The sequence below is a fragment of the Pleurodeles waltl genome, chromosome 1_1, assembly GCF_031143425.1.
Source record: "Pleurodeles waltl isolate 20211129_DDA chromosome 1_1, aPleWal1.hap1.20221129, whole genome shotgun sequence".
NCBI lineage: Eukaryota > Metazoa > Chordata > Amphibia > Caudata > Salamandridae > Pleurodeles > Pleurodeles waltl.
Window position 1 is genome coordinate 261,394,436 of NC_090436.1, and position 72,089 is coordinate 261,466,524.

Here is a 72,089-nt window from a genome sequence, read left to right on the forward strand (position 1 = left end):
ATAATGCATGAATTATTCCATTACATAAGGATTGGCTTTTAGCATTACGTCGTCCGTAGAGCGCACACTGTCCTGATGTTGACAGTACTCCCCACTCCTGAGCGTGCTCTAGGGCCTGGTTTGTCTGGGTTTAGGCGATGAAAACGGCGCACTAATCGTGGAGCATGAATGTCACATGCGGAGACCCATGAGTTGTCCTCTGGACCATAACCTTTCCAAGATATTAGATACCAGAGATTACGACCTCTAAATTTTGAATCTAGAACCTGTTTTACTTCGTATTCCAATTCTCCTTGTACTAGAACTGGAGCTGGTTGTGAGCATTTTTGATGAATGAATCCATTAGCTAGAAACTGGTCTAAGTATTTTCTGAGGTGCTGGTTTTCGTGTTCTGACAGGGCGTACACGCGACAACTAGGGAGTATAGCACCAGGAGTCAGATCAATTTGACAGTCATATGGTCTGTGAGGTGGCAAGGCTTCAGCTTCTTTTTCATCAAATACGTCTTAGAAAGATGAATACTGCCTGGGTAGCGTTACATTTTTTTAGCGGCTGTGGCTATGTGATTTTTGCGAGGAACTGTGACTCTCGCTGTCTGGAGACACTTTTCTTTACATATGAGTGAAGAAAATGATTTTCTTTCTTGCCATTCTATCACAGGGTTATGGTGAGTTAACCACGGCATTCCAAGGATGATCCCATACTGAGGAGCATGGATGACGTCAAAGATTAGTTTTTCTACGTGTTTGGTATCTTGATTCCCCCCTTTGCAGATCACAGATAAGGGGAGGGTCTGTAGAGTCACTGGACCTCCATCTAGGAGCTTTCCATCTACGGCTTGCACTATTCCTGGTGTTTTCTTCTTCTTACATGGGATTGCACACGCAATTTGACCAAAAGGCCCAAAACTCGAGTATTTCTGAAAACGGAGTCAGGGACCTAACCCGACCTCCGCCTTACCGCCCTGCTTGAAGATCACCCAGGAAATGAAGACAGGGCCTGGAAATCCTAGGTAGGCCTCCGGAACAGGAGCTCAGGAAAATGCTGCTGCTCTGCACCGGGACCTCTGAATAGTGAGCACGTGGAGCTGGGCTGGGTCCCTTAAATAGACCCAGGCCCCGCCCACGTGCCACACCCAGCCAAGCTGTAGGAAGGGATTCTAGAAAGGCTTAGAATAGGGACCACACCCTAACCACACCCTGTAATCCTGCAGCAAGGTCTTTAAAATGAGCAACGCATTGCAAACACCATTAATGATGTTTCAATATGAATCTCTACAACGCAAAAGGTTAACATACTGCATTAACACATAATGCATGAATTATTACATTACATAAGGATTGGCTTTTAGCATTACGTCGCCCGTAGAGCGCGCACTGTCCTGATGTTGACAATTACCCACAAACAATGAAAATAGCGAACAATAATGTTCTTGCGGCTCCACTACAGAGGATAGGCTAACAGGACCCAGGAAGCCACCTATATTGTATAAGATGGTCCAACAAATGTATGGAGAGATACAAATTATGGAAAGTCAACTTAAGATCTGATGAAACGGAGCAGATGGACACATTTTCAAAATGGGAGGTCATGTTAACATCTCTAAGGGACCAGCTAGAGCCTAATCAACCACCCAAGGTCGGTCGGCCCACTGCCGAGCAGAAAAAGATGGTTCATGCAGACAGTAAGGCTACAAAGAAAACAGCTTAACAAAACCGCCAGACTCCTAAAAAAACAACCACCAGGTAACAGCTACCAGTGCACCTTTTATGAATTATGAAAGGAATACAAAAAGGCAATATGGGAAGCAAAGCACGCACACATAGATCAGGAATGGATAAGAGTTGTGGAAGCCACTAAGCTTTATGGCAGCCCTAACACAGAGAAACAATTTCCTACCTCAAACTGCGAGTCCAAGCCATTATAACTCGAGGTACAAAACATTGAGGAACAACTACGACGCTGCAAACAGAGTGGGGCTCCTGGGCCAAATGGTCTCCCAGTAGGAATACTAAAACACGACCCTGCCCTCTAGACAAGCCTGCTCTGCAATCTGTTCAATGTCAGCAGCACGGTAAACAAAATTCCGGATTCCTGGAATGGGGCAATTTTTCACCCAATCTACAAGCAGGGTTCCTACGGAAACCCAGACAGCTATCGACTAATATCACTGCCTGACATTGACGCAAAAATATTCGCGGGTCTCCTGCTTGAGGAACTCAAAGAATGGGGTAGCAAACGCAATCTAATACCTCTGAATACCCGCCCTCGGCGAGCACTTCTGACAACCTGATAACTCTAGCCATGTTTGCTGAAAAATATACAGACAAAAAAATGGCCCTATACACCTGCTTCGTGGACTGGTCTAAAGCCTTTGACTCAGTGAACCGGAACAAGTTGTGGGGGAAACTAGCAAACCTCAAAATCCCACCAGAACTGCTAAAAGGAATACAGTTTTCTGTACTCAGAAAACTGGGCAAGGGTGAAAGTAGGAAATAATGGAAGAGTGTCTGCCAGAATTCAGATAGACAGAGGTGCCAAGCAGGGCTGTGTTCTAGCCTTAATCCTCTTCAACCTTTATTTGGCAGATCTGTGCACACAACTAAATACCACTAGCTCCCATCCGCCCAAACTAGGCAACCACCCTCTAACAGCATTACTATTTGCAGATTACATCGTCCTTCTGAATCTCTTAGGTACAGGACTCCAAAAAGTGCAAAACACCTTCAATAAATATTGCACGACTAATGAGCTGGTGGTAAACATGGAGAAAACCAAGGTAATCATCTTTAGCAAACGGATAATTAAGAAAAATAAATGGCTTTGTGGGAATCAATCTATGGAAAGAAGCAGAAGCTACAAATACCCTGGGGTCTGGCTACAGGAGCGCTGGTCTCATCACCTGCACCTGAACACCCTGAAAGCTAGGTTGGCATCTCTACTTGCAACTGTCCTATCCCTGGCTTCAAGACTACAAAGCCCAATCTTGTGTCCATTCCTTAATATACGGTTCGGAAATATTTCTAGGTAAACTAAACGACTTTATGAACATTGCACAGAGCAAAGTCTTTCGCCTTCTGTTCTGCCTTCCATACAGCTCCTCTCCAGCGCAGATTAGGTTGGCATTCGGATTACAAGACCAAGCATTAGCACAAGATGGGGCATTGCTCAAATATGCCTCCATGTTAAGATAGGCCCAACCAAACACATTAAAGGCACTGAGTTGGGAGGAAATCAACACAAACCAGGCCGAAGTCTCAAACCCATGGCCAAAGAGAATTGCTTCAGCCAGAAAGCATCTGCAGGCAGGAGAGCTATGGCAAAAGTCTTTACCCCATAAAAAGTGCAATCAATTACTAAACAAACAAATCAAGATGCTCTCCTGGAGCAAGGACAAAGATAAGTTCAGAAATCAATCACACCCTTGGATGACAATTAACACATATAGGGCTCCGACAGCACAGCCTTAGATGTCAGAAATATAAAAAACGTCACTAAAAATAAAGGTGCCACATGCCAGACTCGGACCACTGCCCTCATTGGAGGCCGCACCAAAATGGCTTAGGCCCACAAACAGCAGAAGATGCAGACTTTGTGCACATCACCGAGAACACTACATCCTCTGTATTTGCCCCGCTCTGCTACCCTTGAGAAAGCTGTATCTGAAAACCATCTTCAATGCTAATGGTATCAGAATATGCTGGCAGGATATCCTGTTTAGTCTGAAAGGACTGACTCCGCAAAAAATAGGGGGTCATTACAACCCTGGCGGTCTTCGACCGCAAGGGCTGTTTTGACAGAAGCACCGCCAACAGGCTGGCGGTGCTTCCAGGGGAATTATGACCGCGGCTGGAGCGCCGCGGTTGCACCGCCGGGACCGGTGGTTTCCCGACACTTTAGTCCCGGCGGTTTAAATCCCCCAGGGCAGCGCTGCTTGCAGCGCTGCCCAGGGGATTACGAGTCCCCCTCCCGCCAGCCTTTTCATGGCGGTTTGGACTGCCATGAAAAGGCTGGCAGAAAGGGGAGTCACGGGGCCCCTGGGGGCCCCTGCACTGGCCATGCCACTGGCATGGGCAGTGGCGGGCCCCCTGCCACGGCCCCATGAAGCTGACGGACCCGTCGTACAGTTGCAACACCGCCGGCTCCATTTGGAGCCGGCTCTCGTGTTGCGGCCGAGATCCCCGCTGGCCCGGCGGGGATCTCAAAATAGACCCCGGGGGAGTGTGGGCACATTGGTGGCCGCATAGCGGTTCAACCTTGGTGGGCGGCCTCTGACGCCCGCCAAGGTTGTAATGAGGGCCATAGACTGTTTTTCTAAATTTATTTTATGAACTGACCACTCCTCAAAATATGCTACAAAAAACCAAGATGATGAAACATGCCTTCAGCTGGCATAGGAAATGAACACTGTCAGCTCCAGGCTTAAGAGAAATGGCTGCAGCATTTCCACCAACTGCACTCGGCTTACCCCACCTGTGGACTGGATAACTTATATTTTAATAGTCAAAAAGAAGAAAAAAAAGCTTTCTGATGTTTATCACCTAGAGCCTCTTTGAGCAGGTATAATTTACTAGTCAGTGACTCAGTGTTGATCAAGTAAGCATGACTATACATCTCAATTTGATCAACACATGAATAGGGCTTCTCTGGCCTAACAACTGTAAAGAAAGCAGGAATGGATACATTGTTTCACAATGTTTTTAATGTTTCCTTTTGGATGATTGCAATGATTTTCATTAATTACGCAATAAAGCACAAACTTTCAAACTTTAATTCTTTTTTAAACATTTTTAATGAACTACAAAGGGAGAAAAAAGGCATCAAAACCTGGTATAAAAAAAATGAAATAAGACTACTTTTGCGAAGTTTTTTGTGGGTAGTTAACAACCTGTCTTTGCCTTCTGTACTCTACACTTCTGCAGACAGAAAAAAATCTGCAGCACTCCATACAATATAGTAAAATGTTCTGGTACAGGGGTTTGCTTTCATGACTCAAGGCATCCGCAGCATCAAGAGGTGCAGTGTACCCAGTCTGGGCCATGGGTAGAGGAACTGTCAATTTCAAAGCTCCTTCTTCCTCATCTCATTTTTGCTTTGCAGTGATTAGCTGCCTGCTGTGGAAAGATCTCATATTTTTTCACATGCCAGAGGTTCCAAAAGAGCAATCCTTTAAAGTTCCTCTGGAGAATTTATGACTGCAGATCGTGCATTTCACGATCTGTGCAGAGACTCTCTTCTGCCCCTCTTAGATAGTAAAAACTTCCTACACAAATAACTCATTTGTCTTCTGTGGCTCACTCTCCTGCTCCTTCTCTTTGTTGGACTGTTCTTCCTTGTCTTCTCCTGGAGATCTTATTATATTTCAATCCCAAAAAAACTTTGGAAAATAACAAAGACTGAAGAGAGCTTGAGTATTCTCAATTGCCACGCCCTAATAACAGTAAGACGATGTGATCTTCTTGGACACACATCCTACTAATAACATTAGCAAATGAGACTGTGTTTCTCTGTCTGTCATAGATACTGCAACAGGTAAAAAGCAAACATTTCACCAAAACCTTCAAGGCACCACCATATTTGGGCCTTCAAGGAAATGTCTAGCTTCATAGTGAACAGAACTTTTTTTTCTAAGAGACTCCAAGTCCAGCTGTACTTCTGAGGGACCTGTAACTATAAGTAAACCCATGTGGGATTTCTGCAGGACCCTCTCATTAGTTCTGTGGACCCGCTTGAGGACCGCTGTGCCTACCAGAGGTCAGAAAAATAAAAATGAAAAAAGCCATTTGATTGGCCACTCAAATGGCACTGCTCACAAAAATGAAACTCACACCCTTTAGGAACAACCTCAAATTATTTTGATAACCACTTTTACTAGATTGCCGTTTTAACACAGACAGTTTGCAGTAAATGCAATCTAAATCCTTCATGACCTCAGACACAATTGGAGACCAGCAAACACCAAGTGCATCCATCCACGATGCCTATGCAAGGTCCACCATCTGAAGATGATGATGTCAGTGTTTTCCCAAACACTCCTGCAGCACCATCAAAAGCAAGGCTAGTGAAGAAATCCCTGGTGTTGCAGTTTTTTCAAAATTACACCTGGTGAAAAAAATTGTGCACACGAGATGATATGCACTTTGTTTCAGAGGGTGTTCCACAGAGGGAAGAATGACCAGTAGTCAATGGGAAACACGTAAATGTGGTCGCACCTGAGGACTATGCAACTAAACAGCTTAGCGCATGCAAAGATACAAACTAAGCAAATAGTACAAACGAAGCAACTGCCATGGGTTACTGCTGCAACAAGAAGGGCAGGAAAATGATGACAACATGCAAAATAATGAGATATACTGCAGGCATTGTCATAAAGTTGTGGCCTGTAGTGAAGTTAACATAATAATATATAGGTGTGCCCTGGAACAGCATCTGTAAACAGAACACAATTAAAAAACAAAAAAAAAAATATAAATACATTTAAAAAAAAACTTTACTTAAGCAGTAATTGAAAACTGTGCTTTGGACAGCTCAAGCCTGTATGCAGCAGGGGGCTTGCTGCTTGCAGGGGCCTGGGCACAGGGCCTAGCCACAGGATAAGCCCCAAGGCCAACCCCACCACACACGGCAATACCTGGCGGTGGATGGCCACCTTCTAGTTGGGGTGCAGGGCTTGGCTGCAGAGCAGTTCCTGTGGCCAATCTCCTGCCACACACGACCAAAAGTTGTGCTCAAGTTTGATTAATAAAATTTAAAAAATCCAGAAATGTAGTTACAATGATGTTATAGTTAGATATGGTAATAAAATGAATCTTTAGTTTAAAAGTCATATAAATTCACTGATAAAATAAAAGGTTAAAGAGATGTTATAGTTAGATAAGGTAATAAGATTACATAATTAAGATGAAATTAGTCTTCCAGGGCAAAGGCTGTTCACTCTATTGCACCTCTCTTGCTGCACTTCACAGACATAAATCTTGTTTTGTGCTCCTACTCTGCTGCTCACAGCGTTAGGGGTTTGACCGCCCTTTTCCTGATCCTGCTTTGCTGTAAGGCTGCTAGAAATCAAGTCACTTATGTGGATGCAGAGCCCTCATCAGCAGATGTTGCACTGTAGGCAGGCTTCAGTTTGGTATCAGCAAAGAACCACCAAATAACAATTAGAAAATCATTTTTTTTAAAGCAGGGGATGTATTCACACAATTTAATGCAAACCTTGGGTAAAGAGCTTCTCAGAGTGTACTTCTTGCTTCTTTGGCCTCACAATGGGACGCCTTTTTCTCTGTCTCCTTTGGCCAATTCCTATTCTGCTAGTGAGTGCTGACAGTCCTGCAATCTTGACATTACCCCAGTGGGCCAGTCCTCACACTGTACATGAATGACTCCCTCTGGTGAGCTCATATTTTGTCTCCCTGGGTCAGAACAATTTCTACTCTTATCTAGATGCCAGTTTTTGATTTCTCAAGCAAGGTCAACTACCGCATCCTTTCCATTTTCTTTTTTTTTTAATTTCTTTTTTAAGTTTTATATTTTTATTGAAGAAATTGAAGTTTATTTATTTTTTAAGTTATATATTTTATTGAGGAAATGGAAGTTACACATCAGCTCCGTATACCAATATATAGAGAGAACCTTGAAATACAATATAAAAAAATTAAAACATATACAACCATCAGAAGAACCAATAACAACATTGTACTGGTAATCAGATTAAATAAAGTAATGGTAAATGAATGTGAGAAAGTAGATCAAATTAGAGAGAAGATGGAAAAAGGAAATAAGAGAAGAGAGAGAGAGAAAAGGAAGAAATGAAGTATAAATACTATAAAACTATAGAAAACATATGATAAAATCATGGAAATAATACCTTATATAATAAGCAGGAGCATTATTATCTATAGCAACATGAATTATCAACAATTTACAATCCGAAAGCTGAAATACAATGTGCAATTAAGTTGGGATACAAACATTCACAGACAAGTATCTAGTCAAATGTTCCCAAAGTTCATCACATTTTGCTGACAAAGATGAGGAGTGTAAATTATAACAATCTAAACAGTGATTATGACAAAACAAATTCCAGCATTGTTGTAGGGTGATATTATCTACTGATTTCCAAATAGTAGTAATTACCTTAAATGCAATGGCAATAAGTAGGTCAACAAGTTTAACAAGATTAATTTATTCTGAAACCGTATACTACTTAATCTGCCTAAAATAAAACATAATTCGAAAATGGAGAATTAACTTAGGGGATATGTCCTATTTTTATTCACAACTGCTTCCAGAATAATGACAATTTTGGCCATAGGAAGAACATGTGAAGGTACGTACCAGGATTTGAGTTGCATCGCCAGCAGTTAGAATTTGAGCAAAAGTTCAGGTGTACAATATAACCTAATATTGAAATAATAAAAGGGCTTGGATAAGGTTTGCAGGGTATCCTAGAGAGATAATTTTCTCCCATATCTTCTGTCAGTGTAGTAGTCCAACTGGAGTGTAAGTCTGATTTCCATAAAAGCTCTAATTTAGATTGTGGCCTATCCAGAGAAGGGAATGACAGTGTTCTGTATATTATTGTGGCCTTGGAGATTTGAATTATATGTCTGAGTGAGGATTGTGGAAAAGAACCCTGAGTGGAAGGGGTATGGAGTGCCTGCAATGTAGGGGCCAAAAGAGATACTAAGAATTAATATTGTTGGAAACACTTTGGAGAGAAATTAAAGGAAAAGGAGAGGGTTGAAAATGAAATAATTGAATTATTATGCTGAACAAATTGAGAAACAGTTAATATGTCTTTGTTTAACCAAGTCCACCTATTATACCAACTAGGACTATAGAAGAATTTACAGGATAAAGGGAGAGGAGCCACCAAGTAAGGCTTTAAGACAGTACAAGAGTGAGATATAACTGCAGGTACCCAGGTTTTACGGAGCTGTGAATACTGGGGGCATGAGAAAATGGAATGACCAGGGCTAACTCCATCTGAAACCATTGTTTGGTTGAATGGTCTTAAAGATCAAGAAAGCAATTGTGACATTGCTTGATACAGAAAGTGTTACAATAACAAGAGAGGTCAGGAAAATTGACCTCACCAACTGATTTTGGTGATTTGAGGTGATGTAGAAAAATACGAGGAGGTTTCCATTCCCTAAAAATTTAAATAGGAGTAAGGGAGTGATGTTTCCAGTGAAGAGATATAAAGAAGGATGTCATCTGTGTAGGGTGTACATTTATTGTGGACCTTATTCAGCTGAAAGCCATAGATAGCATCAGTGTCTTTCAACTCATATAAAAAAGGCCCAATTGCAAGTGTAAAAAGCATGGGCAATAAAGGGCATCCCTGCTGCATACTCTTAAAAGGGGAAAGTAAGAATATAAAAATAAAAAAAAATTGAGGGCCAAACCCATGCCAATGGAGAGCGCACACTGAATAATTTCAACCCACTCAATCAAATGCCTTTTCGGCATCTGAAGCCACCGCTGATAGGGAGTGTTTGAGTTTAGTCGCTTTACTAAGTATGTTTAAAAAGATTAGAAAATTGTCAGTGATATTCCTATTTTGAACAAAACTGGACTGTTCCCATCAACTAGATCCGGCATAAAAGCATTTAGGTATAAAGACAGTGCTTAAGCGAAAATGTTACAGTCAGTATTTATGAGTGATATAGGACGATAGTTCTTGCATGCAGAGGGATCTTGTTTGTGAATAAGTCAAATCATAGCCTCTGTAAAAGAACCCAATGAATTGTTCAATGAGAGAAAATTAGTAATTAACTTAACTAATTCAGGGAAAAGTAATTTAGAAAATTGATGGGAAAAGTTAACCACGAACCCTTCTGGTTCCGGTGACTTACTGATTGGAAGGCTCTTAACTGCAGAAAACAATTCTTCCTCTCGTAATGGGTCCTGGAGAGGAGTCAAATCAATTAGTGAGGGCTTGCGCATGGAAGAATGAGAAAATAATGAGAAAAGGGAATTCTCAGATGGCATGGCTTTAGGGGTATAAAGTGTTTGGTAATAGTCGTCAAAACATCTGGCAATGTCCAAATCACAGAAGAATATAGTTCAAGACTGATTTGTGATAGAGGCAATAGAGGATATTTCTTTCCTGCTTTTTATGTAGTTAGCTAGCAAAGTCCTGGTTTTATTGCGTCCACCATATTATCTAGTGTTAATTTTAAGAAGAGTTCAACATACCTTTTCCATAGTAGCTTTATTACATTGAATCTTGGCTGCCATAAGCGCTTCAAGGTCAGCTTTATTACACTTAGACGTAAAATATTTATGATCTAATCTCTTAATTTTACAGAGAATGGCAGCAGAATCCTTCTTCATAGTTTTCTCTCTGTTAGAAACATACCCAATAATAAAACCTCTAGATGCAGCCTTAAACTCATCCCAAACAAAATGAAAATACTATTTACCTGTATCATTAATCTTAAAATATTCCCCAACAAATGCCTCATAAGAAGAAATAAAAACCTTATTACGTAATAAATGATTATTGAATCTCCAACAAGATCTAGATACAGGGCTGCAAAGAACATCAAAATCAGTATACACAGGGGCATGGTCAGAAATTAAAATTGAACCCATCTCAGAGTCAACTAGTGTAGAATGAAATTCTTGCTAAGAAAAAATATAGGGGGTTATTCTAACTTTGGAGGAGTGTTAATCCGTCCCAAAAGTGACGGTAAAGTGACGGATATACCACCAGCCGTATTACGAGTTCCATAGGATATAATGGACTCGTAATACGGCTGGTGGTAAATCCGTCACTTTTCCGTCACTTTTGGAACGGATTAACACCTCCTCCAAAGTTAGAATAACCCCCATAGTCTATCCAAATCTGTGTTTTACGATGAGCAGAGTAGAAAAAAAAAATCTTGAAGGGAAGGGTGAGCTAATCTCCAAGAGTCCAAGATGGATTTATGTGTAATAGAATGTGTAAAAACTTTTGTGAACTCTATGAGGGAGAGATCTGGCAGCTGAATGACAATCAAGGAAAGGGTTAATTATCTGATTGCAATCACCAACTAAAATAAAGTTGTCAGTATAATTTTGAATAACCAATTGTGTAATATGTCTCCAAAACATGGGGTCACGTTTTGTGGGGCCATATACATTGAGAATCGTGGAAGTGACACCGTCATTACTGAGCCATACCAAAACCAACCTACATTCCTTGTCATTTTCCTTGGAAACAAGGGATACATTTAAACCTTTATTCCATAGAATGGCTATGCTGTTCTTATGTTGCAGAGAAGAGGAAAAGAAAAGTTCAACCACCCATTGTTTTTGAGTTTGGTGGTGTAATCTTTGGTAAGATGTGTTTCTTGAAGTAACACAAGCTGGCAGCCCAATCTAGCTAGATGAGACAAAACTCAATGGAATTAAATGGGATTTTCCAAACCTTTAACATCCAGGTTGTGACTCTAAGCAGTATACATGATGAATTCATATCTGAACATTATTATAAATAAATATAAGCATGAGCATATTATGAACATAAGGGTGTAGCGAAGAATACAAAGAAAGAGAGAGATAGTGGAAAGAAAACCAGTAAGGCAGAAGGGGCAAGGGGGCAAAGGAAAAATAAACATAAAGGTAATACAGGAAGAACAAACCCTAGATGCAAAAACACCTTACAAGAGAAAATAATAATCCTGAGGGTAATACAAAGCACTGAAAGAAGATGGAAACAGACTCTGCTTCAGCAAACATAAAAAGGAACAAGCACCAAACAAAACAGCGATCTCCATCAAAGAGAGGGAGAGGCATGTAGAAGCGAAATAACGTCAGACAAATTAGTGGAAGGTAAACATAGGAGGATGAAAAGCGTGACAATAAACCTACAAAAGGTGAAATGCTACAGGAACGATATGCACAGCGAGGGCAGGGAGGGCGAAATGAAATGGGCCAGGACATACACCCCAAATAATACACTGTGGCTGAAAAAAAATTAGAAAAATGTGAGATATACAGAGTACAAATGCAAGGAATGCACAATTCCTAAAGTGGAGAAGACATTAAGTAATGCAAGAAGTTTAACAGATTAAACATATATAATAATCAAGTCTTTGCAGCAGCACCAATTTCCATATCTTCAAGACGAACAATATTGGCAAAGAAAGTCCTGCAGTTTAGCTGGATCTTCAAAAGTATAAGAAGTCTCCTTATAAATTATTTTGAATAAACATGGGTAAAAAAATCTGTATCTAATATTCATGGCTTTCAGTTGTGGATGCCTTTCCAAAAAGCGTTTTCTTTTTGCAGCTGTTGCATTTGAGACATCTTGCAAAATATAAGCCTTGTTACCTGATCAATAGAGTGGACCCGCTCGTTTCGCAGCAGACAAAATATGCATCAAGTCAGTGTGCTGTAGGAAGAGGATTATGATACCCCTTGGTATATGATGAGAAGATTTTGCAGATGATTGGACCAAGATGATGGGCTCTTTGACTATTAAGTAGGTAATGGTCAGGTAGATGCACAATAGTAGGGATGATCCTTTACAGAAGGAGATCATGTTGGAAACATCTGGATTTTCTAGAATTCTGTAAAGCTGTAAGTTATTTCCCCTCTTTTTATTTCCCAAGCATTCAGTGAACCTTTTAAGCAACTCTCTTTCCTTTGTTAGCTGAGATAACACCAGAATTGACAAAAAAACAATTACAAGAGCAACCCAGAATGTTCATGTGAACCTGGGTACAATGACCACATAAAACATATTGACATGAAATTCACTTTAAACTGATTTTGTATATTGCAGCGGAAAAATATCTTGCTACTGACTTATTCACGCCACAATTTCTGATTAAACATGGAAAATCATCTGTTATAAACATATACAATTGGTCCACTAAAACCAGTATCCAAACATGTGTAACAGCACACGTTTATTATTATGAGAAAAACATTACCATGACACAAAATATCCTTTATGTAATCAAATGGTAGAGTAGAATAGTGAAAAAGTGCACCCCAATTGAACTAGAGACACCACATCAAAAGGCAATAAAATAATTGCATGTATTTCTATAGTCTCTGGTATATCTCAACAAGCAGCCTCTTATTGGATTTTAGAGTACATTTGTAAATACAGTAATTTATCATTCACAACACAACAAGGGAGGTCTGTCTAATTAGATTGTCAACCATTTTGCAACCCTAACAAAGGGTACCATGGTCTCATCAGGACAACAATGACCTGGGGAATGGTAGTTGTTATAATATGGACAAGTCAAGGACCTCATCTTGGTAAAAAGCAATGGTATCCATTTCGAGCCTCAGATAGTACCCAACTGGTAAAGGTGATTTGTGGCAGAGCCAGAAAACCCCTCAGGGAAAATTGTGTTTAAACAAGCCTTACACCTTTTCTCTCCTCATACAAGTCTCTTACACACATGCAGATAAAAAAGGTGATGCAGGGCAGTTTTCAATACATTTATTGAAAGGATTGCAATCTATGATAAAATGCATAAGCTGCAATGATTAAGATAATGAGGAATAACAAAATCAGGATAGTGAAAATTAGAGATATTAATATAAACAACCCCAACATATTGTCATAACATGCATATACAATTCCTACCAAAAAGCCTAATCTCTAGTCCCTAAGCGAGAGCATGGCGATGCAAGCCAAATCTGTCCATAAAGGCCCTCATTCTAAGTTTGGCTGGCGGCGGGCGCCGCCAGCCAAACGGGAACCGCCAAATAGCCGCTCCGCGGTCAGAACACCGCGGATGCCATTCTGGCTTTCCCGCTGGGCCAGCGGGCGACCGCCAAAAGGGCGCCCGCCGGCCCAGCGGGAAAGACCCTGCAACAAGGAAGCCGGCTCCGAATGGACCCGGCGGAGTTGCAGGGGTGCGACGGGTGCAGTGGCACCCGTCGCGATTTTCACTGTCTGCAAAGCAGACAGTGAAAATCTTTATGGGGCCCTGTTAGGGGGCCCCTGCACTGCCCATGCCAGTGGCATGGGCAGTGCGGGCGCCCCCAGGGGCCCCACGACACCCGTTCCCGCCATCCTGTTTCTGGCGGTGAAAACCGCCAGAAACAGGCTGGCGGGAAGGGGGTCGGAATCCCCATGGCGGCGCTGCTTGGAGGATTCCCTGGGCCAGGGGAAAACCGGCGGGAAACCGCCGGTTCCCCTTTTCTGACCGCGGCTTTACCGCTGCGGTCAGAATGGCCCTGGAAGCACCGCCAGCCTGTTGGCGGTGCTTCCGTGGTCCCCGGTCGGAATGACCCCCAAAGTGTCCATGAGAAGCACGCCTCACCCCGTTACTTTGGCACAAGATCAGGCCGCCAGTTTCCAGATAAGGATCCATGGAGACACAAAGGCTGAGGTCTACCGAAAACCGGCATGCAGCATGGATGGAAATTCTGGCTGGAAATACAGAGCATGAATACTAAGTAAAAGGGCACAGGCTGCAAGCCTAAACCAAGTTATCACTGTGCCCAAGCGACTAACTAAAATGGACCCACAACACCTTCCAGACTCCCAGGGAAACACTTGATACCCCATATGGCCAGTCCGGCCTTCCATGCCTTCATTGAACATGTTTGAGTGCCTTGGATTTGGCTTGCTAGCTTTTTCTCTGAGCCTTTTTGAAAACTCACAAGAACTGTCTGAGAGTTCTAATTTTGTTTAAGAGTTCCTGCAATATTTCCTGCTTTCCTGTGACCACTTCAGATGTTTGACATTAAATCTTTGTGGTGTGTCACCTCAGTGTCCATAGAAAGAATGTCATAAGCAATATAAGGTCTACACTCAGAGGACAACATCCATCAAAGCTGTGCCTCAGACAGCATACTTCCAGCCCATCATGCCCTTATCATGCCCTTTCCCTGACTCTTCTCTTTCAAGACAAAGCACTGATTTGTTTCCCATGACAATGGTCAAAATGTAGATTCCACCTCACTCCTAAAAGGCTATAATGGTAGCAGCCATGTGCAAAACCTGACAGAATGCAAAGACTGATTACATGTGCCCTGTAAAATAACACTTAGCTGCAGTTTTGAAAACATAAATTTGAAGAGTGTGATAAGAAAACCGGGCAATATCCAAATGTATGTGCTGATTGGGAGACCCTTGGTGCTCACCCAAACCAGTAGAAAAACACCTAGCAGAATTAAGGGAGGGTCCTCTGTTAAATTGACCCATTTTCCATCCCCCAAGCCAACTACTATCTCTTGGCAGCCAATACAGCAGTAGAGCTGTGCCAGTCACTGATAGCACTACGTCAAATGTCCTCAGAATCTATTTAGATTTGAGCCCTGTTACTATGCAACAGCTACACTGGCAAGATGTATGTGTTATTGTAACAAATACACAATTTTTACAAATCATTTTTAGTTGTACTTGCTTTGTCCACTGACCTTTTGTTTGAATGAACAGTCTAAGGATGCATTAGTACTCTTGTTTGTAGTCAGAAACATAGCTACCTCTTCCATTCCTGTGGTGGCAAGGGACAATCCACTCCTTTACCTTTTCTAGGAATTCAAAGATAAAATGCAAAGGTTTCTGGTCAAACATAAACATATGCAATCAATGGGCAGCAGATTTTTAAAAAAAATGGTCCTAGTCCCTTTCCATTGTGTACTTCAAGATTATTAAAAATACCTTATGGATCCTGGTGACTGATCTTCCCAATACTATGTACAGAAGAAATAAGTTATTCAAAAAACTGGAATGTTGACTCTTGAAGCAGAAAGGGGACAAAGACAGAGTCATGTTTGTGATGTGCTTCAATACAAGTTTTGTCTCCCCTGGGGGTCCTCACTGTTGAGCCTCCTTTTTGATCATAATGTTTTATCCTAGGATCTTAAATTCACTTCTGCGAACTTGAGCCTTCACTTCGGCCTCATACTTGAAAAGTAGGTAAATTAAGGTTAGTTTGCATTCTAGGCCTTGTACAGGAAGAAAGGAAAAACAAGAAGTAACATAGGGACATATGTACGAAGCACTTGTCACAAAATGCTGGTCGCAGGACCAATGTGGTAATTTGAGAACTGAGCTACTAAACAAAAGGTGAGTTTGTAAATTACTGATTCCTGGTGGGTTGTAATTTGACCAAATGCATGAACCCTAATGTGGTAGGCCACAAATTTATGACCCCTTAGGAATCAAGGCCATCACATGGATGGTGGCCTGATAAGGTCAGCAGACCACTATGCCTGGGACTGCTTTTAAATGAGCAATTGTTTTCAAAATGCAACCCATTTTTCTTAAGGGAAAAAGGGATATGTTTAAAAAAAATGTAATATGTAATTTTAATTTTCAAGAGTAGGTAGTGGTCCATAGGGACCCCTGCCTAGTCTTAAAAAATGTTTTTGTTAACGTTAACAAAGAGAAAGAAGTTCTGTGGGGACCACATCACGGTTGTGAATGGCTTACCACCTTCTTTAAGGAGGTGATAAAAGATTAATGTTTTGCAACCTGAATCTGGTCGTATAATATTAATACATACCAATCCAATTCAGTATTTGGATGGGACACCCTAAGCATGGCCCTTCTAAATACTAAATTGATATCATGTTGCAAACTTAAACTGAGATTTGCTAACGTGTTACCAAATCACAATTTGTGGTTAGTACATAATTTTGTGAATGCAAAGGGTCCAATTCTACAAATCAGGGCATTTGCTACCTCAAAAATGCTTCTTACATCTGGCCCATAGTGTATATATGAAATTGACTGATTAGTGTTTACCAGAAAGAGTTTTAGGAAGGAAATTTAGATATGGCACAGCTCTACATGGATCACAGCCTCAAAGCCTACATACCTCTGCAAGCTTTCTGGCTTCCGCTCAGTGTAGTGGCACAAGTGTCATAATGGCTGAATTAGTCAGTCAGCAACTGCCAGTTATTAGCATGCAATTAGGCTGCATTGTAACAACAAAATGTACAACACTATGTGGAATCAAAAAATAATAAGATGAAGAAATACTAGAACGTCCATACCTTGGTCATAAGGAAAGATTTCTCCGGAAATACAGGTAATGTGGAAATAGTCAAAAGTGTCAGCATAACAGAAACCTCAGTAGAAGCTTTGCAAGACACATCTGTGTAGCATGAAGCCACTTCAGTCAAAGTAAATTAGAGAGATCTATACCCCTTTAAGTCTCTGAGATCCACTCTAGTCGAAGGGTTAAAAGCGTCTGCCTTCCCTAACTAACACCACTTTAGACCTTGCAGAACCATGTCATCATCGCCAGTAGTTTTCCATCTTACGTGTACAGTTTGGAATTTGCAACTCCCATCAGACATTTTTCCCATTAACCAAACATCAGGACGACTTTGGTTACCTTCCGTGTCCAGAAGTTTGGAGGGGAGTTCTCTCTCATCCTTTAGTTAGCGCTCCTCATCCTTGCCAACATACCCTCTCATACCTCTTTGTCTCAAACTCACAACAGGCCTTTCATTATAACTGTTGAAGGTTAACCACAGAAAAAAAAATTCACGCATTAGCGCAAGTCAATTTCACACCGAATTCAATGCACTTTCTAACACATGGCTAAATGTGCATTTCTCCTCACAAGAACAATAGATGCTGAACAACTGTAATGATATAGGGGGTCATTTCGGGGCCGGGGTCGGCGGGAGCACTGCCAACAGGCTGGCGGTGCTCCTGAGGGCATTCTGACTGCGGCGGTATGGCCGCGGTCAGAACCGGAAAACCGGCGGTGTCCCGCCGGTTTTCCGCTGCCCTGAGGAATCCCCCATGGCGGCGCAGCTTGCTGCGCCGCCATGGGGGATTCCGACCCCCTCACCGCCATCCTGTTCCTGGCGGTTTCGACCGCCAGGAACAGGATGGCGGTGAGGGGTGTCGTGGGGCCCCTGGGGGCCCCTGCAGTGCCCAGGCCAATGGCATGGGCACTGCAGGGGCCCCCGTAAGAGGGCCCCACTTTGAATTTCAGTGTCTGCTTAGCAGACACTGAAATTCGCGACGGGTGCTACTGCACCCGTCGCACACCTTCCACTCCGCCGGCTCCATTCGGAGCCGGCTTCCTCGTGGAAGGGTGTTTCCCACTGGGCTGGCGGGCGGCCTTTTGGCGGTCGCCCGCTAGCGCAGTGGGAAACCCAGAATGACCGCCGCGGTCTTTTGACCGCGGGATGGTCTTCTGGCGGTCCCAGCCAGGCCGGCGGCTACCGCCGCCGGCCGGGGTCAGAATGACCCCCATAGTGCTTAATTGTAATGTCGTAATCCCAATGCTTTGAATATAAATGCGTACATGTATTTTTCAGTCAATAATTGTCACTATAGAAACATGTATGGAACTTTTCTACATTTCTACTTCTGAGTGCACCCTGATATTATGATTTTCGATGCACCACGTTAACATGAATACATTACAGCACAAGGTACACATATCATTGGTTAAATTTTTATGTCACCTCTATGGTGCATAATGGCACAGCCACGTTATGCTCTTTCAATGTCATAAAACATTCTCAGAAAATTAGCCAATAGTTGTCACGTCAACATAGAAAAATTTTTAATACATAAAGTTATTTTTCCCGTTTGAGCAGTGGCACCCAAAACGTTATCCTGTTTGTTATTAATGGACAAAAACGCAATAACCGCAATTCGCAGACTCCTTCCAATACTAGTGTCACATACTTTCAATAAAATGTATGTCAAGATTGAACTCTTAAAACAGTTGGAATCACCCCTGTGGTGATTTGGCGCTTGCCCTCATAGAATGTTATGAAAATAATTTAAGGCCTCAAAGTGCTACAGATAGTAAGCATAGGCATCATACACATAATTCAGAGCTGCTTTTTATGTCCGTTTAAATTGATTGCTGTCCCTGTTTTATTGAAATAAGTAAATCAATGCGTGTTCTTGTTCACCTAATGAAACAGACCATTAAATAGTTCTGGCCGTGTCCCAAATAGAGAAAACAGTGACACCATCGTTCGAGTGGGAATTTCTTACTAGCTATCCAAATTCAATCCTCTTAGAAGTCTTCGGTGTTTCTCAAAACAATTAAAATGACACTATTAAAAAAAAAAAAGAAAAGATGAACGCGAATAATTTTTGAGCTGGGTCATTCCAGTCTTTGCCCTTAGGTGAACTCTCTAAAATGACCTAATACCATGCCTGTACTTACTAGTTCGACGTTATGGTATTCGAAATAATTGCAATCCAAAAGTGTGGCAAATCTAAAGTCTTCGATCCAAAATAATGGCAGGATAAAATTGGAGATATAAAATTGTAGTGGAACACCTTTCTAGCATATCATATCTATAACACCGCACCAATATATTGTTTTGTGATAGTGTTATGTATTTTACCACAATGGGCCAGATTGCTAGTTGTATGGTACTGGCGACATGGAAAATCCAAATTTGAAAATACAGTTAAAGCATGATAACACCCAGCCAATACTGTGCAATTACAAAAAATGCCCATAGAATGTGGAATAACCATGCGGAGCCATTTTCTTTGCGATCAAATTCTGCATGGCATTCTCTATTCCTCACAGTTTAATGCTGTAATTTACCACCTGCTCTGAGCAGGAAGCAAATGAAACGGGGGCTAGGGTAGTTTGGGGGCAGTAAGAGTGGGTAGGTCTGTGTCAGATGAGGACAGGCTGGTTTTGTAACCCAGTCTTCATGTAATTTTATCAAACAGATCTTTGGGCTATTAAAATCAGGCCTGGTCTTTCCACGCCCAGTTAAACTGGGTTTAGCAATTCAGGACAAGCTGATACAGTGTTATCCCACCTGGGAGTATCTATCAATCAACTCATATATGGCCTATATTTATATTACATTACATGTTGTCATATTTGTTACATACTTGACATTGATGGGTCTAAGTCACGCAGGTAAATCTATGGGTTGAGATCTCCGTACATGGAGATTTTCAGCTATGCTTGGATGTAAAATGACCAAATTAAATTCAGCAAATCAAGGAGGGGATTTACACCCAATAGTAGGAGTACTTACCCACATCACCTTACAAATCGAAATACAAAGTACAACTACTACTAGTAGATTCACAAATGTATTTTAGATGTCTGCCAAAAGCAGTTCTGTAATGATTGTCCCCGTGGAAATCAACAGGCGCAGCCTAGTCTTTCCACAGGACTCTTCGTGACTCTCTATTCCTCACAGTTTAATGCTGTAATTTACCACCTGCTCTGAGCAGGAAGCAAATGAAACGGGGGCTAGGGTAGTTTGGGGGCAGTAAGAGTGGGTAGGTCTGTGTCAGATGAGGACAGGCTGGTTTTGTAACCCAGTCTTCATGTAATTTTATCAAACAGATCTTTGGGCTATTAAAATCAGGCCTGGTCTTTCCACGCCCAGTTAAACTGGGTTTAGCAATTCAGGACAAGCTGATACAGTGTTATCCCACCTGGGAGTATCTATCAATCAACTCATATATGGCCTATATTTATATTACATTACATGTTGTCATATTTGTTACATACTTGACATTGATGGGTCTAAGTCACGCAGGTAAATCTATGGGTTGAGATCTCCGTACATGGAGATTTTCAGCTATGCTTTGATGTAAAATGACCAAATTAAATTCAGCAAATCAAGGAGGGGATTTACACCCAATAGTAGGAGTACTTACCCACATCACCTTACAAATCGAAATACAAAGTACAACTACTACTAGTAGATTCACAAATGTATTTTAGATGTCTGCCAAAAGCAGTTCTGTAATGATTGTCCCCGTGGAAATCAACAGGCGCAGCCTAGTCTTTCCACAGGACTCTTCGTGACAACAGAGAGCTTCAGTAGAGCAGGATAGGTTGTGGGGGAGGGTCCAGGTTAGATTATTTATAGAGGCTTTTCCTGTGTGCAAGCTTCTCAGACTGCAGGAAGCTTGGGGGCCATCGCCCCACAAGGGCACTGGCGAGTGGCATGGTGCCGGCAATTGCTGCATGCTGGGCACCAAAAAACAAAGGTGAACAGCAGAAGGTAGGGGCAGGTGTGGACACAGTGTGTCAACCCCACAGGATGCAAAGAAAACCCCGGGGAGGCACAGGAGCCTCACATTACCGCCAGGGCAGGCCGAGGTGATCATTGGCTCTGGAGAAGCTGGGGCACAGGTGGGGGCAGGGCTTGACGGCGAACAGGAAATCAGGGATAATCTGAACACGAAGGAAGAGAGGGGGAAAAAGGGCCACAGAGTGATGACCAGCCACTGGATTTATCTGTGGGGGTTGCGGGGGGAGCCAGGAATGAGGCAGGTCAGGAAAAAGGGGGCAAGAGAAAAACCAAGGGGTATAAAGTATTGGGACAGTCTCAGGCATGTGGAGGTCAGGGTCCCTGTCCAGGCTGGGGGCTGCATGAAGGAGGTGGGGGAGGGCCCCAGTGCGCCAGATGACCATGACCAGGGCCTAGGTGCGTGGCAAGGGGGAGCTAAGGGGCTAATGGCAAAGCCAGGCACTGATTGTTTCAGCTTGGACATAGAGGCCAGGATTCAGGAGCAGCACAGGTTGGTGAAAGAAATGGAGGGCCGATGGGAGAAGCTTTGCAGGGACAGGGAAGGTGCCTTGGGCTGTGAAGGACAAAGAGAAGAAAGGGGGTGGGGGCACAAGGGGGTGGGGGACCCTGAGGGAAGGACAGGCGATGGAGGGTGTTGGGTCTAGGTACCTCAGGAGACCGGCGGTGAAGCACCAGATGTTCGGCGCCACGTAACGGATGGAAGGAGAAAACAACATGAGGAGTGCTTTGAAGTGAATGCACTGGTGGTGCATGATGTTGAAGGGGCAGATGACGAACTGGAGCTATATTACAAGGATGACAGTAATGACTGGGAGGAGGGGGAGGTGCGTGACACAGAAGTGAGAAAGGTGTCTGGGGTGTGCAAGGGGTGCAGCAGCGGCACAACAGCCTCTCCAATTGATATTTTGCAGATGTCCAGTTCAGACACAGAAGACACAGCAGGGAGGCCCAAAGAAGAACGCTGGAGTAGTCACAAGGCGGCTCACGCCCTGGAAAAGGGCCCAAAAGGTAAAGGGAATTAGTAGTTGGCATGGGATGCACCACCATGGGATACAAGGAAAATACATTATAAATCTGTTGGTGTGGGAGAAGGGAAAATGGATGATGTGGAAGGACCCCCCCCTAAGGTTTCCAGTGAGGTTCTGGGGCAGGCCGCTGAGGCAGTGAAGAAGAAAAGCGAAGGGGACACGCAGGCCGAAGGAAAAAAGGGGGGACAGAAGAAGAGGCTACCCTTCATGGGTTTGACAATGACACTTGGGTCCCATGCCTCTGAAAAACTAAGGCCAGGATATGAAAGCATGAGTATGTAGCTGTGTTTAAGTTGTTACATCAAGAGAGCGCCAAAGGGGGATTCAAAGAGGAGGAGTGGGAGCTAGCATGTGGGCCCAGAGTACCCATCACAATGAAAAACTGGACGTCGACTTTCTTACTATATGCAAGTTTTTATTTGACAAATACCCAGATAGCAAATGCACTTTGAGAGCTACGCTTGGCTTAGCTATGAAGAAGAGTTTAGGGCCAGGGTGAGTGAAAATCCTGATATACCTAGAGGGGATGTGGATTCAGAATTGTGGTGTGGATGCAATAGATGTTGTTGTCGCAGTCAGCATCCTGGACCTATACAGCGAGTGGTCTGCCTGTCATTTACATGCCCTTTCAGCCCCATCCCAATCAGGAAGGGGCAGGTAGCATACAGAGAGCCCCAACATTCAATGTGGGAGCCTGCTGGAATTTGAACAAGGGTTTCTTCTCACGACACCTATGTAAATATAAACATGTATGCTCAAAAAGCAGAGGCAGACATCAGTAATGCAGTGCTCCTCGCTGCCTAGTCCAGCCGAGCAATGGAAGGCCTCTAGAGGGAGAGGGGGTCAAGGCACCGCTGGAACAAAAGGCACCTATGCCAATTAGGCTTCACAGGTTGCTGTCCTGGTTGAGTCTGCATCCTGACAAAGAGACTTCATCGAAGTTGGAGTGAGGTTTCAGAGAAGGGTTCAGGGTGGAATATCAAGGGCCGAGAGTGAGGTGGTGGGCCGACAATTTGTGGTCGGCCTTGGAAGCACCAGGTATGGTAGCAGAAAAATTGCACAAGGAGGTTAGTGAGGGGAGATTTGTGGGCTCTTTCAATGGATGGCCAATGGGTGAGTTGATGATCTTAGCGTAGGGTGTGGTGCTGAAGAAGAAGAAAAGAGAGTTTTGCCTCATACATCACTTGCCGTGGCCAGAGGGGGTGTCAGTGAATGATTTTATTGCACCCGGGGACACGCGGGTATTGTATGCTTCTGTGGATGATGCCTTTCGCTTGATTCATAGGTTTGGTAGGGGATCTGGATTGGCAAAATGTGTCATCAAGGCAGCTTTGATTTCTGCTCCCATACACCGAGCTGATTTTTCATTACTAGGCCTGCAGATGGATGGTGTCATATATGTGGACAGGGTATTTCCTATGGGTTGTGCCGTCTCCTGCGCATTGTTTGACGCAGTCAGTACTTTTCTGCAGTGGGTGTTTATGAAAGTGAGCATACGTCATGCAGTATCTCATTACCTGGATTATTTTTTGTTTCTTGGTCAGGCTGGATCACTTGCATGCAGCAGGGCGTTGAGGCTGATTGAAGCACTGACAGGAGAGTTGGGTGTTCCTTTGGCTTTGGAAAGGACGGAAAGTTCTAGCAGGGTTCTGATGTTGCTGGGCATCGAATTAGACATTGGGGTCCTCGTGGCATGACTGCTCATGGACAAGGTTGCAGATGTTCTGGTTGTAATGTGACAGGTACTAGTTTTGAAGAAGGTGGAATTGAAGGTGGTGCAGCAGCTGCTGGGTTTTCTGAATTTCGCTTGCAGAGTGGTGCGGGGAGGGCAGACATTCTGCAGACGACTGGGCCTAGCAATGTCCGGGTGCCATTGCCACATCACCAGATTTGTGTTTACATGGGAATGAGGGAGGACATCAGATTTTGGGAGGAGTTCCTTGTGGATATCAATAGGGTCTCCATGGTTTTTTGAGAAGAGGACACAGTGTGGCAGGTGCAGATCTTTTCTGACGCAGCTGGAGCTTTTGGTTTTGGTCTGTTCTGGGATAGAAGTTGGTGTGGGGAAGCTTGGCCTCAGAGTTGGTTGGAGCAAGGGTGGGTAACAGCCCTTTTAGAGTTTCTTCCATTGCTTGTCGCACTTCCAATCTGGGGGGACAAGATGGCCAACAGGACGGTGATGTTTCATGTGGATAACATGACAGTGGTCAAACTGGTGAACAGACAGAAGACCGGGGATCTAAGGGTGCTGGGGCTGCTTCAATGTTTCATGCTTATCTCTCCTAGCAGACATTTGGGAGTGGGGGGGCATGACAGTCATCTACAGCTACAAAGTGGAGCTTTTCAGGCTTTGTGTGATATGGATGTTTTTTGGGGTGTTTAGAGTGCCTGAATTGCTGGGTACTGGCAAGGATGTCGGTGTGAGCCACAGGGAGACAAGGCTGGATGCAGGTAAATTCAGCATTTGATTGAGGAAATCCAAGACAGATCAGATGGGGAGGGGAAAGTGAATACGGCTGATGGAAGCGGGTAATGAAGAAACATGCCCGGTGCAAGAGTAGTGCAGTTTTGGCAAATGGGTGCTGACCACAAACAAGGCAATTTCCTGTCATGCTAATGGAGAGAAGCCTACCACTTTTCAGCTGTTGTCACTTTTAAGGATGACATTGAGTCAGATTGGGAGGAAGGCAGATAACTTTGGAAACACTCTTTCAAGATTGGGGCAGCAACTGTGGCTGCTTGTTTGGGATGGGACTGGGCACAGATTTGGCAGATTGGTAGGTGGCGACTGAGGTGTTGAGAGCGATACGTGCACTAGTGAAAGGACTCAGTGGTTTGTTCTGTGGAGTTTTGGAGGTGGAAGGGCTGCAAGAATGCACTACTGATTTATTTCTTTTTTCACAGCCTCTATGAGTGGCTCTGATAGGTCCAAGTTGGTCACGTGGCTGGTGGGACACTCCTTTATTCACTGGGCAGCGAAGTATGCAGAGAAGCAGATCTATGGACTCTCCCTTGGATTGCCAGACAGTCGCCATGAGGTCCTGTGTTGGGGAAAGAGTGGGATGAGATGGGGAAATCTGCTGCCTTTCCTAACGTCTGTGATACCGAATTGGAGCTGTCCTGATGTTATGGTTATTCACCTGGGGAGGGGGGGCGATCTGGTACACTTATTGGGGCTCACCCTACTGTAACACATGGAGCAGGGCCTTTTGTTTCTTTGGCACCAAATGGTAGGACTTCTTTGGTATGGAAGGAATTCATGCCTGTAGGAAGTGGAAGGGAGCAATGAAGCATGGGGTGATTGACTGAGCTAGAAGAAAGCTGAACAGTGCAATGAGGGTTTTTTCTCGGCTCATGACATCAAGGTGTTGGCACATGAAGGAATTACTGAGGAAGAAACTGTGCTATTTCATGATGATGGAGTGCATCGTTCAGACATGGGGAATGCTCACTACACTACATTGTTGAATTGAGGGACATGCTGGGGGAGCTGTGGAGAGAGAAGGTCTGGTGCAGAGACAATGATTAAAAGATGCAGTGATTCTATGGATTCACTGGTGGGATAGTGAACACCCTCTTGGGCTTCTCTGGGTGGCATTAGTTGGGAGGGGTGGAGAGTCAGATGCAGGTTTGTCAGCCCCTCTGGGGGGGTGGAGAAGCACAGGTGAAGGATGACAGGGTGTGGGATGCCCTGAACAGGGCAACAAGTTTTCACTGTAGAGCTATTTGGGTGAAAGAGGTGAGAACGAGGTGGGGTATGGAAGGAGACCATGGACAATAGGTGAATGGAAGGTGGAAACAAGGTGAACTGAGGTAAAAGCGGGGAAGCAAAAGTGAAAGGTGAGGGATACAAAGGGGAATGGTAGACTTGGGAAGTTGCAAGTTAATTTCTAAATTTGTTGAATATCTTGAAATTGTTTGCAATCCTGTCCTGATAAATGGCCTTTTACACTATACTGGACTGTGGTTTATGATTGTGCTATGATGAATAGGTGGAGATCTATTAAGTGACATAGAGCTGCAAATTGAAACGAAGAGGGGAAACACGTATCACCTAAGGCAAATAATACACATCTGACAATCATCACAATTGACGGCAGCCACCCCCTTGCCCTCTGCCCCTTATGCTGCAAGACTTGGTGAAGCCTGCATCATCTACAGTTGTGTTGTGTGTTTGTATGTTTTATGTGTATTTGTGTGTGTGTTTGCCAGAGCATGTTTGGGGCATTCATTGTGTGATGATGAGTATCTGAGGGTGTGAGAAATAGTGTTTTCAAAAATGTAACAAACAGTTTAAGGCCCAGATTTAAGAAAAATAATGCACACCAGGGCTAGCGCAGTTGTGCGTCTAAACATTTAACACCAGCTAATGACATTTCTTTGTGCCATCTGTGCATCACATTTAGAAAACGATGTACCATGGCGCAAAGGAAAATTACGCTAATCTTTGCAACAATTTGTAAGGAAAAACAATGCTAATGTTGCAAAAGTGGTGTTAGCGTGATTAGTGACACTTTTTTTACGCTAATCATGTTAGCAATATATTTGCAGCATTAGCATAAAAAAACCTGCGAGCAGCAAAATAAATAAATAAAGGGAGTCAAGATAGAGAATGCAGGCCAGGAGAGATCCTCGAAAGGTCCCAATCAGCCCTGTACAAGCCAGGATGGAGCTGGAAAATTCCAGAAGGAGAAAAGGAAGCAGAAGTGTCACTGTAGTGAGGAGCACAATGACATCTTGGTCAGAGAGGTGACGGAGCACCAACACCAGCTCTTCGTCACATCCAAATTGCCAATAGGTATGAAGGAGGCCATATGGCAGTGAGGTGAAGAGTACTGCCACTGATTGTAGAAGTGCTAGCACCACTGGAAGCGCAGAACTAAAGAGAAACTGGCCAGGAACCGAAAGGCAGCACTTCAGACTAGAGGTGGAAGTCCTGCACCCCGGGAGGACCTTGATGACCTGTAGGAGATCGAGGGAGCAGTCATCCCGGAGGAGCTGGTCACTGGAATGGCAGGACAGGACAGCGCACACTTCCAAGACCTTCCACAAATGCACAGTAAGTTGCAGTGGGGGACAATCCTGAACTTAACAAATGGCAGAAGGGGGAGGCACATAGGACACACTGAATGCACGCAAAAAGGTTGCATTAGGACACATAGGGCCTCATTACAACTCTGGCGGTCAAAGACCGCCAGGGTTGTTTTGGCGATTGTAGCGCCAACAGGCTGGCGGTGCAATCTGCCTTATTACAATCGCAGCGGTAGCGCCGCGGTCGCACCGCTGGGACCGGCGGTTTCCCGTCATGGTTGTCCCAGCGGTTTTAATCCGCCAGGGCAGCGGTGCTTGCAGCGCTGCCCACGGGATTACGACTCACCTTCCCGCCAGCCAGTCATGGCGGTCTCGCTGGCGGGAAGGGGAGTCGCAGGGCCCCTGGGGGCCCCTGCACTGCCCATGCACTTGGCATGGGCAGTGCAGGGGCCCCCAGGCACAGCCCCACCCTGCTTTTCACTGTCTGCACAGCAGGCAGTGAAAAGAGTGACGGGTGAAGCTGCACCCGTTGCACGGCCGCAACACCGCCGGCTCCATTAGGAGCTGGCTCCAATGTTATGGCCGATGTTTCCGCCCGCCAGCCCAGCGGGTATATCGTAATGCGGCCGGCGGGATTGCGCTCGCCTCCGCCGTCCCCCAAGGTTGTAATGAGGCCCATAGTGCCAGAATCAAAAGGCCCTATTGCCACCGGAACGTCACTGTTAGTGATGTTCCAGTGGGGCTATGCACTCGGCCATATTTACAAGGTGGGGTTAAGTCACTTTTTGTGGCTTAACACCACATTGTAAATATGGCCCGTTCACATACAGCACTTTGCCTGGATAGGGGTGTGCAATTGCTGTTGCTGTGCCACAATAACACCCATTGCATTTTGATGTTGCTCCAGATTTATGAGTTCATGTAAACCTGAGGCTGCACAAAATTCTAACACCACCCCAGGGGTGGCTTTAGCATTGCGCAACAAGGAGAAATGCTTTCATTCCTCCTCATGTTTTTGCTCTTCCTATGTGTGCTGCACACTGCAGCACATATAGAAAGTGCAAATGACCATTGAAGATTGTTTTTGTGCAGTAAGGTCTACCTTCCTGCACAAAAACAATCTCCCCCACAGCACAGCCATCCTTGCACCATGGTGCAAGGTTATCTGCGCTGGCGCTCTTCTGCAAAAATAGTACCGGCACAGAGGCTAACACAGGGGTGCGCTGTATATGCTTCAGAACAGTGCATCCCTGCCTATTGAAATTGATTGAGTGCGGTGCTGCCTGGTGTAGCATAGCGTTACGCTCCGTCATATTCCCTGAAACCTAGGACATAATGGCCAAATACTTCAGATGCACACACACACTTCCCCACCCCCCATATGCACCAACCATTACTCATCCATCCCAGCAATTGCTTCACTGATGCCACTGATACACCTGCCTATGTGTACAACTTGTAGTACGCTTGTTGCACAGGGTGGCCCAAAAAGAACTGCCACACACCTCCATGCACCATTTGGGAATGGGCACAAAAGTGAGCATATACAACATTTGGGGCATGTCTGTGATCATCGTTTGTGCTGGTGTACAAGTAGCTTCCATTTAACCATGAAGTAAGGTTATCTGTGTTGTGGGAATGGTTGGTGTTGTTCACAAAGGGACACCTTCATGTGTAACAACAGCTACGAGTGGTATCAATGTCACACTACGGGCCCAATTTTACAAGCCTGTAATGCAACATTAGCATTATACAAATTGTTGCCAATGTGGATAGAAGCTGTGCATTCCCCTAGTGCTACATCAACAAAGTCACACAATGCATGCATTGATCCACTTTGTACATTCTTCCACCACTATATGCCTGTGGCAGATATGATGTATGCAAGGAAATATTCCTTATGCAGGGAGGGAACCAATCAATCAATCAATCAATCAGTTTTTATAAAGCACAACTACTCACCCGTGAAGGCCTCCTGGCGCTGATGGTGGTTCTGGGCCTCATTCGAAGAGCCATGTCTTGAGATTCTTCCTGAAGATGGTGAGTGATGGGCTTTGTCTGAGGTGCATGGGCAGGCTGTTCCAGCACTTAGCTGCGAGGTAGGCGAAAGATCTTCCTCCACAGGTGATTTTCCAATTGTGTGAGATGGTGGCTAGCGCCTGCTGGGCGGAGTGGAGGGGTCTGGTTGGGTTATGGAAAGAGATGAGATGATTCAGGTAGGCCAGTTGTGAAGGGCCTTGTAGGTGTGGCCGAGTAGTTTTAAGTTGATTCGCATCTCCACTGGGAGCCAATGGACGATACTTAAGTGTTGGGAGATATGTTTCTGGCGGGGAGGCTTAGGACAAGTCTGGCGGCGGCATTTGGGATGAGTTGTAGTTGCCTGATGTTCTTTATTGTGGTGCCGATGTAGAGTGCGTTGCCATAGTCGAGCTTGCTTATGACTAAGACGTGGGTGACTGTCTTGCGGCAGTCGACCGGGATCCATTTTGAGATTTTGCAGAGTTGGTGAAGGGTGTGCCAGCAGGAAGAGGTGACTGAGTTTACCTATTGGGTCATTGATAGGGAAGAGTCAAGGAAGTTTCCTAGGTTGCGGGCATGGTCAGTCGGAGTAGGCAGGGCACTGAGCGTTGAGAGCTACCAGGAGTCATCCCAGGCTGAAGGTGAGTTTCGGAAGATGATGAGCTCAGGCTTGTCTGAGTTGAGCTTGAGGTAGCTCTCCCTCATCCAGGTGGCAAAAGCTTCCATTCCAGTGTGAAACTTCCTCTTAGCTTTGTCTGGGTCTTCAGTGAGGAATATGATGAGTTGTGTGTCACTGGCGTCTGACACGATGTTCATTACGTGGCCTATGATGATGGCTGCAAGCCGGCCATGTAGATTTTGAAGAGTGTTGGGCTCAGGGAGGATCCCTGAGGTACTCCGCAGCTGACTTCTGTTGGTTTGGATATGAAGGGTGGGAGCCTGACTCTCAGTGTTCTTCCGAAGAGGAAGGAGTGAATGCATTTGCAGAGCTTTTCTGTGGATTCCTACATCGTGGAGTCTGGTGCATAAGGTGCTCTGGGAGACCATGTCCAAGGCTCCTGAGAGGTCGAGGAGTATGAGTGCTGCGGTGTGGCCGTGGTCGAGGAGTGTGAGAATGTCATCGATGGCTGCAAAAAGAGCTGTCTCTGTTCTGTAGTTTCTGCGGAAGCCAGACTGAGAGGTATTCAGAGAGTTGTTGTCTTCGATGTATTGTCGCAGCTGTGAGTTGACAGCTTTTTCCAGTACTTTGACTGGCTAGGGTAGTAGCGAGATGAGCAGGAAATCATTTAGCTCTGATGGGTCGGCCGTGGGTTTCTTCAGGAGGGGTGGACTTTGACATGTTTCCAATCTTCAGGGAAGGTGGCTGTGCTGATAGAGCAGTTCAGCATCTTGCAGAGTTCGGGGGCGATGGATGCACTGGCTCCGTTGTAGATGTGGTGAGGATAGCATCTGTGGGAGCTCCTGAGTGAATGCTGTTCATGATACTTTCAGTCTCTTCTGTGGTCAGAGTGGACCAGCTGTGGATGGTTTGGGTGGGTTCTGGGGGGCTGGGTCAGTCGTAGATTCTGATGCTGGACAGGTTCTGAGGGAGGAAGCTGTAATAAATGTCCTTAATCTTCCTGTGGAAGAAAGTGGCTAATTTGTCACAGAGATCTTGCAACAGGGATATGTTGGTGTCTTTGGAGAGAGGATTGGTGAATTTGTTGATTACTGTGAAGAGTTCTCTCGTGTTGTGCAGGGAGGTGTTGATGCGTTCACAGAGTGCAGCTTTTTTTGCGTTCTCTGAAGGAGACGCGATCTTCGCTGGTTTCGCTGTTTCTCAGTTTCTTCTCTAGGCGCCTACAGGTGCGCTTGGATTCTCGGAGCTCGATGGTGAACCAGCTGACTTTTTTTTGGGATGGACTTGACCAAAGTTGATCGGAGGGGGGCTAAGGAGTTGGCACATTTGGTGATCAAGGAGTTGAGGTTGCGTTCTGCGGTGTTGGCATGGTCAGTCGGATGCAGGGTAATTTGGCAAGGGTTGGGTGAGATGCTTGTCGGTGATTTTGTTCCGTTTCCTGAGGGGGGGCCTGGGGACAGGAAGGCAACTGTTTGGTGTAGTGATGGCAAACTGTAGGCAGTGTTGGTTGGTCCAGTCTGGGGTAGAGATGTTCTTGATGGTAATCCAGTTGCTTGAGGTGAAAATGGGGTCTAGTGTGTGTCCTGTGGCGTGCGTGGGTGCAGTGATCATCTGTCTGAGGCCGAGGGTGGGGAGATTATCAAGTAGGGAAGTGGTGTTTTGGTTGTTGTGGTCCTCGAGGTGGAAATTCAAGTCCCAGAGGAGGAGGTAGTCAGTAGATGCCAGGGCGTGGTGATGGCTACAACGGCATCAATTAATGCTGGGCGGGGGCTGGGTGGTCTGGAAACCAGGGTGCCGCAGAGGGAGGAGTTGTGAGTGGCATGGATCAGGAAGTGAAGATGTTCCATTGTGGTGCAGTGTTCCTCTGTGTTGACCGTGATGCGGAGTGAGGACTAGTGTACAATGGCTAGTCCTCCGCCCAGGCAGGAGGGCCTTTTCTTCCTTGCGATGGCGATTTCCAGTCAGGAGGTAGGGTTGGTCCAGGTCTCAGTTAGGAATGTGATGTCTGGACGGGCAGAGTCAATCAGGTCTCAAAGTTCAGTGGTGTGCTTATAAAGGGAGCGTATGTTCAGAAGGAGGCAGTTGATAAGGTTGAGGCGAGCAGGTGGTTTTGGGTTTGGGGTGTTCCAGCTGTTTGTTGTGGCTCAAACTGAGGTTGCAGTTTCATCAGGATAAAGGTCTGTGGGAGTCTTTAAGAGATGCAGTGCACAGAGAGTCAGTGAGAGTCAATGCATTCACAGAGAGTCAATGCATTCCTCTACTATCCTTGGTAATGCCTAAATATATGACAGACCTCACCAATATTGCCACACAACCTGCATGGTGCAGTGGTGTCCCTCTTGCTAGTCCTAATGCACATCTGCAGGAAGGAACATCTCTTACTGAATCTACTAACAGGAATGATGTCTTCACCTCACAATGTTTGACTATGATTGCAACACACATTAAAACTAGTCCACTATAGGATTACTACTATGTCTGTCCTTAGTACCACTACTACAATGCCACCCCTGATGCTGTATCCCAACATGATGCATGCACACATCAACAAGCCTCAAATTGTATCAGGTCCGCCTCCCACCACACGTGGTGACAGAGTGATGGAAGTGGGTGGGCTTTCCAAATGCATCCTCCTAGCCACTTAGGCACAGATTAATGACAAAGTGGTGCAGCACGGTGCATCTCCAAAAATAGCAGTGCCGTGCTGTGCCAATTTTGAAATGTAGGGATGCACTGTATGTACAGGAATATGGCACATCCCTGTGTTTCCCCCTGTGCCAGTACAGAATGAAGCTGCATGCACCAATGCAGGCATCCAAGCACCATAGTGCAAGTGTGTCTGCACTGAGGAGATAGATTGTTAATGTGCAGGAAGGGATACCTTCCTGTACAGAAAATCACCCATGTCATTTTCCTAATGCTATGTGTGCTGCAAAATGCAGCACACACAGAAAAAAAACAAAAAAACAATGAGGAACAGAAGCATTCCTCCTCATTTTGCCATGCTAACGCCACCTCTTGGGTGGCGTTAGTAATTGCCGCTGACACAGATGTACGATTTACTGCAAATCTGAGGAAGAATCAAAAGCAATAGAGTCTGTGTTGCAACACCCACTGCATGTCCCTTTGATGCAGAAAACAGCATTGGAGAGGCCCATATTTGCAAGGAGGTGTAACACTACAAAAAGTGGAATCACACCTCCTTGTAAATATGAAGCAATGAAAAGCACCACCAGAGCATTGCAAAAAGTGATGCTCTGGTGGTGATAGGGCCTTGTAAATCTGGCCCCTAGAGTTATGTGTTCTGGATCCTGCACCACACAACATAACAATGAACCATCTTATGTGTACGTGTTCAAACAGGAAGATCTACCTTCCACCAAAACAACACCCAGTCCAGCAATGCTGCCATCCTTGCAGCTATGCAACAAGGAAACCTGAAATGCACGGATGAGTGTTGTCCTGCAGGAAGGGAGAAAATCCTGTTTTCTTACATACACACAATGTGGTTGAATCTCACAATGGGTGGGGCAGATGCTGGACACACCACTCAAAATGGCTAGGAGGATGCATGTGGACAGCTCACTCCGTACCCCCACTCCAACAACACACGTAGGGTGGTAGATGAGTCAGTTGCTTACTCAAATATCTGCAAGAAACATTTCCAAGTATTTCTGTACATCTCCACTTCTGGTGTGAGCACACATTCGGAACAACACCCATGGCTTGCAAAGTAAACACAGTCAAGTCCATGAAAGGGGTACATATGTCGAAGACCATGATCAATCATTCAAGGCGAGTGTAGCATACTGGGAACTGTCAACTGGCAGATTGTGCAAATGGTAACTACACACTGTTAGAAATGGGGTCTCTAGTTGGCAGTGAGTTTGAACCCTGCCCAAGTAGGGAACCTCACTCTGGTCAGGAGAAGGGAGATACTAGCTCAGATAACCCCTAATCACCCCCTTGGTAGATTGGCACAAGCAGTCAAGCTTAGATCAGAGGCAATGTGTAAAGCATTTGCACATAACACACAGTAATAAATGAAAACACTACAAAAGGATACCACACCAGTTTTCGAAAAATAGCCAATATTTATCTAAATAAAACAAGACCAAATATGATTAAAAAATGGCATTCTGGAAATACCAGCCTTTCATAGCCTCCTGCCTTGCTTCTAGGTTCTCCTGTGCGAGACTCCTGAAGCGGACAGTCTGGTTTCTCAGAGCCAGCATGTAACTGAATACGTCCTGGGTGGGTTTATTAGGAGCTTTTTCCAAAGCCTCCTTTACCAGATTTAAAGGTCCCCTCATAGGGTGGCCATAGATCAGCTCAAAAAGGACTAAACCCAAGTCCCTTTTGAACAGAAGGCATGGCAAGAGGACGTCCCACTTCCGCCTCAAGGGCACTGACAGGCCCATGATCATGCCTTTCTATGTCTGGTTGAACCTCTCAACCAGACAATTGCTTTTGGGGTGGTAAGGTGTGGTGAACTTGTACGTTACCCCACACACTTTCCACAGAGACTTCATATATGTAGATATGAAGTTGGTATCCCTATCAGATACCACTTCCTTGGGGAACCCCATGCGGGTAAAAACACCCATCAATGCATGACCCACCACAGGAGAAGTGATTGACCTCAGAGGAATAGCTTCTGGGTACCGGGTGGCATGGTCCACCAATACCAGGATGAACCTGTTCCCCATGGCTGTCCTGCGATCCAGAGGCCCCACATTGTCAATATCAACCCTTTCAAAGGGGGTACTAACCACACGAAAAGGTTGGAGGGGAGCCTACATTTCCCCCTACTCTTGCCACTTGCCTGACAAGTTTGGCAAGACCTACAAATAGCATCTGAGTGCCTGCGCATTAGTGGCCAGTAGAAGTAGGTGACAAGCCATTCAAAGGTCTTGTCCTGCCCCAAATGTCCTGCTAAAGGCACATCATGAGCCAACCCCAGTAGGAAGGCCCTGAGGCACTGGGCTGACTCAGGCTCAGGAACCTTAGGCTCACTATACAGGAGGCTGTCCTCCCAGCAGATCAGGTGAGATCCTGACTACTTGCCAGCCGCCTGGTCTGCAGCCTGCTGACACAAACCCTCCAGAGTAGGGCATGTCTTCTGTGCTCACAGAATGCTTCCCTGGTGGCCCCCCTTGCTGCTGTCACGGCGACAGCTCAGGGACCTCCCCCAGTTCAGCCACCTGTTCCCCTGTAGGATCTGGGGCGTCACCCTCAGGCTCTACCTCCTCCCAGACTGTGGGAACTTCTGGGGCTGGTTTCCTGCACCCCCTGCCCTTCTTCTTTTTGGCAGTCCCCTGGGCCACTGTTTCAGGCTCCAGGGGCACTTGACCACCCTGACGGGGTGCCATTGACCTGGTAGATACGCATACCCACCCAGGCAGACCCAACATCTCCATCACCTGTGTTCCACCTCCTTCCAAGGAGAATCCTCCAGGTCATTGCCAAGCATACGATCTACAGGCATGGTTGGGCTCACAGCTACCTTCAAGGCACCTGAGATCCCTCCCCTTCAAAGGGAACCTGCGCCACTCTACACAGGCGCTCTGAGCTGTCCACTGCAACTACTTGTTGAAGTACACAGGGATCAATCTGCTCTTCAGACACCGGCTGACTCCTCACTGTAGTCACACTGGCTCCTGTGTCTCACAGAGCCTCCACCCTTTGTCCATTGATGGTCACCCACTACCTGTACTTTTTAGTGTTCTCAGGCACTGTTGTTCTCTGGGCCATCTCACTGTCCTCTAGTGAGACAAGAGTCATCTCAGTTGGCTCCCACGCACCTGGAACCAACTCCTCCCCAAGCGCGACACTAGCCAAACCCTGGGACTGAGCACCAGTGGGTGCCGGTGTACTCTTGGAGCATTTGGTGTCCCCCCTCACATGACCTACCTGGTCACATGCATAACACTTACGTGGGGGACCCCCTGCCACAGGTCTCCCTTTGGAGAACCATGGCTTATTCTCACTGGGGGGTTGGGAATCCTTCCCCCGCGAATCAGCTTGGGGCCCTTTATAGAACTTTCCCTATTTACCCTTACCCCCCTTTCTTCTGAGAGGGACCCTGCCCACCCTTGGCGTGGTCTCCTCCAAACCTCTTTTGGACCTTGGTGCTCTCCCAGCGTCCTTTTCCTGCACAAGCTTCCTGGGGTCAGTCAGCTTGCTGTCAATTAGGTGCTGGTGCAGCGCTGGAAAACATAAACTGCACAAGTGCTCCCAAGCATATTAAATTGAAAAGCCCCTCATATGTTGTTACCTTACTGCCCTTCACCCAACCACCCAGTGACTTGCATAATGAATCAACACACATGTTTGCGATTCCTTCCTCTTATAGGACCTGAACTTCTCCTTATACTGCTCAGGGGTGAGACCATATCTTGTGAGTAGGGCATCCTTCATGAGAGAGTAGGTGAGCCCATGAGAATTCCCTAAGGATGTCAGAGTATCCCTCCCGTCTACCTCAAAGTGCTTCCACAGACCCGCCCCCCAATGAGCTTCAGGGACCAGATTCATATGGAGAGCAGACTCATACCCCTTGAACCACAAATATATGTCATCCTCCCTCTTGTAATCCTTCACAAGGTCTTTAGGAATGTGCACCCTTCTATCAGGCTGCACTGTAAAACTGCTGCCACCATCTCTACTAGACTGGCTCCTCTAACTCCTTCAAGCTAAGCCAGCAGTATCTTATTTTCCTCAATGGCATTCTTTCTCTCCTCCCTCTCCCTCTCCATCTGGAACTTGAGCTTCTCCAGCTTGAATTGGTATTCTCTTTCTGCCTGTCTGTCCTGTAACTCTTCAGGGGTCAGACCCTTGGATGGCACACTGCTACCTGCCCTGGAGACTTTCTCCCTGGACATATCATGCCCACTCACTATACCATTGTGAATGGACAGCACATCCTCCTCCTAATCCTCCTCCTCCTCTCTGTGCCTCTCAGCTTCTTTGGCTGTCACCCAGGCCCTCAGCACCTTTTGCAGCTTGGTGGAGTCCTTAATGGGACAGGCAAAATCTTTACAGAACTGCTTCAACTGAGCCACTGTATAGCTCTCTAGTTTCCCTAAGTCAAAAGCAGATGAAAAGTCAACAAAGTGCAAAGCTCCAATTGGAGAAACAATTCCAAATGAAGTTCAAGAAAAGTCAATCAAGGGGTCAGCAAAAATACGGAAGAAGAACAAAAAGAGTCCCACAGAGAAAAAGCAAAAGTCACAAGACAAGTAGTATGTGGTCACGTAGTGGTCTGCACTGAAAACAGTAGTGTACACTTAATCACTGTATGTCAAGTACAAATACAAGTCCAATCCCATCCGCTAATCACCAATGTTAGAAATGGGGTATTTGGTTGGCAGTCAGGTTACCCCCTGTCCAAGCAAGAACCCTCTCTTTAGTCAGGGTAAAGGAGACTCACCCTCAGCTAACCCCCGCTCACCACCTTGTTAGTTTGGCACGAGCAGGCAGGCTTAACTTCAGAGTCTAGGTCTAGAGTATTTGTACCAACACACACAGTAACTCAGTGAAAACACTACAAAATGACACAACACAGGTTTAGAAACATGACATATTTAACTAAACAAAACAAGACCAAAATGACAAAAATACAACATACACAATTCAAGTTATTAATTTTAAAAGCAAAAGAGTCTTAAATCCTTTTGTAAACAGTAAATACAATGTTAGCGTTGAAAAGTACCTGGGTAGCGTCAAAATAACACGCAGGGGCAAGTGTGCATCGAAAAAGGTTAGCAATGCGTCAATTTCTCACCCCCAAGCGAGACCGTGCATTGTTTCTCCTTCTCCGATCGGGTTGGGGTGCGTTGTTTTTCATCTACGCAGTAAAGCGATGCATCGATCTGGGCAAGCACTCGGGTCCAGGCAGGCGTTGCGTCGTTTTGCCGTGTCCAGCAAAATTGCATTGAAAATCCTGGTGCACGATATCAGCAAATTGCACTGTCTGGGTTGCGATGTTACCAGCCTCCGTTGGCAGTGTGGCGCGTCATTTCGACAGCTGCGTGCGTCGATCTTCAAGCCGTGCTGCAGGCCGTGCATCGATTTCAGCCCCGGGGCCGGCAGGGTGTCGTTTCTTCAGCAGCATCTCGGAGGTTGCGTCGGAAATTTCCCCGCACAGCGGTAGGTGCATGGAAAGCTTCACCTGTCAAGGCTCCAGGAACTGGATAGGGCACCATTTGGCAGGGCAGGAGTCTCAGCAGAGAGTCAAGGTGCTAACAGGGGAAGTCTTTGATGGCCCTGAAACTTCAACAACAGGAGGCAAGCTCAGGACAAGCCCTTGGAGATTTCTTCACAAGCAGGAATGCACAACAAAGTCCAGTCTTTGTCCTCTTTCACCAGGCAGAAGCAACAACTGCAGGATAGTTCCACAAAGCACAGTCACAGGCAGGGCAGCACTTCACCTCAGCTCTTCTCCAGGCAGAGGTTCCCTTTGATGTCCAGAAGTGATCTAAAGTCTGTGGCTTTGGTTGCCCTTCTTATACCCATTTTGGCCTTTGAAGTAGGCTTCTTTCAAAGGAAAGTCTCTCTTGTTTGTGAAATCCTGCCTTGCCCAGGCCAGGCCCCAGACACCAGGGGGTTAGAGACTGCATTGTGTGAGGGCAGACACAGCCCTTTCAGGTGTGAGTGACCACTCCTCCCCTCCCTCACAGCACAGATGGCTCATCAGGATATTCAGACTACACCCCAGCTCCCTTTGTGTCACTGTCTAGAGAGAGGTGCAAACAGCCCACCTGTCAAACTGACCCAGACAGGGAATCCACAAACAGGCAGAGTCACAGAATAGTTTAAGCAAGAAAATGCTCACTTTCTAAAAGTGGCATTTTCAAACACACAGGGGGTCATTCTAAAGTCCCGCCGGCAGAATACCGCTGGTAATTCTGAGTTTCCCGCTGGGCTGGCGGGCGACCGCCAGAAGGCCGCACGCCAGCCCAGCGGGAAACCCCCTTCCATGAGGATGCCGGCTCCGAATGGAGCCGGCGGAGTCGAAGGGGTGCGACGGGTGCAGTTGCACCCGTCGCGATTTTCAGTGTCTGCGTGGCAGACACTGAAAATCTTGGTGGGGCCCTGTTAGGGGGCCCACGACACCCGTTACCGCCAGCCAGGTTCTGGCGGTCAAAACCGCCAGAACAAGGCTGGCGGTAAGGGGGTCGGAATCCCCAGTAGCGCCGCCATGGAGGATTCCCTTGGGCAGCGGGAAACCGGCGGTACACCGCCGGTTTCCCGTATCTGACCGCGGCTGTACCGCCGCAGTCAGAATGCCATGGGAGCACCGCCAGCCTGTTGGCGGTGCTCCCGCGGTCGTTGGCCCTGGCGGTCCATGACCGCCAGGGTCAGAATGACCCCCACAATCTTAAAATCAACTTTACTAAAAGATGTATTTTTAAATTGTGAGCTCAGAGACCCAAATACCACATGTCTATCCGCTTCCCAAGGGAATCTACGTTTTAATCATATTTAAAGGCAGCCCCCATGTGAACCTGTGAAACAGATAGGCCTTGCAACAGTGAAAAACGAATTTGGCAGTGTTTCACTGTTAGGACATATAAAATACATTAGTATATGTCCTACCTTAAACATACACTGCACCCTGCCTATGGGGCTACCTAGGGCCTACCTTAGGTGTGTCTTACATGTAAGAAAAGGGAAGGTTTAGGCCTGGCAAATGGGTACACTTGTCAAGTCGAATTGGCAGTTTAAAACTGCACACACAAACACTGCAGTGGCAGGTCTGAGCCATGTTTACAGGGCTACTAATGTGGGTGGGACAACCAGTGCTGCAGGCCCACTAGTAGCATTTGATTTACAGGCCCTGGGCACCTCTAGTGCACTGTACTAGGGACTTACTAGTAAATCAAGTATGCCAATCATGGCAATCCAATTACATACACATTTTATATAGGAGCACTTGCACTGGATAGCAGTGGTAAAGTGCCCAGAGAAACAAAAACAGCAAAAACAGAGACCCGCACACATCAGCAACCTGGGAAACAGAGGCAAAAAGTTAGGGGAGACCACGCCAAGGATGCCAAGTCTAACACAGCTTAATTATGTGCCGGCGCGGATGCAGGGCATTGCTGTTGTCTTGTAAATGCTGCACAGCCCTGCATTTAAAAACTGGTGCACTGCTGCACTGATGATATTAGAGCACCGTGCTGCACCTGTTTCTTTAATATCTGGACCATAGTTAGCCCACAATAACATGTACAGATATGGGATGTGGTCATATATACATGTATCAGATACATATGTTACACATTTTTGGGGGACATGATACTGTCAGTTGACAGACGCTTAGGATTTTGTCATTAATCTATGTGAAAAAGCAGCAAGCATTCAGATGCTTGACTCTTTTAAAACACATACTATCACCACATAACTCCATCATGTGTGTGCCGCATTTAACATATGGCACACCATGGCAGATGTCACGACACTGAAGTTGAGAACTATGGTACTATGGTTGCTCCTAGCATGTTTTGCACCATACATGCAGGTGATATACCTGCAAAGTGAAAATAGGCAAAGGAATTGCCATGTAACCAACCTGGCTTAGGCAAAAATACAAGTTAACTACAAAAAAGGCATAGTGTAACCAAGTTGATTTAAAGGCTGTTTGTTTTCGTATACCACCTATGGCGGGAATACACACCTTCCATTCTTCAGGCCTGACACTGCTATCTTGTGGCACCAGGCATTCAAACTGCCACATTGCTTGCACTGGCCAAAGTTCGACATATGGTTAGGTAATACTTGCCTCCATCAGCAACATTACTTTCAAACAATAAGGGGCATATGTATAGTGTCCTAGAGCCACCTTGCACACATTAACGTCATTGTTTTTGACATTAATATGGCCCAACGAGGCCGAAAACCCAGCGCCTTATTTACAGGGTGGCGCAGTGCATGCATTGTACTACTCTGTAACCCTTTGCGCTACATTATGCCTGCGTCAGGCATAATGTATGCAAAGGGTGCGTTCCCCCGTTAGCAGAGCCAGAAAAATGGTGTAAGGAAATCTATGAGATTTCCTTATGGCATTTTATGGCACTTTTAATGGCTTCTCCGGAGCAGGCATTAAAAGGAGCCTTCCATTCTTTAGAATGGGGCTCTATGTACTCTGCAGGGGCACCGCTAATATTTTGGCGATACTCCTGCAGAGTACATCAATAGCATCATGAAAATGAAGCTATTGCCCCCTACCCTGTGCCATGGTGCGCCATATTTCAAATACGGTGCACACAAATACAGCGCACACATGGTGGCGGTAGGGGGGAGCTAAGGGGCACAGGGAAAGTGGTGATGCACTCGGTGCAGCGCCACATTTCATAAATCTGCCCCTAAGACACAGCTGTTGCATTATGAGGCAATCACTCCTTCTTACATTTGTGTTACTGTCATGTCACTCTGGACATATATGACTCAAGGCATACACACACCCATGACTAACAATACTCCTGAGTCAAGTTTGTCATCACTCAAACATTACTTGGCACATTTCCACAGTTGTCAAGCCCATGATGGACATGTACATTTGTGCTAGGGAACATGAACCCTTGCACCATTACACGTGTGTGTACGATTGTTGGCACTTTATTATGTATATGTAATACACAAAGTACACAGAGAGGAATGTGCAATTTGTCAATTTGTCTGCAACCGGTGCGTTTCTGAGCTCTCATAAATACAGGATGGTTGAGACACAAAACTTGCTGTTGAGACTCATTAAATGCTGCAGTTATCCTTCTGTTCTACTGTCATGCACATGCAAATGAGGATGTTACAATGTTAAAAGGGTACTTTCCAAGAAGTCCACCAACCCGAATCACCAAGTGATCCAGGAGATTGCCTTCTCGGGCAATGAGATCTTCCCACCAGTGTTTGAGCTTGTGGTCAGTCCACTCCACTGAGAAGATCCTGCACAATTGGTAGAGCACCTTGCCCTACGACAGCTTCTTTGCCTCTGTTGGGTAGCCACCATGTTGGGGAGGTAGTGGCACACTAGCCAGATGAACCCCCCCAGTTCATCATCACTCATGCGATTAAAATAAAGTACAAACAACTTACAAACATAACACATTGGACTTTACACAGACAGGACACAGCACAAAACTCTCCAAAACCATAACTATTCAACAAGCACAATCTCCACACAACGTCTCACACCCACAGACTAGAAAACTGTAAAGGAAAAGTGAACATGATTTCACTATACCATGTGTGCAGCATGGAACTCCTGTTACATCACTTCCTGGGCATATGCTTCACATTTTTCTGATATGCGTTGTTTTTCTTTTTATGCATGACGGGCATGCATTTAATTTTTCTATGAAGTCTGATAAGAGGCCTCGACTTAGCATTGATGCGCAGGGGCCAGGTGTAATCTTAGGCATATGCATTGTTTGTAGGACAATGGTATGAGCTATAATTTTTGATGCGTACCAGGCATGCATAGATTTTGGAGGGAAGGCTGAATAGGCAAGACAATTTAGACGCGCATGGTGCCAATTATTTTGATCCATAACGGCCATGAGTGGTTTTTGGTGGAAAGGCTGACAGTGCACCAAGATTCACATACCTTGTTACAGGGGCTATGTGTCTAGGTAGTTTGTACAGTATGGCTGCGTGTGAGCATGTGCATTTCATTGTGTACCGGTAACATGGGAATGTGTTACCATATGTTTGCATGCGTGTGTGTGAGGACTGATACTGTTTGCAAATATGCCTGTGTATGAAGACTCTTTGCCACATACATGTTTACACATGTGTGCTGAGTGTACATATGTGATGCTACTGATATTGTGAGTCTACCACATTGTCATGTCAGAATTCCGACTGTATGTTTCAAACCACAACATAAGATGGGAAGGGTCATGTGCAATACATGTTCAGACATATGATACCCTTAACATATTTTTAGCAAAGGATGCTGTTGACTAAGGCTGGGATAAGATCCTGTAACCCATTACAATGTGAGTGCATGTATGTGTACACTCTGGTATGTTGTAAGGAGAACACTTAATTATGCAAAGCAACACATGTAATGTATAGTTCCCCATGCATGCAAAATGTTGGAGATGGTGTGCTGATATGTGTTATTGTAGGTATACATGTGACATGTATGTGTGTGAAAATATATGTACCATATCAAGTGATGCATGATACAGTGATACAGTGGTGTGGTTAGGGATTAGACACATAATAATTCTCAATTCCAGCTGTATTATTTGTAGACCATTGTCTCAAGGCTTGGTACACATATCAGTGTAAAATATGTTTCACAATGTGGGGAGATTTGTACTGGTCATAATAAGTTGTAAGTTATAATGTGACACATGCACATTTTATCATGTACATTTTACTCATTTGTCCATCCGCAAATAGACAGGATCAAGCCTGGTCCACCTAACTTGGACATGTGTGGAAAACTTTAGGTCTTATGCGTTAACAACATAAAATTTGAATGTTCAATGAGTCAAACTTTGTTGTTATTGCCAGATTGAGAAAACTGAATACAAATCTGTATAGCAGGGCTACTCTCATGCAGTGATTGCACCCTAGTCATCACTGCTCCTGTGGACCATTGTTGCATGTAGTAACACAGATCACCTCAGCTCAGTTCACTGTGCACGTGTCAAGGGTCAATGGTCAATGTAGCGTCTTCTGTGGAATGGAGGGGGGCATTGTTGGGTGGTGATCTGCCATCCTCATGGTGGATCATCCGCACTGCGATGCACACTCCCCTGCAAACATACACTTGCACATTTGTGATCCCATGGCCAAGTACGTTTTGATACCTTTGTGGTTTTTGATGTCTGGCATGCCCTATCATGTAATGGGGACAAGCAGCTTGTTGGTGTAAGGCATGTCTTATCAATTTCCATGGTTCGACATGTGTAGTGATATTTGTGTTTTGACCTCTGACTCTGTGTCGCACCACATTGCACTTGGCTTAGCTATCCACCGTCACATTATCAGTCACAAGTTACAGACTCCATTTTGTATTCAGCTTAGCCTTAGCTTCACCGTCACATTAAAAGTGCGCATATCTTTCCATATAAAACATGTTATGCAACGTGTTTTCTATCCTACGTGTCTCTGTGTTCTTTTCTCACCAAAGGGCTAGGATATAATGTGGAGGAGTCAGTCAGTCAACAAGATAAGGATGTACTAGAATGACGTTTATAGTACAGCAGGGAACTGCCTAGGCTTGATAGAGACACCTTTGGAAACTGGCCAGTTCCAACCCGTTTCTTTCAACTCTGACCTAAAATAGCTAGAATTGTTTAATACTTCTTGCGGAGTGGGAGGGTTTTTTCTAGAAATCTCCTTCCTCGCTTGTTTAAGGTATATAAGAGACCCAGGTCGACAGTGGAAGATTCAGAGACCTCAATCAGGATTGAGACGTTGAATGCCTGATACATTTCCTGTGAGGGTAGTTTCCTCTCTTTCTCGTTGCAGTCGCACCGGGGTCAACGACTTGCTGGCAGGAGAAGGATAAAGCATCAGACAGGCCCCATTGCAATGCATTTTTATTATTTGCTTTGCATTGTGCATGTCAGTAACAACATTCATGAAATTCTTCACGAACGATCGCACTCCGGGATCTCTTGTTTCAAAGGATTCATTTATTTAGGCTCCATTATCTTCGTTTCCAGCTCAACAATCACCCGCCCAACGCGTTTCGGTCTGAGAGACCTTGATCACGGGCATTTCCCATATATATATGTATCAATATAGGTATTTGTATCTTTGCATGTATATGTAAATATTCGCTGTTTATAGATTGAAGATTCTTTAGACATGTTCTCACTTTACTGTTGCACATTTTAAAAGTTCACTTTCAGTTATACCGACCTTCCTTCACGAGCCTTGCAAAGAAATATAATAAATGTCTTTTTTAGACAAAGAAGTGCATTCCAGAGATTCTTTTTGACTCCTCTCAATGTGTGTATTTTGGCTCGGTTCACAGTAAAGCAAAACAACATGACTAGCCATAAATAATTGAGGTTATTCCTAGGATGCTTTGTTAGGTCACTGATAGGTTGTTGAAATGGGTCATGTGTGTAGACTCTGGGTACAGATACTGTCCTCTGTGGGCTTCCCTTCTTTGTGGATGACCACAATAGAAGCCTGGCGCTGGTCTAACAGGAGTACTCCCCACTTCTGGCTCTCTACATACATCTGCTTCAGATGTGAGGCAAGCTTTGTGGCTGTCAACTTATAGAGTTCTATTGGTATCCCCTTGGGCCCTGATGCTTTGCCAGGCTTCACTTCCCTGGTAGCGCGTACAATTTCCTCCAGGGAAAGTTCATCTTCTAAGGCTTCCCTATCTTCTGTAGGGAGAGTTGGGAGGGGCATGTCACCCAGGAGCTCTCCTGCTTTGCCTTTAGTGGTGAAACACTTTGCATAATAGATTTTCCCATATTAGTGGGAAAACGTTTGGGCTATGGGTTCTTGACTACAAGCAAGTTCCCCTGAATCCATCTGGATCCCAGGTACCCATCTATCCTCTGTCTCCTACCTGTGCAGCCAGGCCAATATTTTTCCTGTCTTGTCCCCCATTTAATTGACATGCTGCTGTGTTGCCCTATGTTGCATTTTAGCAGCTTCCTGGGCTACGTCTCTGTATTCTTTTCCTTAAGGGCTAGGATGTGGGCTCCCTCTGATCCCTCCTCATCTGGTAAGTTGGCAACAAGGGACAATAACTCAGGTTCAAGAATCTTCAATTAGGCCTTTTTTACTTTTTCCTTGTGCCATCATGGAGAAACCCACTCCATTCACTACTGTCTTGTGGGCCGCCCACAACGTGAGTGCAGACTGGACTGAAGTGCTGTTTTCCAGAAAATACAGGTTTGTTGTGGCTAACATCCCTTCTCTAATTTTTGGCACTTTAAGGTACCAAGTACTCAATATAATATGGCTAGTGTTCAGCCTCTCACTCTGACCATACAGCAGCTACTAGGGAGAATGGTCAGAAATACCCCTGGCTACGTTGGTATTCTCCTTGACTTTTAACAGCTGGAGAGTTGGCATGAGCAAGTGATCAAAGCACGAAAGACTATCATGCACCCCCAAGTAAAAGGCTAAAGTGCTGGGTTGCTGGGTTAAGGGTACACCATACATCTGCCAGTCCCTGGCAGTGAGGAAGTCTGCAAATAGTCATCTAACTGAGTCCAGGGGCATGGGGGGATGTTGGTGAATGCTTCAACTCAGCGTTGAGTTAAAGTCCCTCACGTGATCAATTCCCCATCTGGAAGACTGTGTAGCAGAGCAGTCAGGGCTGGTATTAGCAAGTTGTGAAGTCATATTGGGATAAATACTGAAAGTATGTTTAAGATGCCCCCCTCCCAGGTCCCAGAAAGAACCACATAGCGACCCAGCTGATCGGGCCATATTTGCCAAATGACCAGCTGCAGCATTCTCTGAACCAAGATTACTACTCCTCTAGAGGTGGTGGTATGGGCCACATGAGCAGCCTTTTATATCCCCAATGGTCCAGGGCGTAACACCTATTAACTAGGGGATGGGTTTCTTGTAGGTGAACTATGTCAGGGGAGTTTGGTTTGACCACCAGTCCCCATTTGACTTTGTTGCCTAGGTTATTGACGTTCTAGGATAGTATCCTTAGGGTTGATAACCTAACTTTGGACATCCCGCTGTATGGTTAATGGACCACACCTGGGTTGTTCCAAGCCAATGCTGGGTGGGGTTTAGACTGTGAGACTGAATGTCCTGTGTGCCTCAGCTATGTTGACTGGCCGTATGCATCTTGCCTGGACAAATACTATATCAATAATCCCATTACCCCTCTTCGATCATGATTCCCCCCTCCCTGCTACAATGACCTGTAGAATACAAACTGTCCACCTCCCCAACTGTGCATAGCACCTGTTGCCCCAAATAAACATACTGCTAGCAAGGAAACGTCACTGCTACCTTCTGGCCCCCACCCAGTCCCTTACTGGAATGTCTTTACCAAGTTGGTTTCTCATATCCTCTGTCTCAATCTTGCCCCCAATCACGATTGAGCACCATGGAAGGCAGCTCCCTGTCCACCCACAAAACGCTCCTAGTGAATCTCCAGTGCCACATTTACAATCCCACGAGCCCCACTCATCTACCCATGGGTCCCAAAATCTGTTCCAGCAAAAAAAAAATTGCCCTGCATCTCCACTTCTAATTTATCACAATTCTCATTTGCGGTGCTGCCACCCCTGCACCTCTTAGGGTGGCCGCAGTGTCTTGACCCTCCTGCCACCTGACATCCATCCAGCCAATCCCGACCAGCTTCTGGGCTTGGTAAAAAGTGAGTTTACTTGTGGTCCTGTTCCATCAGAGCCTTCTTCACCTAGAGGAAACTGGACCCAAAGACTGAAATTGGGAAAGAAGGTAAACCGAGCGTTACCTATATGCAATGGAGGGGCACTGCGAGCTGCTTGGAGAATCATATCCTGGTATCGGAAGTTGATGAGTCTTGCCATGATGGGGCAAGGTTGTGCTCCAGGCTTTGATGGTGCACCTGGGATGTGGTGGGCTCGCTCCACCTAAAAGATTTTAGAAAGGCCACGTTTGCAGATGTTTCAGGATGAGATCCTCATGAACAGGCCCCTGGCAGAACCCTTGGCATTCAAATGTGCCACTAGTATCCATGCATTATTTTAGCAGGACCAGCCCTCCAACTCTTCCAAATTCTCTCTCAACTGTTCTACTGTAGCTTCTCATCATTTGTTACACAAGGCCACATAATCACGTTTGCATTTCACAACCTACGTCACAATGACAAAGAGTGTATTTTGGTACTGTGATTGCTCATGTCAGCTATGAGTAGAGGGAATGACACAATCAGCCTTCCTGTATCACTCTTCACACATACAATTTGCCAAGTGTCTATGACTTGTTTGTACATTGCGTGACCTACATGCACATTCTTAAATGATTGGGTGTGATACACCTAGACATTTGTGTATATTGGCCCCTGTATGTCGCTCTCTTGCTAAACCATGGGCATAGCACTGAGAAGTATGTTCTCAGTACTCACATGTGATATTGTCATTAGGTTTTGTAGCAGACACAAACCTGCCATTGTAGGTAATTGCTAGTTTTTTCCTACCTAGCCCATACATCTGTACAGCAGTCTATATGCATATTTCCAGGATTGCTACAGGCATGTGTCAAGCCAACACACTTTTGTGATATATGTGTGAAGATGTAAAATGTATTTGCTACAGACTATGCCTACAATCCACCCACACATTCATGTGGTAGTGAATTCTTTTAAATTGTTTTTTGTTCCTGATTATGGGCAGATTCAAGAAATGTGGCACTGCAACCAGTGGACGGCCATTTATCTTTCAGCCCCTAGTACGCCTCCTACCCCCACCATGTGTGCGCTGTATTTCAAAGACTTCACACAACGACACAGGTTACGGGGGCAATTGCATCAAAGTACTTGCTGCAATTGATCTACTGTTCAGGGTTAGAGCTAACTTTTTGGTCCTACCCTGAACAGTACTTAGGGGCCCATTGATACCAATGGCGTGCCCCCTTTAAACAGCTGCTCAGAGCAGGAGTTAAAAGAAGCAGCAAATTATGACACAGTTGAATATCCTATATTTCACTGCACCATTTTGGCACACTCCTACTGGCTGTACACCCCCTTGCACACCTAATGCCTGTTGCAGGCATATTGTGGCACAAGGTGTTTGAAAGTGTCGCAATGCATGCATTGCACCACTTTCAGTTTCTGGCGCTTACAGTTTGGCATGGTTGGGACACGTTTCAGAAAGATGTTGATGCTAATGTTGCACAAGGATACTCTAGGTCCTCTTAAATCTGGGCCTATGTTCTAAAGTTGATTACAACTGTTGTGGTGTAGTCACGCTCTCTGAGATATGGGCAACTTATGGTATGTGATTGTGTAAATGAGTACGCCATAAGCATTCTGCGTTTACGTGATTTTAGTAAATTATTTTCATGATTATTCTTGAAGTCCAGTTCTATGTGAAAATGTTTTGCACAATTAGTTCTCCTCTGTGTACTGCAGCAGCGGTGTTTTGTTGTTCCTCCCTCCTCCAGTTGTACACCACTGTTGTCATCCTCCTCATGGGGGACATCTACTTGTTCTGCAATATGGCACACACAAGGATCATTTTGCAGACAAGGGGTGGTGCACATATAACTCTCCTCCTCCTGTAAGATGTAGGCACCTGAACCTTGATTTAAAAAGGCCAAATGTCCTCTCCACCACAATTCTGGTCCTTCTGTGGTCTTTATGTAGCCTTCATTGTACGCTCTCTCTGCATCCATTGTAGGATTTCCAAAAGATGTCATGTCCCATGGCTGTATGTCGTAACCTTGGTCTGCTGCAAATTAATGTGTGAAAATGTGTCAATGATGCATATTAGTTATTTGGTAGGTGCCAAGGCACGTATTTTTTTGAGTGGAGTGGTGATTCAGACTTGCATCTGGTATTGTGTGTGTTCCTGTTCGGATGGATAGTTGCATAATTGTTTGGTGGTGCGCTTTCCTATCATGGGTTGTGCCTCAGGGACCTGGTGAGTGTAATTTAAATTCTTGTCTGACAGTTCACACATGACAAATGTGTGGTATTGTCTACATTTAAGCCTGGGGCCCGAATTTAAGAGGACCTAGCACCTCCTTGCACCACATTAGCCTAATTGTACACACACTATTGTGGGCCAACAAGGCAAAAACACAGTGCCATTATTACAAAGTGGCACTACCCATGCAGTGCAACACTTAGGGGGTCATTCTGACCCTGGCGGTCAGTGTTAAAGCGGCGGCCAACCCGCCAACAGGCTGGCGGTCCAAAAAATGGAATTCTGACCCTGGCGGGAACCGCCAACACAGGCCGCCGCTTTAACACTCCGACCGAGACGGCGGCACAAACAAACAGCGCGGCGGTCACCGCCAACAGCCAGGCGGCAGACAATGTACCGCCCACCCTATCACGACTCACCAATCCGCCACCTTTTCCGGGGCGGGAGCCCTGCCGATAAAAACACGGCGGAAACAGACATTTCCAATGGAAAACGCTCACCTCGACACACTCCACGCGGAATCGGGACAGCATGGAACCGGAACTCCACATCCTCCCAGCCATTGCCTTCCTGCTCTTCTTCCAGGATCACGAACGTCGCCGCAGACGACAACGGTGAGTACTGCACCTACGACACAGGGGAGGGGGGAGGAGGAAAGGTTACGGGCACACACATACGCCACACACCCACCCCCACCCTCACCCCCACCGAAATACCTACACACCAATGCAGATTAAAAAGTCTGAGTGACACCCCCAAACCCCCAAAACAAAAATGCAAAGACAAAAGGCAATGATTGTAAAAATAGAACTATATTATAGCAATAATTAAGTATAGCGAACTTAGCAATATATAAAGAATTATTACACATCTAGAACTATATATATACAAGTAGCAAAAGTCCGGCACAGTTTTGCAAAGTTCAAATGTCCGTGGGCCAATGTGCAGCAACACATGGGCAAAGCCCACACACGAGATCGAGCCCATTGGAGAAAACACTGCTGGGGCATCACAAAAATAAAATACTGGCACCTCAGGGGGAAGGGAAGGGGGGGCACATCAGCCACATGAGTCCACGACGCCAGATCCACGAAGGGCCTCCATGCCCACTGTGCCATCCTGGGGAGTGCAAAGCCACAGTCTCTCAAGTCTCTACAGTGGGTGGATTGCCCACTGTGCCATCCTGGGGAGTGCAAAGCCACAGTCTCTCAAGTCTCTACAGTGGGTGGATTGCCCACTGTTCCATCCTGGGGGGTGCAAAGCCACAGTCCATCAGGTGGATTACAGAGTCCACTGGTCATGGAGGAGGCATGGTGGGCAGAGTGCCTCGTGAAGCCCTGCCCGACACAGAACCGGCCTGCCAATGGGCCAGCGGTGCTTGACAGGTGGGCCCAGCAGAGCGGTGCTTGAGATGAGGGCCCAGCGGAGCGGTGCTTGACAGGAGGGCCCAGCGGAGCGGTGCTTGACAGGAGGGCCCAGCGGAGCGGTGCTTGAGATGAGGGCCCAGCGTAGCGGTGCTTGAGATGAGGGCCCAGCGGAGCGGTGCTTGAGATGAGGGCCCAGCGGAGCGGTGCTTGAGATGAGGGCCCAGCGGAGCGGTGCTTGAGATGAGGGCCCAGCGGAGCGGTGCTTGAGATGAGGGCCCAGCGGAGCGGTGCTTGAGATGAGGGCCCAGCGGAGCGGTGCTTGACAGGAGGGCCCAGCGGAGCGGTGCTTGACAGGAGGGCCCAGCGGAGCGGTGCTTGACAGGAGGGCCCAGCGGAGCGGTGCTTGACAGGAGGGCCCAGCAGAGCGGTGCTTGACAGGAGGGCCCAGCGGAGCGGTGCTTGACAGGAGGGCCCAGCGGAGCGGTGCTTGACAGGAGGGCCCAGCGGAGCGGTGCTTGACAGGAGGGCCCAGCGGAGCGGTGCTTGACAGGAGGGCCCAGCGGAGCGGTGCTTGAGATGAGGGCCCAGCGTAGCGGTGCTTGAGATGAGGGCCCAGCGGAGCGGTGCTTGAGATGAGGGCCCAGCGGAGCGGTGCTTGAGATGAGGGCCCAGCGGAGCGGTGCTTGAGATGAGGGCCCAGCGGAGCGGTGCTTGAGATGAGGGCCCAGCGGAGCGGTGCTTGAGATGAGGGCCCAGCGGAGCGGTGCTTGAGATGAGGGCCCAGCGGAGCGGTGCTTGACAGGAGGGCCCAGCGGAGCGGTGCTTGAGATGAGGGCCCAGCGGAGCGGTGCTTGAGATGAGGGCCCAGCGGAGCGGTGCTTGACAGGAGGGCCCTGTTCAGCGGTGTCTGTCTTGGCGGGGCCCTGTTCAGCGGTGCTTCTCACGGCGGGGCCCTGTTCAGCGGTGCTCCTCACGGCGGGGCCTTGTTCAGCGGTGCTCCTCACGGCGGGCCCTGTTCAGCGGTGCTTGTCTTGGCGGGGCCCTGTTCTGCGGTGCTCCTCACGGCGGGGCCCTGTTCAGCGGTGCTCCTCACGGCGGGGCCCTGTTCAGCGGTGCCTGTCTTCGCGGGCCCTGTTCAGCGGTGCTCCTCACGGCGGGGCCCTGTTCAGCGGTGCTCCTCACGGCGGGGCCCTGTTCAGCGGTGCCTGTCTTGGCGGGGCCCTGTTCAGCGGTGCTCCTCACGGCCGGGCCCTGTTCAGCGGTGCTCCTCACGGCGGGGCCCTGTTCAGCGGTGCCTGTCTTGGCGGGGCCCTGTTCAGCGGTGCTCCTCACGGCAGGGCCCTGTTCAGCGGTGCCTGTCTTGTGTTTTGAGTGAACCACACCTGGCCAATACTTCCCGCTCAGTCAGCATCGGACCTTTCCGTTGCGGGGCCCTCCTGTGATGAGTCCTGGGGCCCTGGGTCTCCTCCGATACCCCCAGAATGGGGCTGGTGGGGCCCTCATGGCCAGGTCGGCTGCTCCCTGCCTTTTGCGCTTTGCTGCCCTTGCCCTTCTTGGCAGACTCTCCGTGGCCCTTGGCTCCCTTACCCGATGTGGCAGGTGACGGTGCAAGGCTACCCTCCTTGGGGGCAGGCGTATCAGGCCTGTCGCGCCTGCCCTTCAGTTTTTTGCTCCTCTTCCCAGGGGGGGGGCTGGCTGTGCCTTTGCTGCTGGCCGATGTCCCTGCCCAAGGAAAGGGCGGACTCCAAAAACCAGGCACGACGTTCTTGGGAGTTGCTGGGCTGGTGGTGGCTGAGGTGTTGTTGGAACTCTTACGAGATGGAGGGGGTGGGTCAGGTGAGGAAAAGAGGTCCAGTTTAGAGAGAAATAGTTTTTTAGGAGCAATGGGAAGGGTAGCTGGAGTGGGTATGGGAGTGGAGGAAGAGGATGTGGTTGTAGGAGAGTCAAGTCTGGTGTCTTTGGGTGCAGGTGCTTGGGCTGGAGGCTGACGTGAGGTGGATGGCTGTTGGTTGGGTGCCTGCCTGCGTTTGTGTGGTTTGGAAGCGGGGGTGACAGACACACTGGGAGAGGACACAGGGGACGTGTACATGGCAGTGGGGGTGGTGACTGCACGTGTGCGGACTGGTCTGGAGGGTGTGCTGGTGATGGGTGTACTGGCTGATGGTGGTGTGCATGCAGGTGTGAGTGTAGACGTCACAGGGAGGGAGGAGGGAGACGAGGAGGTGGGGGACACAGAGAAGGTAGTGGCTGTTGGCATGTCTGCATCTGTATGTTGCTTGTGTGAATGCTTGTGTGTTCTGTGGTGCTTATGTCTGGATGAGCTTCCCTTGGGTGTTGAGGTGTGTGCAGGCTGGTCTGTAGGTGTGGATGGGATAGGCAGAGGAACAGGGGAGTGGGACTGGGTGGAGGGAGTTAGAAGAGGGAGGCTGGAGACAGGGACAATCGCTGCCGTCAGTGCTGAGGCCAGAGCGTTGAACGATCACTGCTGGGCAGCCTGACCCGAATGGAGGCCCTCCAGGTATGCATTGCTTTGATGCACCTCCCTCTCCACACCCTGGATGGCATTCAAAAGGGTAGACTGCCCAACAGTGATGGTCCTCAGGAGGTCAATGACCTCCTCACAGAGGGCAGCAGGGGTGACTGGGACAGGGCCTGAGGTGCCTGGGGCGAAGGAGATGGCCGCCTTCCTGGCCGTGCGGCACGGGCCGAAGGCCGAGGGGCTGCTGGGAGGGCGGAGCTGGTGCGCTGGTGCGCTGGGTGGCGGCTGTACCTGTAGTATCGGTGGGCACGGATGTTGCCGCCACCGCAAGGGAGCTCCCATCCGAGGACGTTTCGGTGTCACTGACGTCTGCACGGGTCCCCGTGGTGGAGCCCCCCTCGGTCTCACTGGTCATGTCGGAGTCCGTTGCATGGCCCTCCGGGGCCATGTGAGATGCAGCTCCCTCTTGCGCCGATGCCACTTCTCCTCCACCTGATGATGCTAATGCACACATTCACAGAAAAACAAAGAAAATGGGGGGAGGGGTGGAGAAATAAAGACAAGTTGAGTGCATGCATTGGGGACACCGTTGGCGGAGAGGACAGACACAGAAGCCCCCTGCACTACGCTGCGCACTTGGGGTACACTACTCATTCACTGGGACATGCCCTACAAGCCTATGGGCGACAACTGCCCACACAGAATACACAAGTCCATGAATAGCGTTACTAGGCACCCTACAGAGGTGGGGGGCGGGGGCACAGGACCATACCTCACGGAGGGGCCTAGCCTACAGAAATCGCCCTGGCCTAGGGATACCCATAGCCCTCCTCCCCCACCCAGGCACCTCCACTGCGCGCAAATATAGCTGAATGTGCTGGTACTCACCCCCTTGTGTCTGCTGTGATGTCCTCAAGCGCCCATCTAAATCGGGGTAGGCCACCGCCAGGATCCGGGACATCAGGGGGGTCAAGGTACGACTGGCACCCCTCCTAGGTTGGGAGGCCATCCCCAGCAGAGCCTCGGCGGTCTTCCTGCTCCTGCGGCGGATGTCCTCCCACCTCTTGCGGCAGTGGGTGCCCCGTCTGTTGTGGACCCCCAGGGCCTGGACGTCCTTGGCGATGGCACGCCAAATATCGATCTTCTGATGGGCGCTGACCTATGTGACATGTACAGGGGGGGGAAAGAAACATCATCACTTTTCTGCATGCTCGATGTGAGTGGCCCCCCCTCCCCAAACTTGCCATGTGGCACATGCTCTCATCTGTCGTGCCATGCATTCGTAATTCGCTCCCCTCCCCTCCATCTTACATCCACCCCACTCATCACAGGCATTGCCCACTATGCATTGGCCCCCGTGTACTCACCTGTTGGTCTGGAGGACCGTAGAGTAGCGCATACTGGGGGAGGACCCCGTCCACGAGCTTCTCCAACTCTTCGGAACTGAAGGCGGGGGCCCTTTCCCCAGTCGCAGCAGCCATTGTCACTTCCAGACCGAGGTCACAGCAGCACTTGCAGTATAGGTCCTCTCCTGTGGATGCTCAGGTCTCGTGTGATTAAGCAGAGAGAAAATGCCGGCGCACATCGTCATTGGCTCCTGAAACCCATAGGGTTCAATGTTAACCAATGCTGCTTTGCGCCGCGGTCTTCGACCGCCTACCGCCACGGTGTGCCACGCCAGCGCAATGACCTCACTTCACATTGTCACACTTCACAGGTCAGGCAGCCACCATTTCAAGGGCCCACATGGCTTAATTCCTACTGCGTCACACATGGCTAGGCCTTGCATCGACACTCATACAAGCCATTCAATCCAGAGAGATTTGTGTACTGTGCAGGCTGTGGGAACTTACCTGTGGGTTGATTGACTCTGTGCTCCATGTTGTCCTTCCTAGGCACCGTCCGCTGGGACTTGCGAGGAGACGGAGGAATGTTCCCGTGTACAGACCGCTGGTGGACCTGTCGACAATGGAAGACCGACATGTCATACTCACCTACAGACTCAACAGTGCCACTATACAGGAACTGTGTGCCCAGCTGGAGCCAGACCTGATGTCACCCATCCGCCAACCCACAGGGATTCCGCCTCTAGTGCAGGTGCTGTCAGTACTCCATTTTTTGGCTAGTGGATCATTTCAAACTACAGTGGCCATTTCATCTGGGATGTCTCAGCCTATGTTTTCAAGGGTATTGTCCAGAGTGTTGTCTGCCCTGATGAAATACATGCGGAGCTACATCATTTTCCCTGAGGTGGGTGACTTGCCTACAGTGAAGGGTGATTTCTATGCCCTTGGACACATTCCCAATATCATTGGTGCCATTGATGGTACCCATGTGGCTTTGGTCCCCCCAAAAGACAATGAACAGGTGTACAGGAACCGAAAAAGTTATCATTCGATGAATGTCCAGGTGGTCTGTTTGGCTGACCAGTACATCTGCCATTTAAATTCCAAGTTCCCAGGGTCAGTGCATGACGCGTACGTCATGCGAAATAGCAGCATCCCTTATGTGATGGAACAGCTACAGAGACAGCGTGTGTGGCTAATTGGTGACTCTGGTTACCCCAACCTGCCTTGGCTATTGATCCCAGTGAGGAATCCCAGGACAAGGGCAGAGGAACGGTACAATGAGGCCCATGGGCGTACTAGGAGGGTGATCGAGCGGACCTTCGGCCTCCTGAAGGCCAGGTTTAGGTGCCTGCATATGACAGGTGGATCCCTAATGTACTCACCAAAGAAGGTGTGTCATATCATCGTGGCCTGCTGCATGCTTCACAACCTGGCTTTGCGACGCCAGGTGCCTTTCCTGCAGGAGGATGGTCCAGATGGTGGTGTTGTGGCCGCTGTGGAGCCTGCGGAGAGTGAAGAGGAGGAAGACGAAGAGGACGACACAGACAACAGGGACAGAGTGATACTGCAGTATTTCCAGTAACACACAGGCAAGAATCTACTCCTGCATTTTATTATATCTGTAACAGTACTGGCTCTCTACTGTCTGACCTTTCACCCCAATGTATGGTAACTTAGTTGTGAATTTGCCTTCCTATTTAAGTGATCTGGTCCCCACGGAGTGCACTCTGGTTTATTTCCCCATGGACTACCGCTGTGTGACACTTGTATGTTGTCATCACAAAGTAATTGGACATTTTTGGTTGGTTATATCGAATACATTTGGTTTAAAAAAATAAATAGCAGACTCCAGATGGTTTTTGTGCAATAATTGTGTTTATTGAAGTGCAAACATTGGTGTATAGTTCAAAAAGGGTGATGGGTGATGGTGGAGGCATGTCCATGGCAGAGTCCAGACTCTCGTTCGCACAGGTGCATTGTCCATATGCCTGTGGAAGGTGGAGCAGGGGCAGTTCAAGGTTGGACAGGGTGAACAAGTGGGACAGTGGGATGACATCCGGGGGGATCCGTGCATGGCGGGGGTCTTGACATCCTACTCTGTCTTCTTCCTAGATCTCAGGCCTTTCTTGCGGGGTGGTTCATGTTCTGCAGGGGGTGGGGTCCGGGTGGCCCGTTGCTGTTGTGTCGGGGCCTCCTGACCACTAGCGCCGGCGGAGGTGGTGGGCTGTTCTTCCTCCATGCTAGTGGCAGGGCCCCTTTGGGGGGCCACATGGTCCCGCAATGTGGTGACAATCTGGTTGAGTGCCACCACAATTGTACCCATTGCGGAACTGATGCTGCGCAGTTCTTCCCGGAACCCCATGTACTGGCCCTCCTGCATGGCCTGGATCTCCTAGAACCTGGCCAGGACCGTCGCCATCTTCTCTTGGGAGTGGTGGTACGCTCCCATGATGGTGGTGAGGGCCTCTTGGACAGTGAGTTCCCTAGGCCTGTCCTCCCTCTGTCGCACAGCAGCCCTCCCAGTTCCCCTTTGTTCCTGGGCCTCTGTCCCCTGGACGGTGTGCCCACTACCACTGCCCCCAGGTCCCTGTTGTTGTTGGGGTGGTGGGTTGCCCTGGGTGCCCTGTAGTGGTAGACACACCGCTGCTTGACCTGTCCTGGAGACAGAGGCATGGGCCCGCTGGGTGGGTGCTGTGCTGGGGTTTCCAGAGGGGGGTAGGTTTGCTGTGGCCTGTGGCTGCATGAGGGGAACCGACTGTCTAGAGGTCCCCGATGGTCCGGGCTGGTCATCAGGTTCTAGGTCGACAGAGCTGCTGTCATCACTGGGGGCCTGTTCTGGGGGTGGGATGGACATTTCTGGACCCTCCGGGCCGGTGTGTTGGCGTTCGGGCCCTGCAGGGGTAAAAGAGTATGGTTATTGCTTCTGTGTGTGCCATGGCGTGCGATTTGTGGGTGCCCTTGTCCCCCAGTGCTGGCATTCCCTTGTGGGAGGAGTTGTGAGGGTGGTTTGGGGGGGGGGATGGGTATGTGCAGTGGTCATGCTTAGGTGATGGGTGTCCATGGTTTGTGTTGGCATTCAGGGGTTGGTGTTGGTTTGGGTGGGTTGTGCTGGTGAGACATTAGCAGGGAGGATATGTGCTGGGGGGTTGGGGGTGAGGGTGAGGGTGTGGGTTGGCATGCTGGTGGTTGGGGGGGATGAAGTAGTTGAGATTAGACTTACCAGAGTCCATTCCTCCGCCTACTCCAGCGATGCCCTCAGGATGCAGGATGTTCAAGACCTCTTGCTCCCATGCTGTGAATTCGGGTGGAGTGGGTGGGGGTCCGCCGCCAGTCTTCTGCACAGCGATGTTGTGTCTTGACACCATCGTCCGCACCTTCCCCCGTAGGTCGTTCCAGCGCTTTCGGATGTCTTCCCGATTTCTGGGATGCTGTCCCACAGCGTTGACCCTGTCGACGATCCTTTGCCATAGCTCCGCCTTCCTGGCTATTGTGGTGTGCTGCACCTGTGTGCCGAAGAGCTGGGGCTCTACCCTAATTATTTCCTCCACCATGACCCTGAGTTCTTGGTCCGAGAACCTGGGGTGTCTTTGGGGTGCCATGGGGTGGTGTGGATGAGGTGTGGGGTGGTGTTTGTGGTGATGAGTGTAGTGGTGTGTGGTGTTTTGTGCGTAGATGTAGTGTGGGGGATGATGTTGGGTTCCTGTGTGTGTTGTGGTTTGCGTTCCCTGTGCTCTCTCTCTGTGTATTGCGCATTTTCTCTGAATTTCGATTTGGGGGGTTTGTGGGTGATGTGGGTGTGTGTTTTATATCGTATTGATTGTGTGGGAGTGGTGTTTGTATGTGTATCAGGTGTGTGTATTTGTAATTGTCCAATGTGGCAGTGTTTTGTAGATGTGTGTGTATTTTGAGTGCAGCGGTGTGTACCGCCAATGGGATACCGCGGTTGAAAGACCGCCGCGTGGATTCGTGGGTCGTAATGGCATGGGCGTATTTCTGTTGGCGTGACGGTGGAGGTTTGGTCATCTCCAGTTTATCGCTGACCGCTGATGTGGCGGCCTTCAGTGGAGGTCGGGTTTTTGGCGGTTTGGCAGTTGTGGGTCAGAATGACCCTGGTGGGATACCACGGCCGCGGCGGTGTTATGGCGGTCTTCTGACCGGCGGTAACTGCCTTTTACCGCCAGGGTCAGAATGACCCCCTTAGTGACCCTTTGCACCACATTATGCCTGTGCAAGGCATAATCATTGCAAAGGGTGTGTTACCCTGTTGGGGCAAATGCAAAAATGGTGCAGAGGAAAATGAGGTTCCAATGTGTTACTTTTATCTGGTACTTTTGACACCTGCACAGAGCAGGTGTAAGTAGGGAACACACCATTGCTTTCAATGGACCCCTATGTACTGTACAGGATTTGCACCACAAATTTGGCAATATTCCTACACAGTCCATCTATGGCATCCATTATGTTGATACTATTGCACCGACTCTGTGCCATGGTGCACCATATATTGAATACGGCAATCACATGTTGGGGGTAGTGTGGCTCTAAGGGGCACAAGTAAAGTGGCGCTGCTTTAGATGCTGCCCAACCTTTCTGAGATGTGGCCCTTAGTGCCTTCACTTTAGACCTGCAGATGAGTGATGTTGTGGAAAAATTTACCTATTTTGTGTGTTGTGTGCCATGTAACAGGTGTGTTCCATGTGAATCCCATCCCTTTGCCCTTGAAACACCTTCCTTGCACAAAGTGTTATTGTTGGCAATTGCTGGCTGGCGTTCTTATGTGCAGGAGGTTCATTTGCCCAGTGTGGCACACTTATATGGAATGTATTGTGATGTATGCAAGATTTTTCAGACAGCTGTGGGACAAGACAGGGCATGCTGTGCTTTTCAGCACTGCCCTGCATCAGGAGTCCAGCCTTGCTAAGTTCCATGTATCCTCATTCATATGGCCGCTCACTGTACATTGTCAGTAGTTCATCTGCCATAGTCCACTGTTGGTACCCTTGGATCAGGGTATGGAGATATGGGATTTACAGGTATTTTTGTTGGTGTGCTGTGAGATGTCCTTTCCTGCACATGATCTTTCATTGATGAGGATGTTGTATTTCAACGTGTGCTGCACTATGCACCACACAAGGGAAAGTTGAACACAATTAATATATCTGTTATGTTTTGCTGATATGTAGATGGTGATGGGACTACTCGATGGCATTTAATATTGGTGCTGCCTGAGGTTTCTACAGCATGGGAAATGTGGGGCAGTGACAATATGTGAGCTGTTTGACAGCTGAATGGCCGATGCAATTCACATAGCAGAGTGATTCTTTAGTAAGTGTTATGCATGAATGATCTGTGTTTCGTTCTCAACCTGTGGACACATGTTGTTGTTTGAGAGCTGCCTTTGAATTCAAAGAGGACATTGCTCCACCTGTCCGTCCTGTGATGTGTTAGTCAGGTGGTGCCAGGGACTTGTAGATATGGGCGTATGTGAGGGTGATGTGCATTGAATGCAGTGTATGTGTCATGTGGCATCTGAGTTGTGGTCTATACATCTGTGTTTATCTGTCCATGTGTGTTTAGTGTGATGCATGTATTATTTGTACTATCAGTTTGGTGTGTTGCCTGTGTTATGATTTGTATGCTATCCTACCTATAAGTAGCCCATTGCCATATTGTCCATCCTGGAATTGTTGGTTTATAGTAGAGTGCCTGAAGATGTAAGCATCATGGATGCTGCTGTGATATTTAGCAAGGATGTTTGAGATAGTTCCACAATGGCCTGCATATTGATGGAGCGTGTATGTTTGCAGTTCCTGTAGCGGTGTTTTGTTGCAGCAGGAGGGACATGTTGGACATGGGTGCAGTCCATTGCACCCAGCACATGCAGGAAGCCAGCAATTTCAGAGAAATCTTGCTCGGTCTTCTGATGCAGTTCCTGGGTGTTGGGGAACCGGATGTGGTGGTGTGAGTCTGATGATTAACCTTCTGGAGGAAGGCAGAGAGGGATGGTTGGGAGATCACACCCACTTGTGTTGTAGTTGTCTAGAATTAACCTGATGCCAGCAAGTGGAGGACAGCCAGGAGTCTGGTCATGGGTGGTAATGCTGTGTGAATCTGCACTCATGCTGTGATGTCCACCACAATGTGATAGAGAAGGTGTACAATGGACTCCTGCCTCAGATGGTAGAGTCTGATCACCTCTTCTTTCCTGAGGGATAGGATGGATGTACACTAGCGAAAGATCCTCTCCCGCCTTCTACGCTGCCTTATGGCTGCTGTGGTGGTGTTTGCGGTTGCTACTGTGGTGCTGGTGGCACTTGGCGTTGTCGCTGTAATCTTCTAAAATGTTGACACTAATTGGACTTAGAGTCATTTCTTGGACCCTGTCCTTTGCGTGCGTTGTTTTTCTACCTGGTTCTAAATATGGCGCTAGCGGCCTAGTGTCTTTTTTTTAAGAGGGAACATCTACCTTGCTTATCATTGCAATAACAATGCAAGGTGAGGTGGCGCTCGCAAAAAATGACTCTAATTTGAATATTTTGACTCTAGACTCCTCTAGCGTCAAAATATAAACATGGCATTGTGTTAGCACCGCTTTTACGTAAAACAAATGGCACAAAGGCGGTGCTAAGTTTTCTTAAATCCGGGCCTAAGTATTTGTAATTTTCTAAATTAATGCTACTGATATGTTTACAATTTTGTAACGTGATTTGTATGTATACCTGTAATATCCAAAGTTGTATGGCCAATTTTACATTAATTTTATTTATTTGATTCTATCACTTTTTTTATTTCTTATCTGTTTGAACATGTTTACAATGTTATTCTTTTGGGTGTACTCAATCTCTAACTATATATGGCCATCTTTAGGCATCGCTACAGACAGCTTCAGGTTCGTTTGGCAAACTGACCTACTGTAGGTAATATAGATTTAGATCAGACTGGAGTCCACCCAATGCTTATGATTCACTGGATTAACCATCTAATTCAGTTCTCTCTTCTTGATTTGATGGATTTCCCCTTTTCTTGTGTATGTGTCAATCCAGCGGCATTTCAGTGAGGGGTATAGTACCCTCATTGGTAACTTCTTGAGACAGTTTTTTTTAGTTTTCATTTAGCACTCCATGGGAGTGTATGTCTTCTTACCTTGATCTCTCCCTCATCCACTTTTTCTCCTCACAATACCTGCCCTATCTCTTTGCTTTTTACTTTCTTCGCACAACTCCTTGAATTTATTTGCTTAGTTTCACATGTAGACATTCCCCCTGCTCTCTAACTGCTCACATCATTTTAGCCATCCGCTCTTTTGTTGCTTCATGAAGCTCTCATCCCCTCTCTGTCACACTCCCAGGGTTTTTTAGGGTCCTGCAGCTGCAAAGCTTGACCTGTTAGCTCGATTCTATTTTGTTGCTTTCACGCAGGTTATTCTTTATTTTTAAAATACTGTTCTAACATGTTAGAATGTTGAAAATAAAAAATCTAAAATGACCACCGATGAGTCATGATTCACGCAATGCGTGTGGGAGCATGGCGTCCATCGTAGCTTTTACCTTTCCATTCCATCGGGGCTGATGCTATTTTAGAAATAAAATTAAAAAACATAAAGTGCAGTGCACGGGACAAAACCTAATGACTTTTTCAATGTTTACTTAAATAAAATGATTACCTTTACTTTTTACATTTATAAACATATTAACAATGTGATTGGGTTGGGTGATTGCAGTGCCTACATTTATGTATCTGTTTACTTTCCTTCAGTTTATTCTATTTGTTTTAAGTGAAGGTTTCGGTGCTGCTATTAATATTTCCTAACTCTGGTTTAAGCTTGACTCACTACCAGTACACGTGAATGGATTGTGTAGTGTGTGACTTACTTCAAGGCTTGACTGGAGTATATTTGAGCCCTTAAATTGTAGAATTATGCATGCCTAGTTCTATGCACTGTCTTGGATTCTGCACGTGAGAGATAGGACAAGCATAATAGTAGATCTGCGTTCCTACCTATGTGAATTGCATAGAAGAGTACAAGAGTGCTATTACACATACATGTAAATTCCATTGTGAATTGTATCATAAGAGAAGAAAATATAATCATAAAATACACAGCATATACTGATTACACACTTAACAGTTGCCAGACCCCTAGCCCTAGCACTTGTCCCAATCGATTGCTCACCTTTATACTAACTGACAATGTAAGTGCACATGATACACATGTGGGTTCAGAAATGACTCTACTCGGAGATTTTAGCATGCATCATCTTGGAGAGGACGGCACAAGTACCAGGGCACTCAGTGAAACAACTTTTAAGATTTAACACCTTCCTGCAGATGCATAATCTTGAATCAGCGCACACTATAGTAAAAAAGAATAAACTGTGGACCAACTACCCACCCTCTTTTAATAATTTAACCACAAATTACTATGTCGTCCTGAGTCAGGGTCCAAGTGGACTCACTGCAGACTATGAAGTGATTCAACAAGATGAGAGTTTCAATCCTGGCTCGCCTGGACGTATCCAACCCAGCTAGGGCCCGCGAACCCCTGCCTGTACTGGGAATTACAAATGGCAAGGAACACTACAAACTCCTGCAGATGATCAAATGGTCACCACATCTGTAGGGATGTTTGAGGAATGGAAGCCAAATTGGGAAGGTTGGTCAGCCAGGCGTAAAAAATCAAACATCATTAAGGGTTGGTCTGGGTTGGTCATGGAGCTGTGTGCACTTCTTACAAGGTAACCCCTGATCAAAATCAAAAAGGAAGCAAATTACAGGCTGGCTTTAGAACCAGAGATAAAAAAAAAGCACAGAGAAGTTAAGGGCGAAACAGAGGGCGTATATAAAATCAAAAACCATCACCTCAAAGGAGCAGTTAACGATGGCAGCTAAGCTACATAAACATCTTGTATGGGAGCACAAGAGAAAAGCACAAGATGCCAAGTGGATTAAAATCTTTGACCTGATTGCAGCCAATTAGCATCAACAGTTCTACCAGTACGTCAATACTTTATGTCATGGGAACTGCAATAGGGTGAACAACTCGGTCCCTGCAGGAAAATGGTTTGCACATCTCAAAGCCCTCTATACCGAGCCACACATCAAGTTCTCTCCAAACAAATCAGCTTTCAGGCAGAAGGCAGAGAAAGCAGTTTTTGACATTTCAGCTGCACCTACCGACCACTCAGTATTGAATGACGCTGTGGTCAGCAAAATCTTGAAGAAAATTAGAAAGAGCATCACCCCCACCCCAATGGTCTACCACGGTATTTGAGAAGACATGCAGTTCTGGGCCATAGCGCTCGCCCTGTTCATGCTGAATGCGGACTCCATGAAGATGTTCCAGTCTCATGGAAGGGCTCTCTGCTGCAGCCTATTTTCATGCTGGGTGACAAGACTGACCTGAGAAATTACCAGCTAATAGCACTGCTGGTCATTGAGGGTAAAGACTACGCCAGTATACTATTGCAGGAGCTAGCTAACTGGGCTTCCGCCAAAGGGCTGCTATCCTTTTATTAAACAGGGTTACGAGTGGGAGGATCAACAGTAGAAAACATGATCGCATTCTCGTACGTATTCCATCAAGTCATAACTCACAAATCTCTCCCTATTTTCACCTGCTTTATTGACTACTTTGTGGCCTTTGACAAAGTAGTCCAGAACATCCTCTGGCAGAAACTGGAGAGAGGGAACATCTGCACCAAATTACCGCGTGCTATCATGTCATTTTATGCCAGGTCATGGGTAAGGGTCAAGCTCACAGGGGACACCAAAACAGCAAAAATCACCACCAATCAAGGGTTAAAACTGGGCTGTGTGGTGGCCTCAACTTTATTCAACCTAAATATGGCTGACCTAGGCCCGGCTATATCTGGGACAAACGTAGCCATCCCGAGGATCGGAGACAGGAAAATTCACCTCATGCTGTATGCAGATTACCATGTGCTTTCAGATCATAGGAAAGTGGGCCATCACAAGGCCTTGAACAAATATAACATAAAGAACAAACTTATAGCTGACACAAGTAAAACTAAAACTGTAATCTTTGGTTGTTACCTGAAAAAGGCCACAAGACAGAGGCTGGGGTCACAGAGGCTCAAATGCATCCAAAACTACAATTATCTGGGAGCTTGGCTGAAACTGGAAAACCAACAATACATTTACAAAAACTGAAGGCTAAAAGGCTAGTATGCTCTTTGTAAACTAGGTAACCCATTTGACAGTCCAGCAACTACGACTAAAAGGAGGGTGATTTCGGCAAAACCCCAGCCCTCGGTCAATTACGCTCAGCAGGTGTTTCCAGGCATGCTGACTGCTGAACTCGAAAAGCTCCAATGTACAGGCTGCAAGAAACTTTTTCAACTGCCTTCTTACACAAGGAATACATTGATTAGACTTTAATTTGGCCTCTCTAATCAAAAACTTGAGTGCTTGGGCGTTCTGATGAAATACTTACACCAGACTACTGCTGCACCCGAAAATACTATGAAGGCAGTTATAAAAACAATTTCCCCAAACAAAAACAACCCCTGGTCTATTAATCTCATAGTTGCAAGCGAAGCCTTGCAACGCACCATCGAGAACTGGGACCCAAACGCCTTTAATAACACAGCCATCACAATGGTAATGAAGAATCAACTGTACATCCACTTATGTGTACTGGATACGGAAGCTCTTCGGGCAAGGGCCTTGCACGGTTCCCTAATGATACCTCAAATAAGTCAGTTATGCAAATCCCACCTTCACCAGGCCTTAGGAAAACGTACTCTAAATCAAAAATTATGGGCAAGGCTGGTGCCACTTCCAATTAGATTATTGAACATGGCCTGGAAATTAATTGAAGACATCAAACACAGCAGACTATGTGCTTATAAAATCATTGGCTCACATATTATTTTTCTGCACGGCACTTCAACATGCCTGATGAATCCTCCTGAGGCCAATCTTTTTACACCACGTTAGTTGATTGGCCAAAGAGGTTCTACACCACTTATATACTTTAGTAACTGTGGCAGAGATGACCACATTTGGGACATTTATACATCAGGCTCATTTACTGCTAAAGGGCAAATTGCCATAAAATACAGATCAAAACCAGGCCACTGCCCAACCCCTTAACAAGGAGCAGCTGATAGTTCAATAAATATATTCCCAGCCCATGACGTTGGTTTCTCTGGTTACCATGAGCTCAAGGTAACGAAATTAATTGATTTGCTAATTTGCCCCTGGAAACCTTCATGCCTTGAAATATCCTGTTTGTTGCACTTAAAATGCTTTCTTTTTTATTGGTATTATGAAGTAATTCATGGTAATACTATTCTTTTCACTTTACTACATGTTTTTATTTCTGCTGCACAAATAGGTAACAGTTTTAAGTACTCGTACAATAAAAATCATTTATTTGTACATTCACATGATATAGCTGCAAATAATATTGTGTCTCCTGATGTTTTTGTCCAGGTGATCCAATTCCAAAGATATAGTTGTAACACGTTGCAAGTACTATTGAAGTTGTGCACCAATTGAACCATCCATCCTCCCATTAATTCATTATCCACATAACATGTACCCACATTTGCACAGTTAGGGTCCAGCTGATGATATTTCAGCCATTCATACATGTTGTCAGGAAAAAAGCATTACCAAAATGAACTTTATGTTAGACATTCTCGAATGTCAATGTTTATTTGCTCCAGCAGACCATGACATCTTTAGGCCCTAGGTAGCCCATGGGCTAGGTGCAGTGTATGTTAAAGGTGGGACATGTACTTATGTGTTTTAAATGTACCGACAGTGCAATATTGCACAATTCAGTTTTCACTGTTGCAAGGCCTATCCCTCTCATAGGTTAACATGGGGGCTGCCTTTAAATATTATTAAAGAGCAGATTCCCTTTGGGAGCAGATAGACATTTGGAGTTTGGGGTCTCTGAGCTCACAATTTAAAAATACATCTTTTAGTGAAGTTGGTTTTTAGATTGTGTGTTTGAAAATGCCACTTTTAGAAAGTAGACATTTTCTTGCTCAAACCATTCTGTGACTCTGCCTGTTTGTGGATTCCCTGTCTGGGTCAGTTTGACAGTTGGGCTGTTTGCACCTCTCCTCTAGACTGTGACACAAAGGGAGCTAGGGTGTAGCCTGCATATCCTGATGGGCCATCTGAGCTGAGGGGAGGGGAGGAGTGGTCACTTAAACCTGAAAGTGCTGTGCCTGCCCTCACACAATGTAGTCTCCAATCCCCTGGTGTGTGTCTGGGTCATTGCCTGAGCAAGGCAGGATCTTGAAAACAACAGAGACTTCTCTTTGAAGTAGGCCTACTTCAAAGGCAGAAAGGAGTATAAGAAGAGCCTCCAAAAACCCTGAAAAGCAGATTAAGCCAAGGAGAAGAGCTGGAAGCTGGAGGACGAGTACTTCCCCTTTGCTTGTGACTGTGCTTTCCTGGGATGGCCTGGAGTAGCTGCTTCTACCTGAGAGAGGACAAAGATTGACTTTTGTGTGACTTCCCACTGGTGAAGAATCTCCAAGGGCTTGAACTGAGCTTGCCTCCTGTTGTTGAAGTCTCAGGGACAACAAAGACTTCTCTCTGCCAGCACTTGGGCTTTCTGCTCAGAGTCCTGCCTGCCAAGTGGTGCTCTAACCTGTCTCTGGGGCCTTAAAAGGTGCAGCTGGTGGAAAAGGACAGAAATTAATGTAAAGACCGCCGTGCGGGGAAACGTTTGATGCGCCACCCGCCTCGCAGCTGAGAAACAACACACCGTAGGCCCAGCAGCTAAAATCGACGCTCCACCTACATCGCGGCTGGAAGATCGATACAACGCGGCTGGAGAAACAATAAGCAACACCTGCAGTGGTTGCTGTTGACGCAAGGCCCCATGCAGCGCGGTTTCTTGACATTGCGCAACCGGATTCAGATGCAACACCCAAGGTCCCTGTTTGGATCGACGAATCGTTCTCTTTCGGGAGAGTAGAAACGACGCACGCCAAACTGACTGGAGGAGGAACGGTGCACATTCTCGCTTGCGAGTGAAAAATCGACCCACCGCTGGCCTTTTCCGATGGACACTTGCCCGTGCAGCTTTATTTTGATGCTAACCAGGTACTTTTGTGTGCTAACAGCATTCTCACTGTTTTCTAAAGGATTTAAGACTCTTGTTCTTTTAAAATTTAGACTTTGACTTGTGTATGTTGGCTTTTTGTCGTTTTGGTCTTGTTTTGTTTAGATAAATATTATATTTTTTTCCAAACCTGTGTTGTGTCATTTTGTAGTGTTTTCACCAAGTTACTGTGTGTGTTGGTACCACTACTTTACACATTGCTTCTGAAGTTAAGCCTGCCTGCAAGTACTATTGAAGTTGTGCACCAATTGAACCATTCATCCTCCCATTCATTCATTATCCACATAACATGTACCCACATTTGCACAGATAGGGTCCAGCTGATGATATTTCAGCCATTCATACATGTTGTCAGGAAAAAAGCATTACCAAAATGAAAATTGTTAGACATTCTCGAATGTCAATGTTTATTTGCTCCAGCAGACCATGACATCTTTCAGTAATATAAAATGAATAATGACAAGTAATAATGCAAATGACTTGGTCTTTTCCCCTGAAGCACATCAAACTTACTAAGGAGAATCAAATGTATTTAATTAAGTCAAAGAACGTCCTTTGTTTTTTACAAACTGCTATTAATTTTGTAATCATTCACATTTAATGGGGCCTTCAGAAAATGAAAGGCTGCATTGGAAGCAACTTGGCTGGATAACTCAACTCTTCGTGAGAACTTTTGTTGGTGCCTCCCCAATTGCATTAACACCACAGACATGGTGGTATGCTGACCCAAGCAGAGCCCCAGGCTTGTGATGGGTGACACTCATAATGGTCACAAATTGAAACCTACCTCATTAATACTCATGAGGTAGGTCGATTTGAAACCCATTAGGAATTGGCAATTGTAAAAGAATTACACATTGTTAGACTTGGCACCATTGGCATGGTCTCCTCCAACTTTTTGCCTCTACTTCCCAGGTTACTCTGGGCGCTTTATCACTGCTAACCAGTGCTAAAGTGCAAGTGCTCCTTTACAAAATGTGTATGTATTTGGCTTATCCATGATTGGCATATCTGATTTACTACTAAGTCCCTAGTAAAGTGCACTAGAGGGGTGCCCAGGGCCTGTAAATCAAATGTTACTAGTGGGTCTGCAGCACTGGTTGTGCCACCCACATTAGTAGCACTGTAAACATGGCTCAGACCTGTCACTGCAGTGTCTGTGTGTGCACTTTTAAACTGCCAATTCGACTTGGCAAGTCTACCCTCTTGCCAGGCCTAAACCTTCCCTTTTTATACATGTAAGTCACCCCTAAGTTAGGCCCTAGGTAGCCCTATGGGCTAGGTGCAGTGTATGTTAAAGATGAGACATGTACTTATGTGATTTAAATGTACTGACAGTGCAATACTGCCAATTGGTTTTCACTGTTGCAAGGCCTATCTCTCTCATAGGTTAACACAGGGGCTGCCTTTAAATATTATTAAAGAGCAGATTCCCTTTGGGAGCAGATAGACATTTGGAGTTTGGGGTCTCTGAGCTCACACTTTAAAAATACATCTTTTAGTGAAGTCTTTTTTTAGATTGTGTGTTTGAAAATGCCACTTTTAGAAAGTAGACATTTTCTTGCTCAAACTACTCTGTGACTCTGCCTGTTTGTGGATTCCCTGTCTGGGTCAGTTTGACAGTTGGGCTGTTTGCACCTCTCCTCTAGACAGTGACACAAAGGGAGCTGGGGTGTAGCCTGCATATCCTGATGGGCCATCTGAGCTGAGGGGAGGAGTGGTCACTTAAACCTGAAAGTGCTGTGCCTGCCCTCACACAATGTAGTCTCCAAACCCCTGGTGTGTGTCTGGGTCATTGCCTGAGAAAGGCAGGATCTTGAAAACAACAGAGACTTTTCTTTGAAGTAGGCCTACTTCAAAGGCAGAAAGGAATATAAGAAGAGCCTCCAAAAACCCTGAAAAGCAGATTAAGCCAAGGAGAAGAGCTGGAAGCTGGAGGACGAGTACTTCCCCTTTGCTTGTGACTGTGCTTTGCTGGGATGGCCTGGAGTAGCTGCTTCTGCCTGAGAGAGGACAAAGACTGATTTTTGTGTGACTTCCCACTGGTGAAGAATCTCCAAGGGCTTGAACTGAGCTTGCCTCCTGTTGTTGAAGTCTCAGGGACAACAAAGACTTCTCTCTGCCAGCACTTGGGCTTTCTGCTCAGAGTCCTGCCTGCCAAGTGGTGCTCTAACCTGTCTCTGGGGCCTTGAAAGGTGCAGCTGGTGGAAAAGGACAGAAATTCCTGTAAGGACCGCCGTGCGGGGAAACGTTTGATGCGCCACCCGCCTCGCTGCTGAGAAACAACACACCGTAGGCCTAGCAGCTAAAATCGACCCTCCACCTGCATCGCGGCTGGAAGATCGATACAACGTGGCTGGAGAAACAATAAGCAACACCTTCAGTGGCTGCTGTTGACGCAAGCCCCCATGCAGCGCGGTTTCTTGACACTGCGCGACCGGATTTCGATGCAACACCGAGGTGCCCGTTTTGATCGACGAATCGTTCTCTTGCGGGAGAGTAGAAACGACGCACGCCAAACTGACTGGAGGAGGAACGATGCACATTCTCGCTTGCGAGTGAAAAATCGACGCACCGCTGACCTTTTCCGATGGACACTTGCCCGTGCAGCTTTATTTTGATGCTACCCAGGTACTTTTGTGCGCTAACAGCATTCACACTGTTTTCTAAAGGATTTAGGACTCTTAGGCCCTCATTACAACATTGGTGGTAAAAGCCAGTTACCACCGTGCAGAAGACCGCCAACACACCGCCGCGGAAATCCACCACAGCTATTATGACCCACAGCTTGGAATCTGTCAAAATTCAGACATCCACACAAGTCCGCCACACCAAAGGTCAGTGATAAACTGGTGAAAACAAATCCTCCACTGTCACACCAACAGAAATACGCCCACAGTATCACAACCCACGAATCCACGCCGGTGGTACACACCGCCGCGCTCAAAATACACACACATCTACAAAACACAGCCACATTGGACAAATCAAAATACACACACCTGATACACATACACACACCACTCCCACACACCCATTACAATAGAAAACACACACCCACATCACCCACAAACCCCTACAACCACAATTACCGAGAGAAGGCCAGAGAGAGACACCACAAACAACTACCAAGCATCCACAGGCACACAATACCATCACCCACAGAACTTCCACGCACCTCACACAACACACCACAAAATGTCACCACACTTATCACTATACACACCACCCCACACTTCACCCACACCACCCCATGGCACGGCAAAGACACCCCAGGTTCTCGGAGGAGGAGCTCAGGTTCATGGTGGAGGAAATCATCCGGGTAGAGCCACAGCTATTCGGATCACAGGTGCAGCACACCTCTATAGCAAGGAAGATGGAGCTATGGCGCAGAATAGTGGACAGGGTCAATGCAGTGGGACAGCACCCAAGAAATAGGGATGACATCAGGAAGAGGTGGAACGACCTACGGGGGAAGGTGCGTTCCGTGGTCTCAAGACACCACCTTGCGGTTCAGCGGACTGGCGGCGGACCCCCACCTCCTCCCCCACAACTAACACCATGGGAGGAGCAAGTCTTGGCGATTCTGCATCCTGAGGGCCTCGCAGGAGTAGATGGTGGAATGGACTCTGGTAAGTCAAATCTTAACTATTACATCACCCACCTTACTTGCATGCTATCACATACCCCCCACCCTCGCCCTCACCCCCATCACTCCAACTCCACTCCAACTCCTCACAAATTTCCCAACACCACAAACCACATATCCTAACACCAAGCCCTGCATGCAACAACAAAGCATGGACACCCATCACCAAAGCATGGCCACTGCACATACCCATACACCCCCCTAAACCACCATCACACAAGGTCCCACACAGGAATGCAATCACTGGGGTACACGGTCACCCACCTATTGCACACCATAGCACACACAGATGTAATAAACATCCTTTTACACCCCTGCAAGACCCCTACCCAACGTCACCGGACAGGAGGGTCCACATATGTCCACACCACCAACAGAAGAGGCCCACAGTGATGACAGCACCCAGCGGGCCCATACCTCTGTCCTCAGGACACGTCAATCAGCAGTGTGTCCACCACTACAGGGAACCCAGGCTAACCCACCACCCCAACAACAACAGGGACCTGGGGGCTGTGGTAGTGGACACACGGTTCAGGGGACAGAGGCCCAGGGAAACAGGGGAACTGGGAGGGCTGTTGTGCGACAGGGGGAGGACAGGCCAAGGGAACCCACTCTCCACGAGGCCCCCTCCAACATCATGGAAGCCTACCACCACTCCCAGGAGACGATGGCAACGGTACTGGCCAAGTTTCAGGAGACCCAGCACCTGCAGGAGGAACAGTATTTGGGCTTCAGGGAGGAACTCAGATCCATCAATTCCACCCTGGGCACAATCATAGGGGTGCTTAAGGAAGTACTCAACACCAGGAGGGACACTGTGGCACAACAAGGGGCCCCTGACACTAGCCTGGACGATGAACTGCCCACCACCTCCG